Source organism: Geotrypetes seraphini, chromosome 1, assembly GCF_902459505.1.
Source record: "Geotrypetes seraphini chromosome 1, aGeoSer1.1, whole genome shotgun sequence".
NCBI lineage: Eukaryota > Metazoa > Chordata > Amphibia > Gymnophiona > Dermophiidae > Geotrypetes > Geotrypetes seraphini.
This window is the reverse complement of record NC_047084.1, coordinates 111,270,800-111,342,888: the sequence shown is the minus strand read 5'-3', so window position 1 is coordinate 111,342,888 and position 72,089 is coordinate 111,270,800. Positions and strand designations below refer to the sequence as shown.

Sequence of the window (72,089 nt, the reverse complement as noted above, 5' to 3'; positions counted from 1 at the left end):
CAAAGGAAAAGAAAATTCAGGCTTTCCATTCCATGGGGTGCTCTTCCCCCTGAGGCATAACATTGTTCTCCAGCCAGTCCATATCACAAACCTCAGACTGTGCTTCAGGATTTTCCATTTCCCAATCCTTGTGAGAACCTTCCTGTGCTGGCCATAACTTAGCTGCTCTAGCTGACTTCCTTCTCAGCTTCCAGTCCCAGCTGCCTCTCCTCTCCTTCTGATGAGGGAAGCTCAGAAAAAGGGAGACTCGGCCAGCAACCATGCCCCCTAACAGCAGAGTCAGCTAAATTCTTAAAGAGCCCTGTCCTTCTAGTTCCTGCCTGAGCTCTGTGAACTTTTAAAGGGGCAGGCTCACTCTTGACATTGTGCACAGGATTTCCACTATACCCAGGATGTTTCTTCCACTTAGTCACTGGAACTTTAGTGATGTTTACAGGAGCTTTTCTCTTGGCTTTATTAGGCCTAGCCGGATCCCTGTCACAGTGCGGGGGGGGGGGGGGGGGGAGGGGGGAGGAGGACCACCGCCCTGGGCACCTCTTACCCTTTCTATGCCACTGATTGAGAGTACAGCCCTTTTACACTGAAACTAAGAATTTTAAAATGCAGCTTCCCTAGAAAGTGAACAAAGAATAATATCGCAACTCAGTTAATACAATTCCAATAAATCAACAATCAATTATCACCACAATACAATCACAGTAAAGTACCTCCCAACACTCCCTCCCCCTTCCACCTCCACCCTACCCAATTCCAAAATATTACTAATAAATAGTGCTTCACTTTCTGATTACAAATGTAATGAGTTCACTACAAAACTGCCTGCTCTGACTGATAATTGCTGTATAAAAGGTTCCCAGGTCATCCAAAATTTACTGTTTTTTATAAGATGGGGAGGTCGCCCTATCTTCCATAATCATAAGAGCCTCCAAGGCCAAAATGAGGGTAGACTTTCTTCCAACCAATGTGTTAAAATACATTTTTGATCTATAATAAAGGATTTACGAAATAATTCCCTAACCCCTTTCTTAAAAATCCTGTCCCATTGAAGAAATAATACCATCTGGGGGAAGGAACCACAATTGTAGAAATAATTGATCCAAGAAAAACACAAATAACATTCCAAAAATTCCAAATTCTGGGACATAACCAAAAAGCATGACCCAATGTATTATCCTTTTTTTAATTACATTTTAGGCATATTCTTCTCTCAACACAACCAAAATGTAAAGCCTGAACCTGAGAAACATAAAAGCTTTCATAACCATTCGAAATAGACTCTCTCTATAATAAATGCTGGAAATTGATGAACTGTCTAATTGAAGAGCCTTGTCTATTATTACCTCACTAATTTCTACTCCAAATCCCTCAGTCCACTTATCTGCAAACCGTTTATAGCTCATATGTGGATATACAAAGTCAAGGGTCTTTTTAAAGTATGAAATTCAGGTTAGAGCTTCCAGATGTTCAAACAACGTTCCTAGGCTATATCCCACTCAAAATGTCAAACCTTCATTTTTCAGTGTGGTAATATAATGAACTAATTGCGCATAAGCATATGTCTGTGTGCCTCACTCCCAAATTAGTCAATAATACGTCCAATGAAAGTATATTGTTGTCTTCTCCTACAAAAGAAAATATATGTTCCAAGAAAGAATCTGCCCATCTGCGAATAGGGCCCTGTTCCATCCCAGGAGGAAAGGTGGAATTCCCCACTATTGGAAGAGAATCAGTATGCGGTCCCTTAATTTTCCAAACCGTCATCAAAGCAGTCCATATCATCCTCATACATTTCAATATCGGATGATCCCTATAATCAATGGGTCAATTACAAAGATGTTTTTGTAGAAGAATTGAAGGTTCAAAGGCCGAAAAAGAGAGCGTTCCGTCTCACACCATGTATATTCCCAAGTTCCTAGAAACCAATCTCTAAGATGTCGAAGGTCACAAGCCAAATTATACATATGAAGAGTGGGCACCCCCATCCCCGTCTTTTTCCAACTCCCCATCATATAATCCAATCTCAATTTAGGTTTCTTCCCCTTCCCAAAAAAATGTTGTAAAAAAGAAGCCAAAGCAACAAGTCACTCCCATGGGCCAATCAGAGCCTTAGCCCCTCCCTGAATACACCAGGAAGGAGATGGCCCATCATTTTGGTTTGGAGAGCCTGCCAGCTGGAGGGAGTAAGCATCCCTCAGAGGATGTTTCTCAGAGGTAAGGGGAGTGTCAGGGTAGATTGATCTTAGGTATCTGGCCAGAGTCTTAAGCCACTCCCAGTGTATCCAGAATGCACCAGGAAGGAGGTCAAAGACTCATAATGCACCAAGTAGGGGAAGGCCTGCCGTTTTGGAGTGGCTGGCCTGCTGGCCTGAGGATGTAAGCATCCCTCTGACTTGATGTTCTTCTCAGAGGTAAGGAGGGGGTAGGTGGTCAGGCTAGATGTAAGGATGCAGGGTGAGGGGTCTCCAGATTTAGGGGGTTGTTGTGGGTGTGCAGGTTTGCAGAGTGTCAGTGGTTCCGGGGGGTGTTGGAGGATCTGGGGAGGGGTTAGCATGAGGGTGTGGATATCCCTCTTGCTGGTCTTCAATAGTGGGGTTTGGGGACAGGAGGTAGTGGGCATCCCTCCTGCCCGGCTGCTTCTGGAGGGCAAGGGTTTGAATATAGGAGGGAGTGGGCACCCCTCCTGCCAATTTTGGCGGGACTTGTGGTGGGGCCCTGCCACATCAGCTCAGCTGATCACAACAGGGATATTCCCTTGCCACGATCAGCTCAGCAGCCGCATCTGTTTGAAATGTAGTCAGTTTGCTGGCCTATATTTCAGGTGTCCTTTGCGGCCCTAAATGCCATCTAGTGGCATTTCTATCAAATTCTTTATCTTGATTTGGTACCTTTAGAGACCAGTAGAGCATTCTGGGATCTGCAGTCCTATTTCTACCCCAGAATCCCAAATTTCAGAGGCTCAGATTAAAAATCTCCCTGCTCTTCCCTTTCACATTTCTGGCTTAAATTTTTAAAAAGACCAGAGGTCCATCTAAGTCCAACCAACTACTGATATCATGGAAACAGTTCTTTTCTACAAGAACTGACATGTAGGGTACAGAGACATTCTTACTAAGGAGCTTATCACCCCTCCCCCACTGTTGCCCTTCCACCAAGTGGCCGCTTAAGTTCGCCTACCGCTGCCTACAATCTCGATGCCCATTTGTAGAATAAATCCTTTAGTCCAGCGAGTTTCTAGTTTTTTTGTATCGTAGGAAAAATAGCTTACAAAAGAAACCTGGAAACTCGTTGGACTCATTCATTCATTCAATTTTCTATACCGTTCCCCCAGAAGAGCTCAGAACGGTTTAAATGAATTTATTCAGGTACTCAACCATTTTTCCCTGTCTATCCCAGCAGGCTCACAATCTATCTAACGTACCTGAGGTAATGAGAGGGATTAAGTGACTTGCCCAGGGTCACAAGGAGCAGCGTGGGTTTGAACCCACAACCCCAGGGTGCTGAGGTTGTAGCTTTAACCACTGCGTAACACTCTGTCTCTTTCCCTGTCAACTAAGTGTATAACCCTCGATGGAGACTATGTTGTTTAACTTGCTTTTTTACCAAACTTTTCAAACCACCCTCGTATATTTAACCACATTACAAGCCAATATTGAATTCTTTTGTGCTTGTTTGAAACTCTACATGTACCTTTCAGGTATACATATGTGAAATCCCCTGCCTCCAAGAGTGCCTCAGCTGTAGAGAGAGTGGGAGATTCTTTAGGGAGTCATTGATTACGTATGTAGATAGAAGAGCTGTGTGGCACGAGTTAGAAGGCCCTGACCTGTTTAGTTGGTGGGAAGAGCAAATAAAAGGCAGGACAGGAGAAGAAGCAGGGTTTCTGGTTATCCTGCCCTCCCGCAAGAGCCCCCACTACTGAGGGAGACTCTTGGAAGTGTGATCAGCTCATGTGGTGAAAGTCCGAGTGAGTTTGCCAGTGAGCAGAAGGCTGTTTCAGCTTGGCGAGGAAAAAAGGGTGGCCTTGTGCTGAGGGCAGAGAATGAGATTGGGTGGCTTACTGAGCATTAATGCAAAGGGACCCTTCACATGAGGATTGATACCAAGAGGGGACAAAGACTGTTAGTGTGAATACCCACCTCGGTGGGGCGGGTAAAGGACTTTGCTTATGGTGGAGTCCCAGTGGAGTGTTAGAGCTTGGCAGGAAGAGGGTGAGACCCAGAACAGTTCACCGCGAAAATTGAAAGAATTGGTGTGAAAAGGTTGGGAAACACAATGAAGACATGATAGATTTGACTGTATCATGAAAGCTTTTACCAATTTCCGTATTCTAGAACCAAGATGTAAATAGTTACCAGTTGGACGTACAAGTCACCTATTCAGTAAAGGTGTTTCAGCTGTTTCACCTGTTTCAGCTTGAATTATTCCATTTGAGTGACAGACTGGTGGGAATGATTGAACCTAAAGGAAAGCATGCTGTACCTGTCACCATCACCTCCCCCCATACACACTCAGGTCTTTCTCTTTCCTTGCCTTCCTGCATCACTTCCCTCCTGAATCCTGACCACTATAAATCAAACAGGTATTCTGTGAGCCTGTCAGTGCCACCTCAGCCCTCTTCAGCGATGCCACAGTGACAATTTGACTCAATGACAGGATGGAGCCTGTAAGTCAGCATCCAAAGCTCACGGAGCCTGTGGGGGACCCATGGCTTCCTGCTGCATGAGAGGTGAGGCTTCCACAAGACCTATGCGCTTGTACACTCACTCATAGGCCTCACACTGATTTTTGCTCGTTATTGCTGCAGCTGGTGGCTGCAGGCTTAGAAGAGAGTGGAAATGCTTAGCATCTATCAAAATTTGGCGCTAGGGGTGATTGTCTATGTTTCCTTGGCCTGCTATCAATTTATCAAATTTGGTTTTCTACAGAAGAGATCAAAGTAATGCTTTATATACAGTAGATCAGGGGTGCCCAATACGTCGATCGCAATCGACAGGTCGCTCGCAGAGCGTGTTCCCTTCTCTTTTTTCCCCTCCTGACTGGCCCGCTTCTGAATTCTGTTGCTGCCGCCGCTGCTCAATATTAAAAAAAAAAACCGGCATGGAGAACTTATGCTCCGTGGGCTAACGTGTGCTTGTACCGGCTTCCCTTCTCTTCCCTTTGAAACCGGAAGTTTTGTCGTGGGGGGGGGGGGAGAAGGGAAGCTAGCAGGCACATGTTAGATCCCCGTTCGCGGGCTAAAGCGGGAGACAGGTCAGTGAAGCTTGCGATTTGCTCTTCTTGCTGCCAGGTCCTGCCTACTTTCTGTTTCCTCAAAGGCAGGAACCGGCAGCATTTTTCCCAATAGGTCGATCTTGGGCCGATCAGCCTTCCTCTCCCCGACGTCAATTCTGCCGTCGGAGAGGAAGTTCTGGCCATCGGAACTTCCTCTCCGACGGCAGAATTGACGTCGGGGAGAGGAATGCTGGTGGGCCCGAAGCAGGGAGAGCTTGGCTTGGGGGAGGGCAGGGAGGGAGAAAGAGGGCAGGCAGGGAGACAGAAGGAAAGAAGAGAAACAGAAAAAAAGAAAGGGGGCATGAAGAGAGAAAGAGGGGGCAGGGAGAGAGGAAGAAAACGTTGGGGGGGGGGGGAATGAGGTCAGGAGGAGAGGAAGCATACAGGCTAAAAGAAGGGAAGTAAGATTGGATGCACAGTCAGAAGATGAAAGTGCAACCAGCGACTCATGAAATCACCAGCCAAGGTAGGAAAATTGATTTTATTTTAAATTTGGTGATCAAAATGTATCTGAATTTATATCTGCTGTCTATATTTTACACTGTGGTCCCCTTTTACTAAACCGTAAGAGGTTTTTAGCGCAGGGAGCCTATGAGCGTCGAAAGCAGGGTATTTGTCTGTTTTTGTATGGTTGTTAGTGAGGTGAGTGCATAGAGTCATCTGCTTTGACCTCTTTGAAAAACCCTGGAATAGGAATGATGATTAACATTTTCTATGCGTACAGTGTGCTTTGTGTTTTTTTTAAATTTTATTGTTGGTAGATCATTTTGACTTGGTCATTTTAAAAGTAGCTCGCAAGCCCAAAAAGTGTGGGCACCCCTGCAGTAGATGGAATAGATCTTTTTCTGTCTAAAGCTGCCATCTAGTGGCATTTCTACAAACTGCAGTTCTATCACATTCTTCATCTAGATTTAGTACTTGTAGAGCCCACTAGAGCATTCTGGGATCTACAGTCCTATTTCTCCTGCAGAATGCCACATTTCAGAGGCTCAGATTAAAAATCTCCATGCTCTTCCCTTTTTTAAAATTTGTAAATCAGTTTTGAAGAACATAACTCCAACAAAAACTGAACCATGATCAATTCTTGAAGTCTCTCTTCAAAGTTCTTTACAAAATTACATTACGGGACTTGTTGCCTTTTGCATTTTTTCTGACCAATTTTGGGGGGACTTGAGGAAGAATCAGGAATAAGATCTGCATGAAAATGTAGGCAATGAGGAAGAATCAGGAATAAGACCTGCATGAAACTGTAGGCGAAGAACTCTGAGACCCCAAAAATAAAGTTATACTTTTAAGAGAGACATAGTGCTTATGAATTCAAGCATCTGGACAATCATATTTCTGCTGTCAGCAGGAGACAATATGCTCTATGAGAGATTCACGTGTGCTCTAGTAATTGGCAGAGATCTTCTGTGATATCATTGGATAAACTCAAGCAACAGTACAAGATAAAATGTCCTACCAAAAAATTATCAGAACTATTGACAATCAAGCTCAGCACAGAGAAGGCTTGTCCTCAGAAATTAGTGCTTTAGTATTAAGAATGCAGTGTCAGGGAAATAGAAAGGTCAGTTTTGACATTAGGTGATGTCATACTTCAATATGATAACTGTATGGACCATATAGACAATAGAAATGATGCATGTAACAAACCAATGGAAAGTGGGTATGTAATCTGTAACTAGGTGATACCCTAGGCTACTGAACTAAAGTATATAAGTGGCATGCTGGTTGGTATAGCCCGCGGGGGGAGAGAGGGAGAACGGATCCATGAACAGAAGCAGGACACTTTCTATGTATGTTTTCCTTTTAGCTCAATGTGCTGTACTTTTGTTGTTTCATGTAAGCTGCCTTTTGTTTATTGCTAATAAACCTGAATTATAACAGCAATTGGGTAGTTGTGAGGTCAGTTTATGAAAAGAACTGCAGCCTATCTTTTCAGACTTCCAGCCAGTCTTGCTGCTGTGTTGGCTCTCTATGGTTCATTTTGGCTCTTCAAAGCTCACTTTACTTCTTGACTAGAAATCTCCTGCTTTGAGCCTTAGAACTCATTTTAGGGCCTTCAGCCAGTTTTCCTGCTTAGTTGGCACTCATCAATTATTTTAGGGTCTTCTAGCCTTTCCTGGCACTGTGCTGGAATTCTTTTGGCATATTTTGGCCTTTCATCCTCTCTTGCTTCTATGTTGAACAGATTAAATGGGAGAGAGATGGTTACATGAAAGAGCTGTGAGAAGCAAGTTGCAGTAGTCCAGGTGAGATGTGATAAGGGTTTTGTTGGTGTGCTCATAGAGGAAGGGTAAGATGTTGGTGGTAGTTTAGAGATAGAAATGGCAGGTTTTGGTGGTCGTTGGATTTGTGTAAAGAAAGAGAGAGAGTCAAAGATGACCCTGGGGTTGTCAGTTGTCCAGAGAGGGAGGATTAGTGTTATCCACTGAGATAGAGAGTAGTGGGACAAGAGAGGTAGGTTTAGATATATATACTGTATATATTTTTAACTTCAATATATTTATTGAGATTTGATAAACAACTAATAAAACAGTCAACATGTAACATTCAGGAAAAGTCAACATAATCAGACCTAACACTCAGGAAAATGATACATCAAGAGGAAAACTTATTTTTATTAGTATCAAGTTCAAAGCAGTGTGAAAAGAATGTGCAACATACAGCAAGATAAAATACAGTATTTCTATTTATTATTTCTATAGTGCTACCAAATGCATGCAGCACTATACATCAAATACACAAGAGGCAGTCCCTGCTCAAAAGAGCTTACAATATAACTATGAAAGACACATTGGATAAAAATAGTGCTCCTCATGGTACTCATGTTGTGTTCTTTTTTCCCTGAGGTATTGTTTTTGATTGAAGCGTTTGTCTTATTCAAAATATTTATGTTTTTCTTCAGTTTGGATTCTTTTTTTCTTTTAAAAAAAAATCTTTATTAGCATTCTAATATGCAATATATACAAAAATTTTAGATTGCATATCTCACAATGACAGAAGAAAATATATGGATTCATGAATTTTGATGTATTTTTTTTTCCTGAGGTACTGTTTTTGATTGAAGCGTTTGGCATATACAGAATATTTATGTTTTTCTCCAGTTTGTTTGTTTTTTTGCTTTTTTTTTGCAAACAATCATTAGCATTCTCAATTGCAAGACAAAAACATCAGATTTCATACATCACAATGACAAAAGAAAATAGAACCGCAAGGCACAGGCGGAATAGAAATCCCTAATGTAATGTAATGTAATATATAGATTCTTTCATGAATTTTTACGTATTGTGTTTTTTTTTTTTTTTTACTGAGGTTTTGATTGAAGCAATTGTCACATTCAGAATATTTTTAAGCTTTTTATTCAATGTGGATTCTTTTTTAAAATTTTTTGTAAACAATCTTTATAAGCATTCTCAAGTGCAACATATACAAAAATATCAGATTCCATACCTCACAATGACATAAGAAAATATATGAATTGTTTTATGAATTTTGAAGAATTCTGTGGTTTTTTTCCTTGAGTTATTGTTTTTGATTGAAGCATTTGTCATATTCAAAATATTTATGGTTTTTTCCAGCTTGGATTCTTTTTTTTTTTATAACCTTTATTAGCATTCTCAAGTGCCACATATACAAAAATATCAAATTCCATACCTCACAATGACAGAAGAATTTTGACGAATTGTTTTTTTTTCCTGAAGTATTGTTTTTGATTGAAGCGTTTATCATATTCCAAAATATTTATATGTTTTTTTCCAGTTTGGATTCCTTTTTTTTTTTTTTTTTAAATAATCTCTATTAGCATTCTCATGTGCAGTATATACAAAAACTTCAGATTGCATACCTCACAATGACAGAAGAAAATATATGGATTCTTTTATGAATTTTTCCTGAGATATTGTTTTTGATTGAAGCATTTGTCATATTCAAAATATTTCTACGTTTTTCTCCAGTTTGGATTCTTTTTTTTTTTTTTTTAATAACCTTTATTAGCATTCTCAAGTGCAATATATACAAAACTTTCAGATTTCATACTTCACAATGTCAGAAGAAAATAAATGGATTCTTTTATGAATTTTGATTTTTTTTTTTTTTCCTGAGGTATTGTTTTTGATTGAAGCGTTTGTCATATTCAGAATATTTTAAAGCTTTTTTTCCAGGTTGGATTGTTTTTGGGGTTTTTTTGGAAACAATCTTTATTAGCATTGTCAAGTACCACATATACAAAAATATCAAGTTCCATACCTCACAATGACAGAAGAATATTGACGAATTGGTTTTTTTTTTCCTGAAGTATTGTTTTTGATTGAAGCGTTTATCATATTCCAAAATATTTATATGTTTTTCTCCAGTTTGGATTCCTTTTTTTTAAATAATCATTATTAGCATTCTCATGTGCAGTATATACAAAAACTTCAGATTGCATACCTCACAATGACATAAGAAAATATATGGATTCTTTTATGAATTTTGACGTACTGTTGCTTTTTTTTCCTGAGGTATTGGTTTTGATTGAAGTGTTTGTCATATTCAGAATATTTTAAAGCTTTTTTTCAAGGTTGGATTGTTTTTTGGTTTGTTTTTTTTTGAAACAATCTTTATTAGCATTCTCAAGTACCACATATACAAAAATATCAGATTCCATACTTCACAATAACAGAAGAATTTTGACGAATTGTTGGTTTTTTTTCCCTGAAGTATTGTTTTTGATTGAAGCATTTGTCATATTCAGAATATTTCTATATTTTTCTCCAGTTTGGATTTTTTTTTATTTTTTAATAACCTCTATTAGCATTCTCAAGTGCAATATATACAAAATTTTCAGATTTCATACCTCACAATGTCAGAAGAAAAAAAATGGATTCTTTTATGAATTTTGATGATTTTTTTTTTTTTTCCTGAAGTATTGTTTTTGATTGAAGCGTTTGTCACATTCAGAATATTTTAAAGCTTTTTTTCCAGGTTGGATTGTTTGTTTGTTTTTTTTTTTTTTTGAAACAATCTTTATTAGCATTGTCAAGTACCACATATACAAAAATATCAAGTTCCATACCTCACAATGACAGAAGAATTTTGACGAATTGTTGTGTTTTTTTCCCTGAAGTATTGATTTTGATTGAAGCGTTTGTCACATTCAGAATATTTTAAAGCTTTTTTTCCAGGTTGGATTGTTTTTTTTTTTTTTGAAACAATCTTTATTAGCATTGTCAAGTACCACATATACAAAAATATCAAGTTCCATACCTCACAATGACAGAAGAATTTTGACGAATTGTTGTGTTTTTTTCCCTGAAGTATTGATTTTGATTGAAGCGTTTGTCACATTCAGAATATTTTAAAGCTTTTTTTCCAGGTTGGATTGTTTTTTTTTTTTTTGAAACAATCTTTATTAGCATTGTCAAGTACCACATATACAAAAATATCAAGTTCCATACCTCACAATGACAGAAGAATTTTGACGAATTGTTGTGTTTTTTTCCCTGAAGTATTGATTTTGATTGAAGCGTTTGTCACATTCAGAATATTTCTGTTTTTCTCCAGTTTAGATTCCTTTTTTTTTTTTTTTAATAATCTTTATTAGCATTCTCAAGTGCAGCATACAGTATACAAAAACATCAGATTCCATACTTCAGAAGGGCAGAAGAAAATATATGGATTCTTTCATGAATTTTGACGTATTGGGGTTTTTTCTGAGGTGTTGATTTTGATTGAAGCGTTTCTCATATTCAGAATAGTTATGTTTTTCTCCAGTTTGGATATTTTTTTTTTAATAATATTTATTAGCATTCTCAAGTGCAATATATACAAAAATAACAGATTTCATACCTCACAATGGCAGAAGAAAATATATGGATTCTTTTATGAATTTTGCTGAATTGTTTTGTTTTTTTCTTGAGGTATTGTTTTTCATTGAAGCTGTTCTCGCATTTAAAACATGATTTTTCTACAGTGTAGAGTCTCTCATAGAGTCTAAGGTTTTGCATTTGGCACCCCAGTCTCAGCTTTAAAGAGTGCTGTTCTGGGGTTTCTTCTTTTTCCACCTGTTGTATATGAAAGAGTAACAGCATTGTCAGATACAAACAAATATGCTACCCTAGTTGTCTCTTTCACCTACTTCCACTGTTTTAAATGCCTTTATCAGAGTGAATCTTCTGCTATCTAAATCCCACAGCAAAGGAAAGGGAATGGGGTCTTGTATACTGCCTTTTTGTGGCTTTGGCATGCAAAGCTGAAATTCAAAGCAGTGGGCACTGGAGGATTAAGTGACTTGCCCAGGGTCACAAGGAGCAGCACTGGGATTTGATCTCACAACCTCTATCTGCAGAAGCAGCATCTCTACTTGTTAGCCACTTAGTCATATCAGAGTTCTTCCTCCACTAAATTTAGCCCCTTCAGAAGAGTGAGAGATCGCAATCTAAGGTTTCAAAGTTTAGCTTCCTAGATTTAAGAATGATCAAACGTGATCACCTTATCTGCCTGTGCCTCAGTACTAATCCCAACTCTGCCTGTCACTCTCTGATTGACCCTGGGTAGGTTATTTTATCTCTATAACTCAGTACTCACCGTGGAGAAGAACATCGTGTAGATGTAGACAGATGCCGCCAGGAGGTAGTGGTAGTGGATGGCTATGGTGAGAGAAGGCATGACAATAAGGCTCATGAGGGAAGCAGCAGAGTGGAGCGCGGCTGGAATCCTTAGGAGCAGGCCTTGGTGTTATAAGTGAAGCCTGGCTGTTCCAGCCTTTGTGAGGAGACAGAGCTGGATAGATAAATTATAGATTGAGTGAAAAATATTTTCTCTAGTTTGTTGTAAAATTGCGTATTACTAACTTTGCGGTGTGTCACCTCATCTTTGTACTTCTTGAAAGACAAGTAAGTCCTTCAGCTTTGCCCATTCCATTCCACCACTCTACTCCACTAAATTTAGCCCCTTCAGAAGAGTGGCAGATCAAAATCTAAGGGTTCAAAGTTTAGCTTCCTAGATTTAAGCATGATCAAACGTGATCACTTTATCTGCCTGTGCCTCAGTACTAACCCCTCTCTTTCCATGATTCGCTGTGTGACCCCTGAGTGAATAACTTTATCTCCCTGTACCTCAGGGATCTTCTCCAATCAGTTGGCCTTCCAACTCTGCCTGTTACTCTCTCAGTGACCCCCAAGTAGGATTTTTTAAAATCTCTATGCCTCAGTACTCACCGTGGAGAAGAACATGAAGAAGATATAGACAGATGTCGCCAGGAGGTAGTGGCAGTGGATGGCTTTGGTGACAGGAGGAACATAAGGTTACTGAGGGAAAGCCGCAGATTGGAGTGCAGCTGGAAACCATAAATAGGTCTCAGTGTTGTCAGTGAAGCCCCAGCCGTTCCTGCCTGTGTGAAGAGACAGAGCTAGGATTAGAACTCAAGGAGATGCACACAAATACAGAAAACGATGCACATATTCATATACACAGCTTATGCAACAAAAGTGTTGGATCAGAACCAGAGGAGAGAGATACCTATACACCCACCGATACAAACGAAGAGAGAGCTCGGATTTGAACCAGAGGAGACACACTCACATGGACACCGAAATGACACACCAGCACACATCCATACAATATTCTGTAAGCAAAGCCAGATGAGAACTTGGAGGTGCTCTGTGAAGACCAAGTGAATTTTTTCCATTATTTGGTGATCCTGAGTCCAAAACGAAGTCAATGCAGTGGAAGCACAAGTCATCCCCACCCCTAAAAATGTTCAAGACAGAAAAATCTTCAGGCAAAGTCATGGCAACTGTCTTCTGGGATGATGGATTTTTGATTCTGGAGTTCATGCCACACAAGATAACCATAACTGGGGAGAGTTACGCCAACACAATGGACACTTTATAGGAGTCAATCATGGAGAAAAGATGAGGAAAACTCACAGCAGGTGTGCTGCTTCTTCACAACAATGCGCCAGTAAACATGTCACGAGAATCACATGCTCCCATCTGAGAATATGGTTTTAGGCAGCTGAACCATCCACCCTACGGTCCTGACCTGGCTCCCTAGGATTATTTCCTGTTCCGTGTTTTGAAGAAATCTCTCCGTGAATAGCGGTTTTCAAGTGATGAAGATGTCATGCAAGCTGTGACATCCTGGTTTGAAGGTTGAACAGAAGAATACTTTTCAAAGGGTTAAAGTTATTGCAAACTCTTTCCTTTCCTACTGAGGTAGATAAATTATTGAACGCCCCTCGTATTTGTTAGAAATCTTACCTTTCACTGACATGTAAAACAGGCTCGCATATTCCCCCACATTCTTTTCAGTCTGAATATAATAAAGCAGATAACAAAACAGATTATTTTAAGTATAATAGAAAAAATAAATTATAATCAAATATTGCCCAAGAAATATCCCAGTCACCAATGGCTCTATTAAATCCTTTCCTTAAGGGCATTTTGTTTTTCAGTTCCCCAGAATCCACTGTACTGGACACTGGAAGAATCACTACGAGGTCTCTATTCAGTGTCTCCTGCCCACTTAGGCCCACTGAGCGGACCAGCTGCTGAAATTCTGCTCTTAACTACAAGCTCAGACTACACAGGCCATATACGGAAAGGCCATATTCTGGGTTGGTGCCCACATAGCTAAGTGGCCAGACAGAACTGCACAAACGTTAGCCTATCTTTCTGTGCTTAACTATGTGGATGTCTGCTACCTGAATATTGACCATCACCTGCACAGCTTCAGGGTCACTAATCTGTTTCCCTCCCCTGATCTTCTCATTCCCCCACTTGGTTCCTACAACCCCATGGGTTCCAGAAACAATCCCCCGATGCCCTCGGTTCTTATCTCTTTTGACTCCCCAATCCAATCTACAATTTAAGTTCTGGCATTCATTGCCAGAAAATGTGGTAAAAGCTCTTAGTGTAGCGGGGTTTAAAAAAGGTTTGAAAATGATCCTAAAGAAAAGTCCATAAACCATCCTTAAGATGGACTTGGGAAAATCAACTGCTTATTTCTGGGTTCAGCAGCTTGAAATAGAATCTGTTTTACTCTTTGGGGTCTTACCAGGTACTTGTGACCTGATTTGTCAATGTTTGTTTGAAACAGGATATAGGGCTTGATAGACCTTCAGTTTGCCCAATATAGTGAATCATTTTATAATTACACCCCCTGCTCCCCAATCCCTTAGGCCCCCTGGATCTCCATCCACCCCTAGAACTTATCCAAGGTGATCCTAGGTTGCTAGTGGGCCCCGTCTAGCACAGGGTTCCAAAAGGCAGTTATAACAAATAGTAGTAGTCTCACAGTACTACCACTAGGGGTCAGCCTTTTATACGAGGGCAAAAGTATTTTTTAAAAAACCTCCTTTATCAATATTTTTAAAAAATTGACTATAATTACCCATTCCTTATTCTCCTCATTCTCCCATGTCTCCTGGAAAGAAAAGAGTGAAAACTAATTTAGGATTTTTCTATACTATCTTTCTGTGATTACAATAGAAACAGTTTTCATATTATATACACTGATTAATTTATTTACATACTTATCAAGTGAGTTTTAATGGGGTCTTGTCAGATACTTGGAGTAATCCTTGTGGAGTTCATCAAGGATCCCCTCTTTCCTCAATATTTTTCAATATTTATCTTGCCTTCTTGGGTTCAAGATGATCAAATTTTGATATCAATTTTTTTAGTTATTCAGAAGACATAACTTTAGTAATTCCTATGTTTTCTAATCTTTCAACAGCTTCTCATTTAATTTCGAAGGTTTTTCAGACTGTAGATCATTGGATGAGGGGTTTTAAATGAAAGCTTAACCCAGATAAAACTACATTTTGCTTTGCATCTCCTACCAAACGTACAGAAGAACATTTGACTCTGAATGGAGTGTCGTACCCTATTACACCCACATTTTGGTGTATAATTTGATTGAAAACAAATCTATCCATGAGTGATCAATCACATTGATGTTCTAGTACGAAAAAGCTTCTTTACATCATGGAAACTATGAACAATTGGATCATACTTCAATATTACTCCACTCAGGTTATTGGTACAATCATCAGCGTTGAGTATTTTGGACTACTGTAATATACTACATCTGGCAGATTATCGTAAACATTTTCAAAGATTACGTATTGTTCAAAATACTGCCATGCATTTAATGTTTAATTAGGGGAAAAAACCCAGATTATATTACACCTTCACTGGTTGCCAGTAGAGGCTAGGGTGTTTTTCAAGTTTGGAACCACGTGTTATTAGGCCTTGCATGGTTACATATACCCAATTATCCAGTTGATCAATTTACGTTCACTCATTTCAAGCCACTGCAATGCTTGTTGTCCCTTCTGCTCGTGGTTGTACATAGAAGAGATTTTTGACAAAGATTGCTGTCTTACCAAGCAGCTAGTTGGGATGCAGAGTTTCACGGACTGTTATCTCTTTCTTCCTCTTGTATGGAGAATTGACTTGTTAATCACTGAGATTGTTCAGTCTTCTTAGTTTTTAAACCGCACAGAACTGAAAGGTTTTGCGATATACATATGTGATTTTATATTATGCTATGAACAGCTGCTTCAGCTCAGCCCAAACAGAGATGAGACGCTGTTTGACGTAAGATATCGCTGTCTGGTAGTTGCGTTCCTCTATCAGCCCCCAGATCCGGTAGTCAACTGGACTTAGATTTGGTGAATTCGCAGGTCAGAGGTCTGGACCAATGAAGTCTGGGGTCTCCCGAAGTAGCAGTTCTAAGGTATTCTTTGTCTGATTTACTGGGGCATTGTCCTGTTTGAAGCTGTGACATGCGATTTATCGCTGGCAACAGCTTCTGCATCAAGAGGATGTCCCAGTAGTATGCGTACCCTTCTTCGCCAACAACTTCGATCAGTCGAACATAAATGGCGTAAAACACACCAAAACAACTTTCTCATTCTCTACAAGGAAAAGGCTTCTCAGTATAAAATAACTATACAACAAACCAAAAAAGAATACTATTCCAAGTTAATCTCCTCTGCTCGTAATTCTTCATCTCTCTTCAATCTAGTCCAATCTCTTTCAAAATACTCTAAAAAGAAATCCACTCCCTCAACTACTCAACCATCTGCCAATGAATTGGCTCTCTTCTTTGATTCTAAAATTAAAAACATTAGATCAAATCTAGGACCTTCCCCACCTGCTTCTCTTTCTCACACTTCTGACGACTCCTCCCATATCTCATTCAGCACTTGCTCAAATTTCAAAATGCCATCTTTAGCCACTCTTCTTCTAATCCTTCAATCTTTAAACACTTCCAATACTTCTAGGGAGAGCATTCCCCCCCTACTCCTTAAAAAATACTTTTCTTTTTTCGGTCCTTTTATCTGGGAAATGATTTCTAAATCTCTTTCTGATCACCAAATACCGACTTCATGGAAAACAGCACTTGTTATTCCAAAATTGAAACAACACAACCTAGACCCTTCGCTACCAGAAAATTATCGTCCTATTGCTAATCTACCGCTTATTTCTAAACTTACAGAAAAAATCATTCATACGCAACTTACTGAATTCATTGAAAATACCAATGCCCTTCATCCTTGTCAAACAGGTTTTCGTTCCTCACACTCCACCGAACTATCACTAATAGGCCTAATCTCAACTATTCATTATTATCATGAACACCAAAAATCGGTCCTTCTTATCTCTCTTGACCTTTCTGCAGCCTTCGATACTATTGATCACTCACTTCTTCTTAATAGACTCAAAGACTGTGGTATTATAGGTCCAGCTTTACAATGGTTCATCTCATACTTTACTGATCGAAGCTTTACAGTGCAGGTAAAAAATGAAGTTTCTCAATCCATATCTCCGACCTATGGAGTTCCACAAGGCTCCATTCTATCCCCACTACTCTTCAACATCTTTCTCTCCCCTCTTCTTACGCTAGCTCAATCTATTGGTTTCACTATCTTCGCTTATGCTGATGACATTCAACTACTTCACCCAATCAATACCTCAAATACTTCAGATGTAATAGACATAAACCATAAACTTGACACTATAAATGATTGGTTATATACTAACAAACTTTCTCTTAACATTGATAAATCTTCTGCTTTATTGCTCCCAATCAAAAATAGTGAATCCTTACAAGGTAAAATCTCTATCAAATCCATTCCAATACAAATGGAATCAAAGATAAAACTACTAGGAGTCATAATCGATAAATATCTCACCTTTCATGACCAAATCAGTTCAGTTGTACGAATTTGTTTCTTCAAACTTCGTCTAATCCGTTCATTAACCTCAATCTTAGGAACAGAAGCGATTACAATTCTAATTCCCGCCATTTCCCAGCACGACCGGGCCGGCGTGGGAGCCCTGCTCCGCCCCCCCGATCCCGCAGGAGGACTACATACTTTAAAAAGACACAGCGCCAGCACCCGCCATTTCCCAGCACGACCGGGCCGGCGCGGGAGCCCTGCTCCGCCCCCCCGATCCCGCAGGAGGACTACATACTTTAAAAAGACACAGCGCCAGCACCCGCCATTTCCCAGCACGACCGGGCCGGCGTGGGAGCCCTGCTCCGCCCCCCCGATCCCGCAGGAGGACTACATACTTTAAAAAGACACAGCGCCAGCACCCGCCATTTCCCAGCACGACCGGGCCGGCGTGGGAGCCCTGCTCCGCCCCCCGATCCCGCAGGAGGACTACATACTTTAAAAAGACACAGCGCCAGCACCCGCCATTTCCCAGCACGACCGGGCCGGCGTGGGAGCCCTGCTCCGCCCCCCCGATCCCGCAGGAGGACTACATACTTTAAAAAGACACAGCGCCAGCACCCGCCATTTCCCAGCACGACCGGGCCGGCGTGGGAGCCCTGCTCCGCCCCCCCGATCCCACAGGAGGACTACATACTTTAAAAAGACACAGCGCCAGCACCCGCCATTTCCCAGCACGACCGGGCCGGCGTGGGAGCCCTGCTCCGCCCCCCCGATCCCGCAGGAGGACTACATACTTTAAAAAGACACAGCGCCAACGGCGCGCCGCCGTTCGGCGTGCCGACGAAGGCGCACGACAAAGGCGCATGCGCCTTAGTGGGCGCCTTCGTGGAGCACCTGAGAGGAGCACCAGTGGACCTTAGAGACGTGAGCACCTACACCCCGGAGACCACTCCACCGGACCGCCTGCCTACCTCCTACCTCCATTATAAGGTAAGGAGCGAAAGATCCCCCGCTCCTCCCCCTACAACCAGGTCTCTAAGAGAGAACCACTCCCTCTACCTAACAACTCGTACACTCCAAACCTGACATCAAACATGAAGCCCTCCCGAAATACACACAAAATAGCCACCATCCTGATAATCCTCCTCATTTCTAGCTGGAATACAACAGCAAACAACCTGCCCACCACAACCTCAACCGCAAGCACAACCAACTTCCAAATCCCCAACAGAAGAATACTCACACCAAGATACCCAAACCACCACACCAACAATCAACACCCCATCACTGTTATCTGGAGAAGAAGATCAACATCCCCGAAAACAAAACCTCAAACAACCACAACAACACTCATATACCCGGAAACAACTTACATTCCACAGACAAACACGACCTCCCTTACATGTGCCTATGTCAACATCAGATCTCTAGGACCCAAAACAGAAAACATAAAAAATTGGATAACAACAGAAAAACTTGACTGCTTATTCCTCACTGAAACCTGGCTAACCTCAGACACAGACCCTAGAATAAAAGAAGTATGCCCGCCGGGATACAAAATAACAGTAACCTGCAGAGAGAAAAAAAGAGGAGGAGGACTAGCAATAATATTCAAAAACTCCATAACTCTAAACATACTCGAGAAAGTATCCACTCCACAAATGGATTTCCTAGCGTGCCAACTCACAAACACAACACAAAAAAACCCTCTAAACTGCCTGCTCTGCTACATAACACCAGGAAACTGGACCACAGTGAGACCCGAATTTGAAAACTTCATCTACCAAAATTCACTAACAGCTGATTTTAACCTCATACTAGGAGACCTAAACCTACACCTAGAAGACCCAACCTCCATACCAGCAAACAACTGTCTATCCTTTCTCAATGCATTATCCTTCCAGATCCTAAACCCACAAACCACGCATGAAAAAGGTCATCAACTGGACATTGCAGCATTCATGTCTCACCAACCATCCAATCAAGAAATCCAAACTCCTAACGGAACATGGTCCCCATCCCTATGGTCAGACCACTACATCTATAACTTCAATATCAATTGGACCAAAACCAAATTCACACCTCAATCAAAAAAAACCACATATACCTCACGCAAACATATCGACCCAACCATCTTCTGGTCAAAGGTAGACGAAACCATCCAAGACTGCGACCCAAAAAACTTCATCTCCCACTGGAAAAATGTATCCACCAACATCCTTGATAATCTGGCACCCCTACAAACCAAAACCAGAATCAGCAGGAAATCAGACCAATGGTTTGATAATGAATTACTCCAACTCAAAAGACAGTGTAGAAGATTAGAAAGAAAATGGAGAAAAAAGAACCAAGAACAAACAAAAACCGACTGGAAAAAAATCAACAAACTATACAAAAATCGACTAAAAGACAAGAGGAAAAGTTACTATACCAAGCTCATAGGCACAGAAACACAAGATTCCAAAAAAATTTTCCAAATCCTGAAAGAATTAACAGACACCAAACCACACACTACCACCACGAACACACCTCTACCATCACCTACCCTCTTAGCAGAACATTTCAAGAATAAAATCACCAACACCAGAGCCACACTCATCCTCAACCCATCCAAGCAAAATCCAATCACAATCCACCCTACAGGAAAAGAGGCAATCGCAGCAGACAGAATTTGGACTCAATTCCCAAACATACAATGGTCAGAATTCAACAAATTCTACAAAAAATACAGCCATGCCTCCTGTGACCTCAACCATTGCCCCTCATATCTCCTTACCACCTCTAGTGTAAAGTTCCGCACCATAACTCTACAATGGATCCAATTCACGCTCACAGAGGGCACATTCCCTGACAACCTCAGCGAAATCGTCATCATCCCAATCCAAAAAGATCCAAAGGCACCACAAAACCTCCCAGCTAACTATAGACCTATAGCCTCAATTCCGCTATATGTCAAAATTATAGAAGGCCTAGTAGCCAAACTCCTCACCAATTACATAGAGGACCACAACCTACTCCACCCCATGCAATCAGGATTCAGAACAAACTTCAGCACAGAGACATTACTAGGCTCCCTCATGGATACCGTTAGACAACAACTTAGTACAGGAAAAAAAATGCTACTCATACAACTGGACCTATCGGCGGCATTCGACCTAGTAGACCACAACATCCTTCTACAGATCTTAGATGCAATAGGCATCTCAGATAAAGTATACGCCTGGTTCGAAGGATTCCTAAAACTCAGAACCTACAGCGTAAAATCAAACAAAGAAAAATCAGAATCCTGGTCAAACCCCTGCGGCGTACCACAAGGATCTCCACTATCCCCCACCCTCTTCAATCTATACACTGCCTCTCTAGGAACTCATCTGGATAATCTAGGCATAACATCCTATAGCTATGCGGATGACATCACCATCCTCATCCCATACGATCATTCCAAACCAACCATGACGGACGAACTTCACCAAACACTGGAAGCAGTCACAACCTGGATGGAAAATCACAAACTTAAACTCAACCAAGACAAAACCAAATTCATCCTCCTAGAAAACGACAAGATCCAAACCACAACCATACTAGACATAAACGCAACCAAATATCCCATCCAAACAACCATAAAACTACTAGGCATGACCATAGACAGATGCTGCACAATGCAACCGCAAATAAACAAAACAACTCAAAAATCATTCGCAATCATGAGAAACCTGAGACAAGTCCGAAAATTCTTTGAAAGTACACAATTCCTACTTATAGTACAATCCCTGATACTAGGCATATTGGACTACTGTAACATACTATTCCTCCCATGTCCAGCAAATACGATAAGACAACTCCAAACAATCCAAAATACAGCCTTAAGACTCGTCTATTCATTGAAAAAACACGACCACATCACTGAGGCCTTCATCAACTCACACTGGCTCCCAATCCAAGAAAGAATCCAATTCAAATTCTACTGCATATTATTTAAAACCCTACACGGAGACAGCCCATCATACCTGAACAATCGCCTCATCCAAGCAACCAACACCAGACACAGAAAAACGCACTCCCCATTCATACCCCCCCCATCCAAAGAAGTAAAAAGAACAAAACAACATGACGGCCTCCTAGCCACACAAGCTGCAAGACTGGACAAACAGATTTCCAACCTTCTGATGACAACCCCAGACTATAAGACGTTCAGAAAAGAAATAAAAACCACACTTTTCAAGAAATTCCTAAAACAGCAATAACAACACGACCTCTAAAAGCCCTTAAGATCTACATCTAACCTATCTAGCTATTCATTATAATTCATGTAATTATGTAATTCTGTAATTATGTAACTCTGTAATTCTATAATTCTCTAACTCTGTAATTCTGTAATTCTGTAATTCATTGTAATCCTGTCCTTAAACTAACCTTTTGTAATCCGCCTTGAACCGCAAGGTAATGGCGGAATAGAAATCCCGAATGTAATGTAATGTAATGTAATTCACTCCCTCGTCATTTCTCATTTAGACTACTGTAATTCTCTCTACATTGGTCTTCCACAAAAAGAAACCCGTCGTTTACAATTAATACAGAATACGGCAATAAAAATCATATATAAAATAGGCAAATATGATCACGTCACCCCATTACTGAAAGAGGCACACTGGTTACCTATTACACACCGCATAACCTATAAAATCATTCTGCTTACGTTTAAAATAAATCTTGCACATCAGCCTTTATATCTTTATAAGAAACTAATCCCCCATTACTCTCCACGTGCTCTGAGATCAGCAGACCAAAAACTTCTACAAATTCCTTCAATCAAAGAATTCTATTATATCCGAAAAACAAACTTTACAGTTGTCGCTCCAACACTATGGAATGCTTTACCACAAGAACTAAGAGAAGAACAACATCTAAATAATTTCAAGACCAATCTGAAGACATTCTTATTCCGCGATGCTTTTGTTAGTTCTTAGTTCCTCCTTTTCTTTTCTTTTTTCTTCTTTTTCTCTTTTCTCTATCCCCTAAATTCTCTTTTTTACTTACCCCACTTTTTCAATCTTTGCCTACCTTTATCTCCTCTATTCCACTCTCTTTTCCTATCATTTTTTCCTTTTCAACTGATTCGTTTTAACTTATCTAGCCAACCGCTTTAATTAAAGCGATCCTACCCAATATGTGTTTCCCTACCCCCACTATTTCCCTCTCTTCTCCAGAATATGTAACTTTCCCTCCCCTTCCCCTCATATCCTCACTTTCATGTTAGTCAATTATGTCTTTAATGTTTACTCACCACATTTTATATTTTAAATATTATCTTTGCTTTTCTTTTTATAAATTGTACTGTGAACCGGCCAGATACTTGGTGATGGTCGGTATATTAAAAAGTTAATAAACTTGAAACTTGATAAACTTAACCCCAGGATCAATGAAGAAGAAATCTGTAAATCTGAGATTGCGACCGAGATCATGACTGATTGGCTGGAGGTCGGGCAGGTTCGTAGTAGGCGAATGGCATTAACCTCACGCTTCACTGTTGTTGAAGGTACGCATAGGAAATCATTCTGTGTGATAACCGGTAAATATCTTTTCATCTGTAAACCAGATGAAGCTGACACTCTGCTCTGTGTACTTGGTCAAAAGCTGCTTGCACCATTTTAGTCATGTATCTTTGTTCTGGACACGACACATTTTAAGACACTTTAATTTCAGATCATCATGAATTATTCCAACCACAGTTGACTGACTTATTCCAGTTTCTCTTGCTATTTGGCGAGTTCTTCGGTGTATTTGCAGCGCATCCTACTGGCTCAGTACAAGATCGCGTACAACTTCAATGTACTCTTGTGTGCGAACCGAGCGCAGTCGTCCGCTGCCTTACGATCCACAGTGCTGGTTGCTCGGATCTTGCATAGCAGCACACCAAGGCCGTTTTTGTTCCAACCCTTCTGTGGGAACGCTTTCAACATTCGTTGACTGCTGTAACTTTTGAGCTCTTACATCTACCCCCACCCCAAGGTAAAAACACCACTAAAATTATTTCTGTGACATCTCAGAATCGTACCTCAGGTCACTCTGGACTCCTTGCTCTCTGAATTGGAAAAAGAGAGAATATATTTCAGATTTAAAAACTTAGAGTACACAAACCAGTATTATCTACACATAATTGGATAAAGTGATGCACCAGGGAGGGGCCTAAGGCCCAGTGGTCGTCGGCGAGAGAGGAGGAGCAGGTGTTATCAGTACCTCTGGGTCTCAACTTTTAAGGTAGGGGGCCTGGGGGCCTGGAGGTAGAGGTCACCTTTCTGGCAGGAGAGAGTGGGCATCCCTCCCTCTGTTTTGCCACGGGGGTGGTGAGTCAGTCGGGATGGCAGGAGGGAGTGAGCATCCTTTCTGCCATCTTTTTGGGGTTTGGGGGCATGATGGCTTTTGGGTGGTAGACAGTGGGGGCTTTTTTCTAATGAGACAGATGGTACGTGTTTAACACATGCACAACATCTGGGCCATTAAAAAAAACCCCAAAGCCCTAACAGCAGTGACAGGAGGCTGTTTCCTCTGTCACTACTGTTAGGGCTCTGTATTGTGTCAATCGCTCACTGAGCGACTGAGTCGGTGGATTTGCATGCAGACTTGAGAGTGAATCAATCGCTGTTGGAGAATCGGTCAACAGCGATTGAGTCGCTATCTTTAGTGAATCTAGCCCAATATGAAAGCAAAAGAACACAACTCCTAGGGAAGGCGGGAAAGGAAGTGAGAATTTGTATCCATCTGCTAAGGGTGAGTAACTTTGATTGCTCAGAGGACAAGCAGGGCAATGATTCTGATGCAAGGCAATCCCTCCATGCAGCCAAAAGAGGAGAAAGAGGATGGGATTTGATCGTCCCCTTTTCTGTGGTTACAAGCAAGGCAGTTGACATATTAGATACAAGTGCTCAGTTTGTACCTGGGAGTGTTAAGTGACTTGGCCAGAACTACAACAGCCGCAGTGGGAATCGAACCCAGTTCCCCAGGAGGTGAGGAGTGGCTTAGAACTGTTGCCTCAGCACCCTGAGGTTGTGGGACTGAATCCCAGCGCTGCTTCTTGTGACCCTGGGCAAGTCATTTAATTGCCCCAGGTACAAAATAAGTCCCTGTATATATATAAACTGCTTTGAATTTGCAACTGCAAAAGAGCATAGACAAGTCCCTTTCCTTTCTCAGATTGCTCTCCTGTGGTGGGAGGAATCTAAGGCTAGGCCTAAAGATAGGTTTACCAGATTTCCTCCTTGAAAAAAAGACACCTGGCTCCACACCATTCCGCTTCAGCCATGCCCTGTTCTGCCTGCTGCCCAACCCCCAGAAACCTCATCTCTTTTCTGTATCTGGAGGGTCTGTGAGCATTCATGGATGCAATGTGATGATGTCACACACATGCATGTGATGTCATCACATCGCATCCACTCATGCTCGGAGGCCCTTCAGATGCAGCCCTGAGCTCAGGGCTCTCCAAATACCCAGTTTTGGAAGTCCATCCGGGCGCTTTTAATTAGTTTGGCCACTGAACTCCTGCCATTTTGTTTTGTTTTGATAAACTTATACTTCCCAAGAAAACACAATGATCTTGTGACCACTATCTTAGATTCAGAAAACTTTTAAAAGCATTTCTCTACCAATACAGGGAGCCAACCCAGATGTAACTGAAATGGAAATGGTAAAAGCCCATTTCTAAACTGTCTAATGCAACTCCTGGGACATATCGATGAGTCAACGATGACTTACTTGAACTTGTAACTATGACCTAACTGTCCTGATCTATCTGTTCTAGCAACTCTATTGAATGTCTGTGTCAAACTGTCCATTGTAACTTCCTGACTCAACCTCTTGTAATATAATCCAGCCTTAAACTGAATAGGTAAAGGCGGAATAGAAAACCTGGTTAACATAACCCTCAATCATTATGTTGCATTTGTTCTGGTCAGCCAGGAACAGCAAGAGGTGGTAGTGGTTTGGTGAGGTTACCCTTAAACCCGGAGGCCAGGACTCCCCTGTCCCTGTGCCTTTAGGCATGCAATGGATAAATCTGTCCCTGACTCTCACTCTATGGGTTAACTCTGCCAAATGAAAATAAAATGCACATCTTTCCATATCGGCCACAGGAGCACACAGAGGTGAGAAGGTGAGTGGAGGGAGCCGGGGAGACTGAAGGAGAAAGGGGAAAGAAGGCCTAATGGGGACCTCTAGAGTATCGTACATTTTCAGAATACTCACGTGGCCGCACGCATCTCTCGATCTTGTCTCTGACAAAAAAAGAACAATGAAGCCATCAGTATCTGGAGAATTGATTCTTCAAACTTGAAGCAGAAAACACAATTTGGCAAATGTTTAAAGTTACTTTTCCTACTGCATTTCTCTGATTATTTAAAATTGAAAAATGAGCAAACTGATAATTATGTGGTCACGTCTCATCCTGCTACAAATCTAAACCCTTTAGCACATATCCACCCACTTATTCAGACTTTGCCAACTAGTCTCCAATCAGATAACCAGGAGCTCACAAACTCACCCCTCCTGCCACATTCATATGGAACTCTTTTCACCCAGTAACACAAGAGGGCCTTGACAAAATCCCAAGACCTGCTCCCTCCATCCCTGGCAGAATTCCCTATAGGAGGGAAAAATACACTTTTCCACATAGTCCTCATGCAAGATGACGCCTTTGTTGTATCGTTCAACTAGCTTCAGGATTCCTGCAGAGAAGGTTTTTGGCTGCTCCCGAAGCCAGGTGAGCACCGCTTCCTTAACTTCATCGTGCTTTGTCTTTTGATCTCCGGGTCGCAGTGAGGCACCCATGTCTCGTCGCCGGTGACAATTCTCTCCAGAATACTCGGATCTTCTTCATACCGTCTCAGGAACTGGGTCGCAAACTCCACACCCTGTTGCTAAGCTGTTTGGGAACCCATCGTGCACAGACTTTCCTGAATCCCAAGTCATCACGCATTATGGCACAGGCAGATCCATAGCCGATATCCCAACTGAGCCGATTGAGACACCGTTATGTGTCGGTCTTCTCTAATCAAGGCATCAGCCCTGTCAATGTGCTCTTGTGTGTTGTTGGGCAGCCAGAATGACCTTCATGGGTTACACATGTTCTTCCCTCTTTAAACCTTTTCTCCCACTCATAAACCTTTTCTTGATTCATGGTGTTCTCTAGATACTGAGTCAATATCTGAAGGTGGCTTTCCACAGATGTCACTCCCTCTGCCAAAAGAGAGAGCACCACTGCACGTTGTTCTTCGATGGTGCAATCTTACAATGGAGCGTCCATGTTTCTGACCTTGTGGCTGCCGCATGACTAAAGGCCGAGCGCTGCACTATGTGTGGACAAACTATCCAACAGGGAATCTATGAGTACATATGTTGCATTTTGCTAGCTCTGTTCTGGTTATCGTGTAATTTAAGAATTGCCTTTCATTTTTGATTCACCATTCCCTTGGTAAGCAGGGACTTCCCCATGTCTATCTCTACTAACGATATGAGTTTTGTACAAGTTCCTAGAGGAAAAGTCCATAGCCTGCTACTATCAATTATGGACTTTTCCTCCAGGAAGATGCCCAAATCTTTTTTAGACCTGATACACTAACCACTGTTACCACATTACCAGAGGATGCGTTCCAGAGCTTAACAATTCATTGAGTGAAAAAATAGAAAATAGGGAGCAGGGAGGGGGAAGATTCAGGAGTGAAGCCTAAGTGGAGTCGGGTGTTACCCGGTACTGGCGATATTTATCTCTAATATCTGGATAATCCATCTGCATAATTCAGAACAGCAAATAAGCTCTCCCAAACTATCCAGAAGATTATCTAGCTAATAGTGCTAAAAATTGTCATTATCTTGATCACTTTCTTGATGGCTATGTCGCCTCTGAGACTTACCTGACAAGCCGAACTGTTTATAATGTACTCAGTGGATGGCCCACCATCAAGTTCGTGGCGATGGAAGCATTTTTGGCAGATGTTAAGTCCCAAGTTGAGCATAATAAAAGATGCCTCTAAAATAAAACAATGCTTTAATAAGCAAAATATCCCTAACAATATTATTATCAACAACTTAATATACTAGAACTGAAAGTTAAAGGTGGAATAGAAGTCAATAAATATAATGTAATATGCATTTAGGCCTCCTAGGTATTTAAATGTCTCTATCATATCATCTCCCCCTTCTGCCTTTCCTCTAAAGTGTACAGATTGAGATCTTACAGTCTGTCCCCATACGCCTTATGATGAAGACCCAGGTCTATGGGACTACACGAGGAACCACCTCCCCCCCCAAAGGCTCCCACAGGGATGGAACCAGGATTCCCTGGGCCTGGAAAGAGAATTAGTAGAAGATAGACAAAAGCAGAAACTGGGACCAAGATGATGGAAAAACAAAATGTCCCACCAGCTACAGCAACGGAGATGTTCATTTTGAGGGGGGTGGGGCTCCCCTCTCTTGGTTATGCCACCAATTGTGTTTAGTCCAAATTGAAGAACTTGCTGAGTTTGTTTTGGGGCTTCCAGTACAGTTTTGGCCCATTTTTCTTAGGCAACCCTTGTCCTGAAAAGTGTTCAAATGATTTTGATACTGTATTGTTTGATTCTTTACTCTTTTCTGCATTAAAAACCATTTGTGGATCATGGAAGGACCTCTCACAAGTTACCTGTACCAGACGGTGGAACCAGATTTCTTTTCTCTACAGATATGAGCTTTATATGGCCCAAAAATCCAACTCTTTGAACAAGAAATGGTCGACCCTACATTCACATGACCTAATGTCTATTCTAATTCTTTATATTGTATTTTATTGTTGGTTTAAATAAACTAAGACTTTAAAACCAAATCAGAACTGTCAGAAGTAATTGCTGCTTTTTATGGGGACAGGAGTTTGGTTTTCGCTTAATAGTGAAGTTACCTCCAGCGCCACATTCAGCGCATCCTTTAGGAGACTGATTATAGACCATCCACTGAAATCGATGCTCCACAGCATATCTGTTGGATCTGAGCATCTTCCAGATAAAACGATGGCACTTGTCCATCGCTTTCAGCCATCTAAAAGAAAAAAGAAAGAAAGAGTGTAAAACTTTCTAGTTTATAATCTAAGCTAAAAGCCAAAACAAAGTGGAACAGTCGCTCCTGGAAGCAGCAGATAAAGGAACGAAGTCTTTTAGAGAACGTGTGCCTTACGCCTCGTTATGCTCCGTGCTGGCATGGATGGTGTAGGATTGTTCAGCTGCAGGAGACAGAAAATAGAAATCAGTCAGCAAAAAGTCCCCGCTATGAATGCTGGTATCTTTTCGGTACTTTTTTTCAACCTAAGCCAAAAATCAGAGACCTTAAATTCAAGCTGTATGCTGCTAGATATGGCCATCTTGAGAGAAACATTTTGAGCCAAGGGAAGGTTTTGTTCCGCACTGTTTCAGTTTATCCCCTGACGAAGCCGGTAATGGTGAAACAGCGGCCCCGCAGTGCTGTTCAATACCGCTAACAAGATAAGTGCTGTTTTGATTTTTTGATATATATTAAAAAGCTACAAATATTCACGAAGTATGAGCCAATGATCGAGATTCTGACCTGTTAACACATCTAGCAGCATACTGCTTGAATTTAAGGTCTCTGAGGCTTGTCTTCGTATAGTTATTTATTCACTAAGGTGCTATCAGAGGTGATTTTTGGCTTAGACTGATTATTTGTACCTCTTTTGTATTTGTTTTTCTACTTTTTTTCAACCACAGCAGAAACTTACGAGTAAAGATTAAGATGACGTGTTCATCATCCGTCTCTTCCAGCCGGCAATTAAGAGCATATTCCTTATTAGGAGGGTCTTCTCCCTAATTAAAGCAAAAAAAAGAGACAAGAATCAGTATAAAGAAACCCCAGGTTTTTGAACAATCCCAGTCTATTCCCGAACTAGTGGGTTATGCATCCCATTTCGCAAGATCTCTTGTAGGAAGCCTCATTTACATATTTTTGATCCTTCCCTCTGACTTCCAGACTTCCACGCTCTCCTGCAATCCCGACTGACCCCCCACCCATGGCAGAATGGAAGGAGGGATGCCTACTGTCTCCTGCCAATGGCCCCCCAACCCTCCCCCTGGAGCACGCTAATGATTCTGCATATTAAAAGATAAGTATTAAACAACAGTATGTATTGAGAAAGACATCAAGGAGAAGGTGAAAATAAGGTTCAAAGACGAATATCATTGCCCACTGAAATATGCATTTGCAATTAAGTGGATTTCACCATATTTGACACTCGGAAGTGGGGTGTTTTGTTATTGTGGATGTTGCCATTTCAAAAAAGCCCTAACAGACGTGAGAGGAGGCTCCTTCCCCGTCACTGCTGTGAAGGCTCTGCGCATGTGTCAATCGCTCACTGAGTGAATGATCAGTTGTTCAAATCATTTGCATGCAAACGATCGCTGCTGGAGGATCGGCCAGAGAATCAACCAATAGTGATTGAGTCGCTATCTCTAGTGCATCGAGCCCTTTGAGGACAGGAGGCATTTCTATAATTAAGTGCCTCTGTTTAGGTAATGCAAAAGCATTCAGTAGATGTCTATTCTAGACCGTGGGCCCTTATCTGCCGTCTATTTCTATGTTTCTATGTTTCTATTCTATTCCAGAACCAAGGTCCATATTACCATAACTTGGGATTAACAGGCCAAAAACATTTATCCCCACCCCCACCCGCCTTTACTAAGCCCGACATAAATACTGGCATATTACTTACTAAATATATTGTTAAATATGTCTTGGACAGATCGAGTCTGATTGGCCACCAGTCACTAAAAGTATAGAAATAAATAACGTTAAAAATTTCATAGACTAATAAAGTTCAAATCAATCACATACAGTAATCATTTCATTTATTAAATTTGCATTCCATTCAATGTACAAATCTTTAATTTTATATTTATAATGAAAATCTACTTACTTTCCTGTGGTCCCCATGACTTCAGACCTCTGAAAAATGATAAAGAAATGCATTAGAATCTATGCCTGATATTAGCAAATAAACTTAAGAATATAAGAACATAAGCAGTGCCTCTGCTGGGTCAGACCAGAGGTCCATCATGCCCAGCAGTCCGCTCACGCAGCGGCCCATCAGGTCGAGGACCTGTATAGTAATCCTCTATCCATACCCTTCTATCCCCTTTTCCTTCAGGAAATTATCTAATGCCTTCTTGAACCCCAATACCGTACTCTGTCCTATCACACCCTCTGGGAGCGCATTCCAGATGTCCACCACCCTTTGGGTGAAGAAGAACTTCCTAGCATTGGTTTTGAATCTGTCCCCTCTTAATTTTTCCGAATGCCCTCTCGTAGTTTTCGAAAGTTCGAAGAATCTGTCCCTCTCCACTTTCTCTATGCCCTTCATGATCTTGTAAGTCTCTATCATGTCCCCTCTAAGTCTCCGCTTTTCCAGGGAAAAGAGCCCCAGTTTCTCTAATCTTTCAGCATATGAAAGGTTTTCCATACCTTTTATCAATCATGTCGCTCTTTTCTGAACCCTCTCGTGTATCGCCATATTCTTCTTAAGGTACGGCGACCAATATTGGACGCAGTACTCCAGATGCGGGCACACCATCGCTCAATAACTTCTTTCGTTCTGGCTGTAATATCTTTCTTGATAATACCTAGCATTCTATTCGCCTTCTTTGATGCATGCCGTCGGGGGTGGGCGGAGCTAACTCTCACCGCTGCCCCTGCCGATCCTACCTCCTTCTCTCCTGCTCTCCCCTCCTCCTCCGAGTTTCACCTGCTGTCCCCCTCCGTTCCTCTCCTGCTAGCTCTCCTCCTGCTGCTCAGCTGCTTGCAGAGCCAAACTGCACCATGTTTATTTCCTAGAAAGCTATTGTAGTTTAGGGAAAGGGACCGGGACTTGTTCTACGACCACACTCAAAGTGGTTGACAGATATACAGGAGGAGGAGAGAGTCCGGACTGCAGGGGGAAGATTCCGGAACATAGGAAGATTTGCCAAAGAAGGAGAGGGAAAAAGATCATGGATCCCTGGGTTAGGGAGGAAACAGGGGATGGTGACAGGTGCCAGAAATGTAGGCCAGGGTTTTACAGGTTGACATTTCCGCTGCTCAGGGTCCTTCCTGAATCGCAGCCAGTGGCTGAAGTCCGGCACCGGCCCAGGGTCCTTCCTGAATCGCGGCCAGTGGCTGAAGTCCGGCACCGCCTCTAACCATGCGCCTACTTCTGGGCTTCGGCGTCATTAGGTACCAGTAGCCACCAGTGACCCAGGTGCTGGTCCTGGAGGCCACATTGCGATGGCTATTTATTTTTTTTAACAAGGGTTTAATTGGTTTTAAATGGGGCCACTAATTATTCCACCGCTGAAGCCCAATTACACCAATTAAGTTAGGTGGAGGTAGGGTGGCTACCACCGCCTAAATCTTCTGCGGCTTTTGTAGAATCTGAATCTATCCTGTAACTATGGCAAATTGCAATCGGTTGACTGTGTATTATGTATGTCAAGCTGTAACCCGTTCTGAGCTCTTTGGGGAGAACGAGAGAGGAAACAAATTAATTCAATAAATAAATATCACTAACCAATTAATTGACAATGAGGGAGGCTTCAGAGCATGTGTGGCACCTACCAGTAACATGGGGTCCACGAAGTTCCGCTTCTCTGTCCTCTTCGCCATTCTGTGGATGAAAAGATAAATGAGAAATTAAATAAAATAAGCAATTGACCCTCCCCTGTCCCTCCTTTCCTCTAGGGTCTACATAGTCATGGCTTCCAGTCTTCCTTCATACATCTTCTGGCACAAACCTCCTACCGTTTTCATCGCCTTCCTCTTTTTATGTCCTATGGTATCATCCGCAAAAAGACAAACTTTTCCTTCTAACCCTTCAGCAATGTCACAACGGGTGGCACACCGTGTCAGGAATCTCCCGCCTTCCTCTGCCACTGCTGCTTTCCTGAACCAGCAACAGCGACAGTAACCTTTATATTCAGTCATTGCGGGATCTTCCTGAACTTCCATGTGGCTGCCGGTCCACTCCCTCCGACACCACTTCCTTGTTCCAAAGCAGAGCCAGCAGCCAGGGAGGTGCAGCAAAGTCCCACAATGACTTCATTTAAAAGTTTTACAACCGCTGCTGCTGTTTTGAGAAAGATACAGTAGAGGTGGGGAGGTGAGGGGGAAGATACTGGATGGCATTGGGGTGAAGGGGAGAGAAAGGGTTTGAAGGTCTGAAGAGAGGTTTGAAAGGGAGGTGGAGGGAGAGATAGGGGTCAGATGCTGATGGAACTGGAGTGAAGAATGCAGTAAAAGATCAATGCACTTGTACCCGTTCTACACCACTCAGGATTTTGTAGACTTCAATCATCTACCCTCAGTCATCTCTTTTCCAAGCTGAAAAGCCCTAACCTCTTTAGTCTTTCCTCATACGAGAGGAGTTCCATCCCCTTTATTATCTTGGTTGCTCTTCTTTGATCCTTTTCTAGTGCTGCTATATCTCTTTTGAGATAAGGAGACCAGAACTGAACGCAATACTCAAGATGAGTCTCACATTCTCAGTCTTGTTTACCATCCCTTTTCTAATAATTCCACCGCAGGGATTCCCTGCCCCCCTCTACCCCACACCTTTAAATTCAAGGATGGCAGGAGAGAAACAGAAACCTGATGACAGATAAAGGCCAAATGGCCTATCTAGTCTCTCTGAGAGGAAGAGACAATGGTTACTCTGCATGGGCAGACTGGATGGGCCATTTGGCCTTTATCTGCCATCAGGTTTCTATGGAGACTAGCTAGATTAAAACTTGCTCTTTTAAGATCTAAACTGCCAATATAATGGAACCTACAAATTAACTTTTCTCCCCAAACTTATCAAAGCTCAGATCAAAATAATGTATACTTACCCGGCGATATAGACTCTCTTCCTCTCCTCTCAGAAAGATGTTACAAAAATAATAAATTAAAAAATAAAAAATTTTTTTACAAAATTAAATGTACAAAGTTTTTACAAAAATAAAAGTTGGTAAAATAAAAAATCAAAAAATTAAATTTTTTACAAAACTAAATTTACAAAATTTATACAAAATTAAAAGAAGGTAAAATATAAAATTAAAAAATAAAATTTTTTCAACAAACAGGGGATAAAAGACAATTATGATATAAAAACACTAAAGAAAATGAGGGAAGGAAAAAAAATGGATTAAATACAATATAAAAATAAATGAAAGGGTGGGTAAGGAAAAACACAAAAGGCAGTAAACAAACAACTTTCTAAAAATCGCGGTGATCACAGCAAAAACACACCCAACTCCCAACACTCTGATCACTGATATGAGCTGCTGGTCAGTGCTTACTCTTTCTGACATTCAGCTATGACATCACGGGTCCCGTGTCACAATATTTTGACTGACATCATTGCTCAAGGTTTTAGCTAGCCATCCTCAAACATCCACATGTAACCACAAGCCTCTCTCCACAGCAAGCTGGAGGGCTACAAAATTTAGCAAATCTCCAGCTATACTACAGCTAAAATGCAAAAAATAAAAATGTAAATACCCAAATATAAGCTCCAATTAAATTTAAATATCAAGAAATAGACACCAAACCAGTGCCGCTTATAATTAAAAGCAATGTTCACATGCATCTCCTTCCATCCTACTTCTGGACCCCTTTTATAAAACCGCAGTAGTGATGCCGCACGAAGCCCATAAGAACTGAATGAGCTTTGGTGCATTTCCACGGCTCTCGGTATAAGGGGTCTTCTATTAAAATGTTCATGCTGCCAAGCTAGCCTTTACGTATTCACAGTGGCTTACAAATTGAGTAATATAAAATAACAATCATACCAGCTAACATCAAAATTCCTAGCTCACCCTCACTATAAGGTCACTTAAGAATGAACCACTAGACCCCGGTAGAAGCTGATTCTGGGAGACCGTAATGTCTCATAAGTTCAATAGACCCTGCATAGTTAACTTCCCCCCCCCCCCCCCATGCACTAATAAAACTGATTATCTCTTTACTTCTTTAATCATTGCAATCGCAAGCTAAAGATCTCTTGCTCCAATGCAATGATTATTGGTATGAGCTGCAGGTCAAAATTGACTCCCCCCAACTCCCCCGGGCCTCAGCCATGACCCATAGCCCCGCCCCCAGGCCCACCCCCATTATTTATTTATTTAGATTTCTATCCTGTTTTCCCGGGAGCTCAGAACAGGTAAGAATTGACATTCACAGTAAAGTTACAGGACAAAAAAATTATAGGCATTCGAAGAAGAGGCAAGTGAGGGGACGTAGAGAGAGAAGGGTAGAGGGAGCAAGACCCCAGCCCTGGCCCCACCCCCTCAAACTGTTCTTGGGAGGGAGGGCATCTGCGCATGTGTGGTGCCCTCCTGACACAGTCCCAAAGTTGCAGCACTGGATTTTTAAAATATATGTTTTAAATAGTTCTCTTTTTAAGTACTCCTCTTAGATTTTGACATCTGCTGTTCTCTTTCTTATTTTCAGTATAACATTATTATTATTTTTTTCCTTTTTGTCTCTTTATAGATTTTTATAAGACAGCCAAGGTATGTCCTCAGTGAAAACCCCTTAAGCCTAGGGGTAGAAGAGGGAACCAATAGGCAACCAGTAACAGAGAGACCTATCAGAGCAAAGGTGGTAGAGGTGACCAGGAAGTACAGCAGTGAGACCAAGGACTCAAGCTTAGGTGAGAGGAAAAGGGAGGCGGTCTTAGGAGAAAGACCACTAGAAACAAAGCAGGAGTGGCTGCAGTATGGATTAGACTACATTTCCCATAATGCTTTGCTCACACACTATGGCAGGAAATGAGGGCCCAAAAGAGAGCAGAGCAGTCCAAGGGAATTTGATTGATTTCTAAATAGGTTAAAACTATCAAGACTTGGCACGGAGTCCTAAAGTCTTCAGGAGTCCTAAAGTCTTATTTTACTAATATATGGACAAATATAAAGAAAACAAAATTAAAAACACATGAATAAATCAAATTCAATCACAGATAACCAAACGCATACCTTACAATGCTAGAAATCACCTATGAGGCCTAGTTAAGTCAGCAGAGGAATATTCATGCCAGAAATATTAGTACATCAAATCCCCCCTCCCCACCTCCCCATATTTTCCTTTTTATCTCTAGCCCTTCTGCTTGGATCTGGGAGGAAATCCAGATCGCTGCCCCTCCCTTGTGAGGTTCCTTTTTCTTGGAAGCACAGATGATTCTGTAGTAATCTTTCTGCTGTCAGCCCTTCTCCTGAGATTAGTGTCCTGCACATAGAAGTACAGGGAGATGAGGACTACAGGCTCCTCTTCCACCCTCTCGATGGGGAACCAGCACCTCTCTGCCCCGCCACACCACACTCGTGCCATCCCTCCCCTCCCCTACCTCATACCTCTGTAGATCTTCACCAGCATGAGCAACTTTTCCTGCCTGTTGCTCGCGCCAGCATGGTTCCCCTCTGAATCGCTTCCCGGTCGTAGGGCCAGGAAGTGACATCAGAGGGAAACCCAACACTGGTGTGAGGACATGCTGGAGAAGCCAATTTACTAGCGAAGATTTACAGAGATACGTGGGGGGAAGGGAGAGCGTAAGCGTAGAGTAGGGGGGTGGGGAAGGAGTGGTGGGGGAGTGGTGTGTGCTGTGAGACCGGGATCCTGGCGAGGCCTAGTAGCTCCACAGAATCCTAGTTTTGCCTGGTGTCTCCCATAAATTGCACACCAACATGGCCTGGTTTGTCCAAATATTACACTTCAACATCAATGAAAGTTCCAAACAAAAAGGTCAAAATTTGGCATCCATAAAAAAACCAAACATTCCAGTTTTCTCTGCTGCTTCTTTTCTCATACATGCAAGTTCTAATCCCAGCACCGGCTGTGCTTTCAGAAATAAGTTCAAAACAATAATAACACAAAACCCAATTCATCCTATATGCCACCTTCTAGAACAGTGCTAGAACAGTTCATGCCTCTGGTAATGGTTTAGGATATAAGGCTTTTAACAGTACTAGCTCTAAAGCTGGTTTGGAGTAACCTTGAACAGCAGCTCCCCCTAATAGCAGGAGCAGAGAGGCCGGTTCTCCTACAGGTGTTGCCACTCTTTCCAATCATCTAAACTCAAGGCAAATTCTGCAGCTTCCAGCACAGGTTCAAAACAGTGTATAAAAACTCCAAAAAGAAAAACCCCTTCACAAAGGAAAAGAAAATTCAGGCTTTCCAAACCTACTCCCATTCCATGGGGTGCTCTTCCCCCTGAGGCATAACATTGTTCTCCAGCCAGTCCATATCACAAACCTCATACTTTCACAACACAAAACTCCAAAAAGAAAAACCCCTTCACAAAGGAAAAGAAAATTCAGGCTTTCCATTCCATGGGGTGCTCTTCCCCCTGAGGCATAACATTGTTCTCCAGCCAGTCCATAATTCAGGATTTTCCATTTCCCAATCCTTGTGAGAACCTTCCTGTGCTGGCCATAAGTTAGCTGCTCTAGCTGACTTCCTTCTCAGCTTTTCCTCAGCTTCCAGTCCCAGCTGCCTCTCCTCTCCTTCTGATGAGGGAAGCTCAGAAAAAGGGAGACTCGGCCAGCAACCATGCCCCCTAACAGCAGAGTCAGCTAAATTCTTAAAGAGCCCTGTCCTTCTAGTTCCTGCCTGAGCTCTGTGAACTTTTAAAGGGGCAGGCTCACTCTTGACATTGTGCACAGGATTTCCACTATACCCAAGATGTTTCTTCCACTTAGTCACTGGAACTTTAGTGATGTTTACAGGAGCTTTTCTCTTGGCTTTATTAGGCCTAGCCGGATCCCTGTCACAGTGTGGGGGGAGGGGAGGAGGGGGGGAGGACCACCGCCCTGGGCACCTCTTACCCTTTCTATGCCACTGATTGAGAGTACAGCCCTTTTACACTGAAACTAAGAATTTTAAAATGCAGCCTCCCTAGAAAGTGAACAAAGAATATTATCGCAACTCAGTTAATACAATTCCAATAAATCAACAATCAATTATCACCACAATACAATCACAGTAAAGTACCTCCCAACACTCCCTCCCCCTTCCACCTCCACCCTACCCAATTCCAAAATATTACTAATAAATAGTGCTTCACTTTCTGATTACAAATGTAATGAGTTCACTACAAAACTGCCTGCTCTGACTGATAATTGCTGTATAAAAGGTTCCCAGGTCATCCAAAATTTACTGTTTTTTATAAGATGGGGAGGTCGCCCTATCTTCCATAATCATAAGAGCCTCCAAGGCCAAAATGAGGGTAGACTTTCTTCCAACCAATGTGTTAAAATACATTTTTGACCTATAATAAAGGATTTACGAAATAATTCCCTAACCCCTTTCTTAAAAATCCTGTCCCATTGAAGAAATAATACCATCTGGGGGAAGGAACCACAATTGTAGAAATAATTGATCCAAGAAAACCACATATAACATTCCAAAAATTCCAAATTCTGGGACATAACCAAAAAGCATGACCCAATGTATTATCCTTTTTTTAATTACATTTAGGCATATTCTTCTCTCAACACAACCAAAATGTAAAGCCTGAACCTGAGAAACATAAAAGCTTTCATAACCATTCGAAATAGACTCTCTCTTTAATAAATGCTGGAAATTGATGAACTGTCTAATTGAAGAGCCTTTTCTATTATTACCTCACTAATTTCTACTCCAAATCCCTCAGTCCACTTATCTGCAAACCGTTTATAGCTCATATGAGACATAACAAAAATATAACATGGAGGGCTATGTACGTCAACACACACAGTTTAGGAAACAAGATCCTGAAATTGGAAACAGAAATAAGGAATGCCGACCTGGATGTGGTGGCGATATCCGAAACCTGGCTCACAGACTCCCACGGGTGGGACATGGTCATACCGGGTTACAACTTGCTTCGCCGGGACAGAGAGGGTAGGAAGGGAGGGGGTGTAGCATTATATACTAAAGATGACATTAAGGTCACGAGAATCTCAGATGTCCATTATACTGGGGAATCCCTTTGGGTTAATTTGGCCAGAGGGAAGGACAAATGCTTGTATCTTGGCGTAATTTACAGACCCCCAAGACAACAGGATGACCTGGATATGGAAATAATCGAAGATATAGAAAATATCACCTTGCGTGGGGACACAGTATTGCTAGGTGACTTCAACATGCCTGATGTGGATTGGGTTACACTTACCTCTGCTTCCGGCAGCAGCAGGAGGCTATTAAACTCTATGAAAGGAGCAAGCCTCAGGCAACTGGTGTTGGAACCGACAAGGGATCAGGCAATACTGGACCTGATACTTACCAATGGAGAAAGTGTCACAGAGGTCTCGGTGGGCGACACATTGGCCTCCAGTGACCACAACATGGTATGGTTCAATATCAGGAAAGGTTTCACTAAATCTACTACACTAACCAAAGTCCTCAAATTCAAGGACACAAATTTCAAAGAAATGGGAGACTTCGTTCACCAGGCGCTACAAAGCCAAGAAGAAACTGATAACGTGGAAGACATGTGGTCGACTTTGAAAGCAACCATACAAGAAGCAACAAACCGCTATGTAAAATCAGTAAGTAAACGGCGAAGGAACAATAAGCCACAGTGGTTTACTGCGGAGATCTCAGACCTGATCAAGGAGAAGAAAAAAGCATTCATCTCTTACAAACAATCAGGGAAGCAGGACTCTAGAGCAGACTACCTGGCCAAATCAAAAGCTGTCAAAACAGCAGTCAGGGAGGCTAAATTCCTCATGGAGGAGTCTCTAGCAAAGAACATCCAGAAGGGAGATAAATCCTTCTTCAGGTATATCAGTGATAGAAGAAAAAACTCAGGCGGGATTGTACGTCTTAGGAAACCAGACGGAGACTATGTGGAAAAGGATTCGGAAAAAGCCCAACTATTAAATGAATACTTCTGCTCAGTCTTCACCCGAGAAGCGCCAGGGCTCGGCCCTCAGCTACAGACAAGGGTTGGCTCAGTTGACCCGTTTAGTAACTTTGAGTTTACGCCCAGCAGTGTCTACGGTGAGCTGTCAAAGCTCAAGGTTAACAAAGCAATGGGGCCGGACAACCTGCACCCCAGGGTGCTTAGGGAGCTGAGTGATGTCTTGGCGGAGCCACTGTCCGCGCTCTTCAACCTCTCCCTTAGTACAGGCAGCGTCCCGTTGGACTGGAGGACGGCTAACGTCATTCCACTCCACAAGAAAGGCTCAAAGATGGAGACAGCAAACTACAGACCAGTGAGTCTAACATCGATAGTGAGCAAACTAATGGAAACTCTAATCAAACACCAATTAGATAAGATCCTGGATGAAGAGAATCTACGGGATCCCCGACAACATGGATTTACTAAGGGGAGATCCTGCCAATCCAACCTGATCAGCTTCTTTGACTGGGTAACGGGGAAGCTGGATATTGGGGAGTCCCTGGACATCGTGTACCTGGACTTTAGCAAAGCATTCGATAGCGTACCACACCGCAGGTTACTGAGTAAGATGAGTTCTATAGGATTAGGTAACACATTGACGAAATGGGTTGGGAGCTGGCTTGGAGGTAGGCTCCAAAGGGTGGTGGTGAACGGCACCCCCTCTGAAATGACGGAGGTGATTAGTGGAGTACCACAGGGCTCAGTCTTGGGCCCAATCCTATTCAACATCTTTATAAGAGACTTGGCAGAAGGGCTTCGAGGTAAAATAACATTATTCGCCGATGACGCCAAACTGAGTAATGTAGTGGGCAAATGCACAACAGACGTAGATTCAGTGCCCGACAACATGATGCACGACCTACTCCTACTGGAGCGATGGTCTAGGACATGGCAACTCAACTTCAATGCCAAAAAATGCAAAGTTATGCACCTGGGCAGCCAGAATCCATGCAAGTCTTATACCCTTAATGGCGAGATCCTAGCAAAAACGGTAGCAGAACGAGACTTGGGGGTAATCGTCAGTGAGGACATGAAGTCTGCCAATCAAGTGGAGCAGGCTTCGTCCAAGGCAAGACAAATCATGGGCTGCATACGAAGGGGTTTCGTCAGTCGTAAGGCGGAAGTCATTATGCCATTGTATAGATCCATGGTGAGGCCCCACCTGGAATACTGTGTGCAATTCTGGAGGCCGCATTATCGCAAGGATGTGCTGAGACTGGAGTTGGTGCAAAGAATGGCCACCCGGATGGTCTCGGGACTCAAGGATCTACCATACGAAAAACGGCTTGACAAATTACAGCTATACTCGCTCGAGGAGCGCAGAGAGAGGGGGGACATGATCGAGACGTTCAAGTATCTTACGGGCCGCATCGAGGCGGAGGAAGATATCTTCTTTTTCAAGGGTCCCACGACAACAAGAGGGCATCCGTTGAAAATCAGGGGCGGGAAACTACAAGGTGACACCAGGAAATTCTTTTTCACTGAAAGAGTGGTTGATCGCTGGAATAGTCTTCCACTACAGGTGATTGAGGCCAGCAGCGTGCCTGATTTTAAGGCCAAATGGGATCGGCACATGGGATCTCTTCACAGGGCAAAGGTAGGGGAGGGACATTAAGGTGGGCAGACTAGATGGGCCGTGGGCCCTTATCTGCCGTCTATTTCTATGTTTCTATGTTTCTATATGTGGATATACAAAGTCAAGGGTCTTTTTAAAGTATGAAATTCAGGTTAGAGCTTCCAGATGTTCAAACAACGTTCCTAGGCTATATCCCACTCGAAATGTCAATCCTTCATTTTTCAGTGTTGTAATATAATGAACTAATTGCGCATAAGCATATGTCTGTGTGCCTCACTCCCAAATTAGTCAATAATACGTCCAATGAAAGTATATTGTTGTCTTCTCCTACAAAAGAAAATATATGTTCCAAGAAAGAATCTGCCCATCTGCGAATAGGGCCCTGTTCCATCCCAGGAGGAAAGGTGGAATTCCCCACTATTGGAAGAGAATCAGTATGCCGTCCCTTAATTTTCCAAACCGTCATCAAAGCAGTCCATATCATCCTCATACATTTCAATATCGGATGATCCCTATAATCAATGAGTCAATTACAAAGATGTTTTTGTAGAAGAATTGAAGGTTCAAAGGCCGAAAAAGAGAGCGTTCCGTCTCACACCATGTATATTCCCAAGTTCCTAGAAACCAATCTCTAAGATGTCGAAGGTCACAAGCCAAATTATACATATGAAGAGTGGGCACCCCCATCCCCGTCTTTTTCCAACTCCCCATCATATAATCCAATCTCAATTTAGGTTTCTTCCCCTTCCCAAAAAAATGTTGTAAAAAAGAAGCCAAAGCAACAAGTCACTCCTATGGGCCAATCAGAGCCTTAGCCCCTCCCTGAATACACCAGGAAGGGGATGGCCCATCATTTTGGTTTGGAGAGCCTGCCAGCTGGAGGGAGTAAGCATCCCTCAGAGGATGTTTCTCAGAGGTAAGGGGAGTGTCAGGGTAGATTGATCTTAGGTATCTGGCCAGAGTCTTAAGCCACTCCCAGTGTATCCAGAATGCACCAGGAAGGAGGTCAAAAACTCATAATGCACCAGGAAGGGGAAGGCTTGTTTTGGAGTGGCTGGCTGTTGGCCTGAGGATGTAAGCATCCCTCTGACTGGATTTTCTTCTCAGAGGTAAGGAGGGGGTAGGTGGTCAGGCTAGATGTAAGGATGCAGGGTGGAGGGTCTCCAGATTTAGGGGGTTGTTGTGGGTGTGCAGGTTTGCAGAGTGTCAGTGGTTCCGGGAGGTGTTGGAGGATCTGGGGAGGGGTTAGCATGAGGGTGTGGATATCCCTCTTGCTGGTCTTCAATAGTGGGGTTTGGGGACAGGAGGTAGTGGGCATCCCTCCTGCCCGGCTGCTTCTGGAGGGCAAGGGTTTGAATATAGGAGGGAGTGGGCACCCCTCCTGCCAATTTTGGCGGGACTTGTGGTGGGGCCCTGCCACATCAGCTCAGCTGATCACAACAGGGATATTCCCTAGCCACGATCAGCTCAGCAGCCGCATCTGTTTGAAATGTAGTCAGTTTGCTGGCCTATATTTCAGGTGTCCTTTGCGGCCCTAAATGCCATCTAGTGGCATTTCTATCAAATTCTTTATCTTGATTTGGTACCTTTAGAGACCAGTAGAGCATTCTGGGATCTGCAGTCCTATTTCTACCCCAGAATCCCAAATTTCAGAGGCTCAGATTAAAAATCTCCCTGCTCTTCCCTTTCACATTACTGGCTTAAATTTTTAAAAAGACCAGAGGTCCATCTAAGTCCAACCAACTACTGATATCATGGAAACAGTTCTTTTCTACAAGAACTGACATGTAGGGTACAGAGACATTCTTACTAAGGAGCTTATCACCCCTCCCCCACTGTTGCCCTTCCACCAAGTGGCCGCTTAAGTTCGCCTACCGCTGCCTACAATCTCGATGCCCATTTGTAGAATAAATCCTTTAGTCCAGCGAGTTTCTAGTTTTTTTGTATCGTAGGAAAAATAGCTTACAAAACAAACCTGGAAACTCGTTGGACTCATTCAATTTTATATACCGTTCCCCCAGAAGAGCTCAGAACGGTTTAAATGAATTTATTCAGGTACTCAACCAATTTTCCCTGTCTATCCCAGCAGGCTCACAATCTATCTAACGTACCTGAGGTAATGAGAGGGATTAAGTGACTTGCCCAGGGTCACAAGGAGCAGCGTGGGTTTGAACCCACAACCCCAGGGTGCTGAGGTTGTAGCTTTAACCACTGCGTAACACTCTGTCTCTTTCCCTGTCAACTAAGTGTATAACCCTCGATGGAGACTATGTTGTTTAACTTGCTTTTTTACCAAACTTTTCAAACCACCCTCGTATATTTAACCACATTACAAGCCAATATTGAACTCTTTTGTGCTTGTTTGAAACTCTACATGTACCTTTCAGGTATACATATGTGAAATCCCCTGCCTCCAAGAGTGCCTCAGCTGTAGAGAGAGTGGGAGATTCTTTAGGGAGTCATTGACTACGTATGTAGATAGAAGAGCTGTGTGGCACGAGTTAGAAGGCCCTGACCTGTTTAGTTGGAGGGAAGAGCAAATAAAAGGCAGGACAGGAGAAGAAGCAGGGTTTCTGGTTATCCTGCCCTCCCGCAAGAGCCCCCAGTACTGAGGGAGACTCTTGGAAGTGTGATCAGCTCATGTGATGAAAGTCCGAGTGAGTTTGCCAGTGAGCAGAAGGCTGTTTCAGCTTGGCGAGGAAAAAATGGTGGCCTTGTGCTGAGGGCAGAGAATGAGATTGGGTGGCTTACTGAGCATTAATGCAAAGGGACCCTTCACATGAGGGTTGATACCAAGAGGGGACAAGGATTGTTAGTGTGAATATCCACCTCTGTGGGGCGGGTAAAGGACTTTGCTTATGGTGGAGCCCCAGTGGAGTGTTAGAGCTTGGCAGGAAGAGGGTGAGACCCAGACTGCGAAAATTGAAAGAATTAGTGTGAAAAGGTTGGGAAACACAATGAAGACACGATAGATTTGACTGTATCATGAAAGCTTTTACCAATTTACGTATTCTAGAACCAAGATGTAAATAGTTACCAGTTGGACCTACAAGTCACCTATTCAGTAAAGGTGTTTCAGCTGTTTCACCTGTTTCAGCTTTAATTATTCCATTTGAGTGACAGACTGTGTTGGCTTACAGGTAATTTTGTGGGGAGTGGGTGGCGCAGTGGTTAAAGCTACAGCCTCAACACCCTGGTGTTGTGGGCTCAAACCCACATGCTCCTTGTGACCCTGGGCATGTCACTTAATCCCCCCATTGCCCCAGGTACATTATAGAATGTGATCCCACCAGGACAGAGAAAAGTACTTGAGTACCTTTGGGAGAACGGTTTAGAAAATTGAATAAAATAAATACATTTTTGATGTTCTAGCCTCTCCTGCTGCTTTGAAGACCACCTCAGGTGTTTTTGGACCTTCCAGTCTATCTTCCTGCTATGATGGCACTGTTCAAGATCATGAGGGGCATAGAGAGGGTGGATAGGGACAGATTCTTCAGGCTGAAGGGGTCAACAGGCACGAGGGGGCATTCGGAGAAACTGAAGGGAGATAGGTTCAGAACAAATGCAAGGAAGTTTTTCTTCACCCAAAGGGTCGTGGACACTTGGAATGCGCTACCGGAGGAAGTGATCAGGCAGAGTACGGTACAGGGATTCAAACAGGGATTGGACGGATTCCTGAGGGATAGGGGGATCGTGGGATACTGAGAGAGGTGCTGGGATGTAACACAGGTATAGAAAGCAAACCAAGTAATAAGTATAGAAAGCCAACCAGGTCGTGCATGTGCAAGACCGGAGGGTTAGGACTTCGATGGGAAGATAAAACTCAATGGGAAACCAAGGTGGCAAGGGGGCCCCTTCTGGTGTCTCAGACAGGCCGTGACCTGTTCGGGCCGCCGCGGGAGCGGACTGCTGGGCAGGATGGACCTGTGGTCTGACCCAGCGGAGGCACTGCTTATGTTCTTATGTTATGTTCTTAAGGCCAGTCAAGCTCCTGTATTGGCACTCTTCAAATCTGATCGGATGATTTTGGTCCTTCAAGTCTGTCTTCCAGTTGTGCAGGCTCTCTTCAAAGTTTTCAAATTTCCATTAGCGTACGTGTTGACAAGCAGTCTCCCACCACTATTACAAACCTTTTCTTTAGGTGTTTGGCTTTACATACTGGAATTCACATGATCTACTTGGCATAAATTCATACGAGCAGTGTTCTCCCCAGGGTCTTATAGTCGAGCACACCGCCCAGCTAATTTAGATGACCGCCCGACGAATCCTTCTGTAGCTGCCGATGCTCCTTCCCGTGCTGACTGTCCGTCGAAAATTTTGTTTGACGCGTGTCTTTTTTTTTTTGCCAGCATGCTTTTACTTGCTTCGTTGCTGGGTCCTGCCTACTTTGTTTCCGCGAAGGCAGGACCCGGCTGCGAGGAAGGCCAGAAGGAAGTAAACGCAGTAAGTTGTAAGCTTCCCTCCGGGGCTCTATCGTGTGCGTGCCGGCTTCCCTTCTCTTCCCTACCCCCCCACGGGACGCAACTTCCGGTTTCGGAGAGAAGAGAAGGGAAGCCGGCACGCACCTGATAGAGCCCCGGAGGTAAGCTTACAACTTACTGCTTTTATTTCCTTCGGGCCTTCCTCGCTGCCGGTTTCTGCCTTCGCGGAAACAAAGTAGGCAGGACCCGGCAACGAAGAAGGCCCGAAGCAAGTAAAAGCAGCAAGTTGTAAGCTTCCCTCCTTCGCTGACCTATGAAAGATAGGTCAGCGATGGAGGGAAGCTTACAACTTCCCTAGCAACTCTACCGACGGGTTTGAGCTGGGAGGGATGGGAAGAGAAATGCTGCTGCTGTACTGAATAGGGGAGGGGAGGGCAAAGAGAAATATTCTGCTGCTGCACCCATTTTGGGGGGAAGGGAAGAGAAATGTTGCTGCTGCACCCAATTTTTTTGGGGGGAGGGGGAAGCGAAAAGCTGGTGTACCCAATGGGGGAGGGGAAGAGAAAATCTGCTGCTGCACCCAATTGGGGAGGGGGAAGGGGAAGAGAAGTGCTGCAGCAGCACCGAAATGGGGAGGGGGAGGCGAAGAGAAGTGCTGCAGCAGCACTGAAATGGGGAGGGGGAGGCGAAGAGAAGTGCTGCTGCAGCACCCAATTGGAAAGGGGGGGATGAGAAGTGCTGCTGCAGCAGCGCCCAATTGGGGAGAGAGAGGGGAGAAGGAAGACCTGGGAAGGGAGAGCAGAGGCAAGAGACACCAACACTATGGGAGGGAGAGAAAGGAAAGGAACTACCAGACCATGGAGTGCGGGAGAGATGTCAGCGCATATGGGAGGAGGAGGGAGATGCCAGGGCATTGGGGAAGAGAAGGGAAGGAGATAGAGATGCCAGACCATGGGTGAAGTGGGAAGGAAGGAAGGAAGGAAAGGAGAAGAGAGAGATGCCAGAGCATAGGGGAGGGGGTGAAGCTGAAATGAATCATGTACAAAGGAGAGAAAGGGCACAGGATATACAGTTTATTGAAGGGACATAGAAAGAGGGAAGATGCCATATGGAACAGAGAAAGGGTGGACACTGGATGGAAAGGGCACAGGGTGGACAGTGGATGCAAGAGGCAGAGAGAGGGTGGACAGTAGATGGAAGGGGTAGAGAGAGAGAGGGCAGAGGCTGGGTGGCAAAGAGAGGACAGATGTTGCATGGAAGGGAGCGAGGACAAATGCTGAATAGAAAGAAGATTTGTTGCTTTACATAGAATCAAGTAGTATTGTAACTTGTGATAAGCAGACTATGCCTGCTAGGAGTGTCCCTAGCACAGATTCCAGCGCAAATCCAGACACTGTCCATAATCTGCCTTATTCCCCATTTTCTGCCTCTCAGTCTGAATTTTCTTCTAGGGCCTGTAGAGGGAGTAAGAGAGCGGCAGTGCTAGGTTCCCATCCCCCTCTGGATCACAAGGTGAATCACTGGAAATCCTTTCCACCTGAGGGTTGGGGGCGGGGCTGCAAGCTGTTCTCTCTGAAGACTAGGCTCCTAGAGAATCAGAAGAGAGAGGAATAGCAGCAAGGAAGGTCACAATGCTCAGGGCTGAGAGCTCCTGATAGCAGTCAAGCTCCAGAGGACATGGAGTTTACAGAGGCTGGAGGAGAATCACCTTCCAGTCTGAGTGAGGAACCATTGGCCATGGAGTTAGAAACAAGCCCTGAAGCCAGTGTTGGGCTGACTCCTGATAATGCTCCTATGGAGGATTGCCTCACAAAAGCAAGTATTATTTGAATATTGCTGAAGTTTATTGCAAGTTTGTTTTGGACTAACTTTTCTCAGACTGAATTAATCTAACTCATGTTAAAGAGTGGATTTGTACTAGGCTGAATTAAGCAAGGATTTTTTTTTTGGAAGTTTTGTTTTTCCATTTTTGAAAACTTAATTGTGTCACAATATCTTTGTTCTAAATCATTAAATATTCTTACACATTCTTTAATAATTTCCAAAATCGATTATTGCAATGCCCTTTTTAAGGGAATTGCACAAAATGAAATAAGACGGTTACAAATAATACAAAATACTGCCATTAAACTAATAACCAAAAAGAAAAAATTTGATCACGTGACGCCACTTCTTAAGAACGCTCACTGGCTTCCAGTAACCCATAGAATAACATATAAAATATGTCTACTTACCTTTAAAGCAATGTTTTTTAAAACTCCTGCTTTTATTTATAAAACACTGATTCCCTATTCCACAAATAGAATATTGCGGTCTAACGAACAGCATTTATTGACAATTCCATCTCTTAAAATTATAAATACCAGAAGACAATTTATTTTTTCTGTTACTGCACCACAAATGTGGAATTCCTTGCCAATCTACCTAAGAAAAGAGCATGATATTGAAAAATTCAAGATTAATTTAAAAACGTTCCTTTTTAAAGACGCCTTTGATTAATAATTTATAATCTGGATCACAATAATTTAATAATTTAAAAAAAATTAAAAAATTAAAAAAAAATTTTCCCACCTTATGTTTTTCTCAACCTTCTTTTTATTATATTTTGTAGTTCTTATCCCCTTTTCCCTTTACTCATGTTTTGTTAAATATGTATTTAGGATTTTTTTTATTTTTTTATTCTCTTTTAAATTAATTTTTAAGGTCATGTATAATTAATGTCTTAATTTCTATTTTTTGTATTGTAATATTAATTATTTCTATTTATATATATGTATGTTCATCGCTTTGAAAAAAAAGACAAAGCGATTAATCAAAAATTTTAATAAACTTGAAACTTGAAACTTGAGTGTTTCTTTGTAACTCGCTCAGAACTGTAGAATGTCAGTAAGACATTTTAAAAAATAATGAAATATGAGGTGATAGGCTCAGGAGTAATCTAAGGAAATACTTTTTTACAGAAAGGGCGGTAGATGCAAGGAAAAGTCTCCCAGAAGAGGTGATGGAGACAGAGACTATGTCTGAATTCAAGAAGCTGTGGGGTAGGCACATGGTATCTCTTAGAGGAAGAGATAATGGTTACTGCAGATGGGCAGAGTGGATGGGCCATTTAGTCTTTATCTATCATCATGTTTCTAAAAGGAAACTCCAGAGGAAGAGGGCATAGCATATAATGTTCTAACGCTCCAAGTACCCCTCCTGTGGTATAATGTATAGCCTCCACGACTATGCATGTTCCCACCATACTATGTCTGACTATAGCCTGGAGTTGGCAGCAGAGGAGAAGGGTCCAAATAGGAGAGACTTTCCCGATGAATTGAGTTCCCGGCAACTATAGGAAGTGAAGAGAGGAGTTGCAGATTGAATGCACTTGTAGGTCAATAAGAGGAATTTGAACTGTTTGTGGAACTGTATATTGAGCCAATGAAGTTACTTGAGGAGGAGGGTAGTGTGAGCATAGCAACTCTGGTGGAATATAAATTCTGCAAATTTTGAACAGATTAAATGGGAGAGAGATGGTTACGCGGAAGAGCTGTGAGAAGCAAGTTGCAGTAGTCCAGGTGAGAGGTGATAAGGGTCTTGTTGGTATGCTCATAGAGGAAGGGTAAGATGTTGGTGATAGTTTAGAGATAGAAATGGCAGGTTTTGGTGGTCGTTGGATTTGTGTAAAGAAAGAGAGAGTCAAAGATGACCCTGGGGTTGTCAGCTGACCAGAGAAGGAGGATGAGTGTTATCCACTGAGATAGAGAGTAGTGGGACAAGAGAGGTAGGTTTAGATATATATACTGTATATATTTTTAAGTTCAATATTTTTATTGATATTTGATAAACAACTAATAAAACAGTCAACATGTAACATTCAGGAAAAGTCAACATAATCAGACCTAACAATCAGGAAAATGATACATCAAGAGGAAAATTTATTTTTATTAGTATCAAATTCAAAGCAGTTCGAAAAGAATGTGCAACATACAGCAAGAAAAAATACAGTATTACTACTCCTATTTATTATTTCTATAGTGCTACCAAATAGCACTATACATCAAATACACAAGAGGCAGTCCCTGCTCAAAAGAGCTTACAATCCAACTATGAAAGACACATTGGATAAAAATAGTGCTCCTCATGGTACTCATGTTGTGTTTTTTTTTCCTGAGATATTGTTTTTGATTGAAGCGTTTGTCATGTTCAGAATATTTATTTTTTCTCCAGTTTGGGTTTTTTTTTGCAACCAATCATTAGCATTCTCAATTGCAACACAAAAACATCAGATTTCATACATCACAATGACAGAAGAAAATATATAGATTCTTTCATGAATTTTTACGTATTGGGTTTTTTTTTCCTGAGGTATAGTTTTTGATTGAAGCGTTTGTCATATTCAAAATATTTATGTTTTTCTCCAGTTTGGTTTTTTTTTGCTTTTTTTGCAACCAATCATTAGCATTCTCAAGTGCAACACAAAAACATCAGATTTCATACATCACAATGACAGAAGAAAATATATAGATTCTTTCATGAATTTTTACGTATTGGTTTTTTTTTTCCTGAGGTATAGTTTTTGATTGAAGCATTTGTCACATTCAGAATATTTTTAAGCTTTTTCTTCAATGTGGATTCTTTTTTTTTAATTTTTTTGTAAACTATCTTTATAAGCATTTACAAGTGCAACATATACAAAAATATCAGATTCCATACCTCACAATGACAGAAGAAAATATATGAATTGTTTTATGAATTTTGAAGAATTTTGGGGGGTTTTTCTTGAGGTATTGTTTTTGATTGAAGCATTTGTCATATTCAGAATATTTATATGTTTTTTTCCAGTTTGGATTTTTTTTTTTTTTTTTAATAACCTTTATTAGCATTCTCAAGTGCAATATATATAAAACTTTCAGATTTCATACCTCACAATGTCAGAAAATATATTGATACTTTTATGAATTTTTAATGAATTGTTATTTTTTTTTCTTGAGGTATTGTTTTTGATTGAAGCGTTTGTCACATTCAGAATATTTTAAAGCTTTTTTTCCAGGTTGGATTGTTTTTGTTTTTTTTTAAACAATCTTTATTAGCATTCTCAAGTACCACATATACAAAAATATCAGATTCCATACCTCACAATGACAGAAGAATTTTGACGAATTGTTTTTTTTTTCCTGAAGTATTGTTTTGATTGAAGCGTTTGTCATATTCCAAAATATTTATATGTTTTTCTCCAGTTTGGATTCCTTTTTTTTAAATAATGTTTATTAGTATTCTCATGTGCAATATATACAAAAACTTCAGATTGCATACCTCATGACAGAGAAAATATATGGATTCTTTTATGAATTTTGACGTATTGTTTTTTCCTGAGGTATTGTTTTTGAATGAAGCATTTGTCACATTTAGAATATTTTTAAGCTTTTTTCCAGTTTGAATTCTTTTTTTTGTAAAAAATCTTTATTTGCATTCTCAAGTGCAATATATACAAAAATATAAGATTTCATACCTTACAATGACAGAAGAAAATATATGGATTCTTTCAAGAATTTTGACGTATTGGGGTTTTTTTCCTGAGGTATTGTTTTTGATTGAAGCGTTTGTCACATTCAGAATATTTCTGATTTTTTTCAGTTTGGATTCTTTTTTTAAAAATCTTTAGCATTCTCATATGCAATATATACAAAACCTTTAGATTGCATACCTCACATTGACAGAAGAAAATATATGGATTCATGAATTTTGACGTATTTTTTTTCCTGAGGTACTGTTTTTGATTGAAGCGTTTGGCATATTCAGAATATTTATGTTTTTCTCCAGTTTGTTTGTTTTTTGCTTTTTTTGCAAACAATCATTAGCATTCTCAAGTGCAACACAAAAACATCAGATTTCATACATCACAATGACAGAAGAAAATATATGGATTCTTTTATGAATTTTGAGTTATTGTTGCTTTTTTTCTTTTCTGAGGTGTTGTTTTTGATTGAAGCATTCAGAATATTTTTAAGCTTTTTCTCCAGTGTGGATTCTTTTTTTTTTGTAAACAAGGTTTATTATCATTCTCAAGTGCAATATATACAAAAATAACAGATTTCATACCTCACAATGGCAGAAGAAAATATATGGATTCTTTTATAAATTTTGCTGAATTGATGGTGTTTTTTTCTGAGGTTTCTCATATTCAGAATAGTTATGTTTTTCTCCAGTTTGGATATATATATTTTTTAATAATCTTTATTAGCATTCTCCAATGCAATATATACAAAAATAACAGATTCCATACCTCACAATGGCAGAAGAAAATATATGGATTCTTTTATGAATTTTGCTGAATTGTTGGTGTGTTTTTTTCTGAGTTGTTGGTTTTGATTGAAGCGTTTGTCATATTCAGAATATTTATGGTTTTCTCCAGTTTGGATTCATTTTTTATTTTTTTTTTTAATAATCTTTATTAGCATTCTCAAATGCAATATATAAAAAAATAACAGATTTCATACCTCACAATGGCAGAAGAAAATATATGGATTATTTTATGAATTTTAACTTATTGTTGCTTTTTTTATTTTCTGAGGTGTTGTTTTTGATTGAAGCATTCAGAATATTTTTGAGCTTTTTCTCCAGTTTGGATTCTTTTTTTTTTTTTTTTTGTAAACAAGGTTTATTAGCATTCTCAAGTGCAATATATACAAAAATAACAGATTTCATACCTCACAATGGCAGAAGAAAATATATGGATTATTTTATGAATTTTAACTTATTGTTGCTTTTTTTATTTTCTGAGGTGTTGTTTTTGATTGAAGCATTCAGAATATTTTTGAGCTTTTTCTCCAGTTTGGATTCTTCTTTTTTTTTTTTTGTAAACAAGGTTTATTAGCATTCTCAAGTGCAATATATACAAAAATAACAGATTTCATACCTCACAATGGCAGAAGAAAATATATGGATTCTTTTATAAATTTTGCTGAATTGATGGTGTGTTTTTTTCTGAGGTGTTGATTTTGATTAAAGCATTTCTCATATTCAGAAGTTATGTTTTTCTCCAGTTTGGATTCTTTTTTTTTTTTTTTTTTTTTTTAATAATCTTTTTTAGTATTCTCAAGTGCAATATATACAAAAATAACAGATTTCATACCTCACAATGGCAGAAGAAAATATATAGATTATTTTAATGAATTTTTACATATTGCTGCTTTTTTCTTTTCTGAGGTGTTTTTGATTGAAGCATTTGTCATATTCAGAATATTTTTAAGCTGTTTCTCAAGTTTGGATTCTTTTTTTTTTTTTTGTAAACAAGGTTTATTAGCATTCTCAAGTGCAATATATACAAAAATAACAGATTTCATACCTCACAATGGCAGAAGAAAATATATGGATTCTTTTATGAATTTTGCTGAATTGTTTTGTTTTTTTCCTGAGGTATTGTTTATCATTGAAGCTGTTCTCACATTTAAAACATGATTTTTCTACAGTGTAGATTCTTTCATGGAGTCTAAGGTTTTGCTTTTGGCAAAGCAGTCTCATCTTTAAAGAGTGCTGTTCTGGGGTTTCTTCTTTTTCCACCTGTTGTATATGAAGGAGTAACAGCATTGTCAGATACAAACAAATATGCTACCCTAGTTGTCTCTTTCACCTACTTCCACTGTTTTTCATGCCTTTATCAGAGTGAATCTTCTGCTATCTAAATCCCACAGAAAAGGAAAGGGAATGGGGTCTTGTATACTGCCTTTTTGTGGCTTTGGCATGCAAAGCTGAAATTCAAAGCAGTGGGCACTGGAGGATTAAGTGACTTGCCCAGGGTCACAAGGAGCAGCACTGGGATTTGATCTCACAACCTCTATCTGCAGAAGCAGCATCTCTACTTGTTAGCCACTTAGTCATATCAGAGTTCTTCCTCCACTAAATTTAGCCCCTTCAGAAGAGTGAGAGATCGCAATCTAAGGTTTCAAAGTTTAGCTTCCTAGATTTAAGAATGATTAAACGTGATCACCTTATCTGCCTGTGCCTTAGTACTAATCCCAAACATGCCTGTCACTCTCTGATTGACCCTGGGAAGGTTATTTTAGCTCTATGCCTCAGTACTCACCGTGGAGAAGAACATAGTGTAGATGTAGACAGATGCCACCGGAACCCCCCCAAACCCACCTAGACCCCAAAATACCTCATTATAAGTTGGCTGACCAGACGGATGCTTTCTCTGTCCGTCCGGCAAGCCCGCCTTCACTGAATGGTGGTCCTAGTCCTTAGGCCCTTTTGTCCCAAGGGCCTAAGGCCCTCACATAGGAGGGGCATTAGATGCTTGGGCCCAACGGAATCTTAGGCCTGTCCCACAATGCATTCTGGGATGCACTGGGAGTGGCCTAAGATTTTTTTGGGGGGTGGCCTAAGGGATCTGGCCAATCGGAATCTTAGGCTATTCCCAGCGCATCTCTGAATGCACTGTGAGACAGGTCTAAGATTCAGGTTGGCCCTAGATGCCTAACTTTTGGCGAGGTGTTCCAGTAGAAGGAATTGGGCATCTCTCCTCCCTACAATCTTTGCCCCCCGCACCAAATTGATGGCACCTGGGAGATATCCTAGCTGCGATCAGCTGAACGGCAACCCAATCCAGAACTTATACCAATCAGGCACTAAGTCACAAGGTACAAGTTCTGTCCAGGCAACCTTGTAAAACTTTTGGTTATCACTGTAGGACAACTAAGTCCAGTTCAGTCCACATCCTGCTCACCTCCCGCCCTAACCACTCCTCCAAAACCACCCCTTTGAGCTATGGGCGCGCAGCGGGATTCAGAGGCCTAAAAAGTCTCTGAATACATCCAAAAACCCGTTTTGATTATCGGTACTTGGACGACCTGTCTTTTAGGTCATCCAAGTACTGACTTAGGCCGGTTTGGGGATGTATTTTTGTTTTGATTATGAGCCTCACAGCCTGGGTAGGTTACTTTATCTCGATGCCTCAATACTCACCATGGAGCAGAACATCGTGTAGATGTAGACAGATGCCGTCAGGAGAAAGTGGCTGTGGATGGCTTTGACGAACAGAGGCATGACTATAAAGTCCATGAGGGTTTGCAGCAGAGTGGAGCACAGCTGGTATCCATAGGAGCAGGCCTCGGTGTTAGAATTGAAGCCCTGACGTTCCAGCCTTTGTGAGGAGACAGACCTGGATAGATAGATTATAGATTGAGTGAAAAATATTTTCTCTAGTTTGTTATAAAATTGCATATTACTAACTTTGTGATGTGTCTCCTCATCTTTGTACTTCTTGAAAGACAAGTAAGTCCTTGAACTTTGATCATTCCATTCTACCACTCTACTCCACTAAATTTAGCCCCTTCAGAAGAGTGGTAGATCAAAATCTAAGGGTTCAAAGTTTAGCTTCCTAGATTTAAGCATGATCAAACGTGGTCACCTTATCTGCTTGTGCCTCAACATTAATCCCTCTATTTCAATTATTCGCTGTGTGACCCCAAGTGAATAACTTTATCTCTCTGTACCTCAGGGATCTTCTCCAATCAGTTGGCCTTCCAACTCTGCCTGTCATTCTCTCAGTGATCCCCAAGTAAGATTTTTTAAAATCTCTATGCCTCAGTACTCACCGTGGAGAAGAACATGAAGAAGATGTGGACAGATTCCGCCAGGAAGTAGTGGCAGTGGATGGCTATGGTGACAGGAGGCACATCAGGATACTGAGGGAAAGCCGCATATTTGAGTGCAGCTGGAAATCATAAATAGGCCTCAGTGTTGTCAGTGAAGCCCCAGCCGTTCCTGCCTGTGTGAAGAGACAGAGCTGGGATTAGAACTCGAGAAGATGCACACAAATACAGAAACTGATGCACATATTCATATACACAGCTCATGCAACAAAAGAGTTGGATCAGAACCTGAGGAGACGGATACCTATGCACCCACCGATACAAACGACCCAGGAAGAGATAGCTCAGATTAGAACCAGAGGAGACACACTCACATGGACACCGAAATGACACACCAGCACACATCCATACAATATTCTGTAAGCAAAGACAGTCAGATCAGAACCACAAATCACTCAGAACCTTAGACATACAGCCTGTGCAAGCCTTCCATGCTTGAGGCAGGTAAATTTCCATTGAAAGAGGGGCATATTACATGTGACATGTCTCAAGGTTATTCTTGCACAGTTGTGGCTCAGTGTGAGTCTCACATTCCAAGAGACAGGATGTCAAAAGAGTCCTCATGCGCACAGTTCAGTGATAAAATTTCTCACAAAAGTAGGGAAAAATCCAAAGGAGATCCATGAACGCATGATTGCAGTCTGCTCCATTTTCAATAAAGTAATATTTTGGAGCAAGCAATGTAAGTGCGGGTAGAGAACCCATTGAAGATGGCCCTCACCCTGGACGGCCAATTGGAGCAACTTCAACAGAAGTATGCAAGAAAATAGAGGATTTAATTTTGTTTGACAGACGAGTTAAGATTTCCCAAATAGCTGAAGAAGTGGGCATCTTGGCAGGTACAGTTTAGAAAATAATTCATGAAAAGTTGGGCATGTCCAAGGTTAATACAAGATGCGTTCCAAGAATGCTGACGCCATGTCAGAAGGCCTAGAGGCTTCAGTGCTGTCAAGAGAACTTGGAGGTGCTCTGTGAAGACCAAGTGAATTTTTTTACAATGCAGTGGAAGCACAAGTCATCCCCCACCCCCAAAATGTTCAAGACAGAAAAATCTGCAGACAAAGTCATGGCAACTGTCTTCTGGGATGAACCATCCACCCTACGGTTCTGACCTGGCTCCCTAGGATTATTTCCTGTTCCGTGTTTTGAAGAAATCTCTCCGTGAATAGCGGTTTTCAAGTGATGAAGACGTCAAGGAAGCTGTAATGTCCTGGTTGGAAGGGATTAAAGTCATTGCAGGAAAAGTGGATGGAGTATATGGAGCTATTTATTGAAAACTCTTTCCTTTCCTACTGAGATAGATAAATTATTGAACGCTCCTTGTATTTGTTAGAAATCTTACCTTTCACTGACATGTAAAACAGGCGCGCATATTCTGCCACATTCTTTTCAGTCTGAATATAATAAAGCAGATAATAAAACAGATTATTTTAAGTATAATAGGCAAAATAAATTATAATCAAATATAGCCCAAGAAAGTTATCAGTCAAAATGAAGTTCCATCTAGTCTGTCCGGTACTTTGCCTGTTCACACTATTTGCACCGAGACCTCAAATAAATCCTTTCCTTAAGGGAAATTTGGTTTTCAGTTCTCCAGAATCATTCTGAGGTCACTATTCAGAGTCTCCTGCCCACTTAGGCCCACTGAGCGGACCAGCTGCTGAAATTCTGCTCTTAACTACAAGCTCAGACTACACAGGCCATATACGGAAAGGAGCTGGCACTTATGCAGGTATAGGCCATATTCTGGGTTGGTGCCCACATAGCTAAGTGGCCAGACAGAACTGCATAAAACGTTAGCCTATCTTTCTGTGCTTAACTAGGTGGATGTCTGCTTCCTGAATATGGATCAGCACCTGCACAGCTTCAGGGTCACTAATCTGTTTCCCTCCCATGATCTCCCCATTCCCCCACTTAGTTCCTACAATCCCCTGGGTTCCAGAAACAATCCCATCAGTTGACTCCCCAATCCAATCCAATCTGTAATTTAAGTTCTGGAATTCGATTGAAAATGATCCTAAAGAAAAGTCCATAAACCATCCTTAAGATGGACTTGGGAAAATCAACTGCTTATTTCTGGGTTCAGCAGCATGAAATAGAAACTGTTTTACTCTTTGGGGTCTTACCAGGTACTTGTGACCTGATTTGTCAGTTTGTTTGAAACAGGATATAGGGCTTGATAGACCTTCAGTTTGCACCACCCCTAGAACTTATCCAAGGTGATCCTAGGTTGCTAGTGGGCCCCGTCTAGCACAGGGTTCCAAAAGGCAGTTATAACAAATAGTAGTAGTCTCACAGTACTACCACTAGGGGTCAGCCTTTTATACAAGGGCAAAAGTATTTTTAAAAAAACCTCCTTTATCAATATTTTAAAAAAATTGACTATAATTACCCATTCCTTATTCTCCTCATTCTCCCGTGTCTCCTGGAAAGAAAAGAGTGAAAACTAATTTAGGATTTTTCTATACTATCTTTCTGTGGTTACAATAGAAACAGTTTTCATATTATATACACTCTCATTTATTTACATATTTATCAAGTCAGTTTTAATGGGGTCTTGTCAGATACTTGGAATAATCCTTGTGGAGTTCATCAAGGATCCCCTCTTTCCCCAGTATTTTTCAATATTTATCTTGCCTTCTTGAGTTCAAGATGATAAAATTTTGATATCAATTTTTTAATTATGCAGATGACATAACTTTAGTAATTCCTATATTTTCTAATCTTTCAACAGCTTCTCAGTTAATTTCGAAGGTTTTTCAGACTGTAGATTATTGGATGAGGGGTTTTAAATGAAAGCTTAACCCAGATAAAACTACATTTTGCTTTGCATCTCCTACCAAACGTACAGAACATTTGACTCTGAATGGAGTGTCGTACCCTATTACCCAAACAATCAGGATTTTAGGTGTATACTTTGATTTTAAAAAAATCTATCCATGAGTTAAAGTTCAAAAAAGCTTTTTTACATCATGGAAACTATGAACAATTAGATCATACTTCAATATTACTCCACTCAGGTTATTGGTACAATCATCAGTGTTGAGTATTTTGGACTATTGCAATATACATCTGGCAGGTTATCGTAAACATTTTCAAAGATTACGTATTGTTCAAAATACTGCCATGCATTTAATGTTTAATTAGGGGAAAAAACCCAGATTATATTACACCTTCACTGGTTGCCAGTAGAGGCTAGGGTGTTTTTCAAGTTTGGAACCACGTGCTATTAGGCCTTGCATGGTTACATATACCCAATTATCCAGTTGATCAGTTTACGTTCACTCATTTCGAGCCACTACAATGCCTGTTTTCCCTTCTGCTCGTGGTTGTACATAGAAGAGATTTTTGACAAAGATTGCTGTCTTACCAAGCAGCTAGTTGGGATGCAGAGTTTCATGGACTGTTATCTCTTTCTTCCTCTTGTATGGAGAATTGACTTGTTAATCACTGAGATTGTTCAGTCTTCTTAGTTTTTAAACCATACAGAACTGAAAAGTTTTGGGATATACATATATGATTTTATATTATGCTATGAACTGAAAAAAACCACACCAAAATGATTTTTGTTGTATCTTCCACAGAACTCGGCCGATTCTTATGAAATTTAGTGCGTCATATTCTGAATGAAGTTGACTTAAAATGTTGAAACTATTTCCTACCGCACCACAATACTGCCTTGTGAAAATGAATTGTGAACTGAATAAAAACACATAAAACAGTTTTATGGCGTATATTGCAGAAAAATGTAAAGTCAAAAAGAGGGAGAGTGTGGCGCAGTGGTTAAAGCTACAGCTTCAACACCCTGAGGTTGTGGGTTCAAATCTCACACTGTTCCTTGTGATTCTGGGCAAGTTACTTAATCCCCCCCCCATTGCCCCAGGTACGTTAGTTTGTGAGCCCGCTGGGACAGAGAGGGAAAAACTGTTTGAGTACCTGAATAAATGCATGTAAACCATTCTGAACTCCCCTGCGAGAACGGTATAGAGAATTGAATAAATAAATAAAGAAGTAATGTTTAAGTTAACTCCCTATCCACAAAGGCACGCCATCAGCCTTGGCCGCCAATGATCTATGGACTTGTCAATGACACCCTGCTTCAGCTCAGCCCAAACAGAGATGAGATGCTGTTTGACATAAGACATAGATCTAGTACTTACAAACAGAGAAAGCGTCTCGGAGGTCTCGGTGGGAGAAACGCTAGCCTCCAGTGACCATAACATGGTATGGTTCAACCTTAGGAAGGGCTTCCCTAAATCACAAACAAAAACGAGGATACTCAAATTCCGGGGCGCGGACTTCGCACGCATGGGAGATTTCGTCCAGCAAACGCTACAGGTTCAGGAGGAAACTGATAATGTGGAAGCTATGTGGTCAATCCTGAAACTGACCCTACATAAAATCAGCCTTGGCCGCCACTGATCTATGGACTTGTCAATGACGCTCTGCTTCAGCTCAAGCCAAACAGAGATGAGACGCTGTTTGACGTAAGATATCGCTGTCTGGTAGTTGCGTTCCTCTATCAGCCCCCAGATCCGGTAGTCAACTGGACTTAGATTTGGTGAATTTGCAGGCCAGAGGTCTGGACCAATGAAGCCTGGGGTCTCCCGAAGTAGCAGTTCTAAGGTGTTCTTTCTCCGATTTACTGGGGTGACATGCGACGGATCGCTGGCAACAGCTTCTGCATCAAGAGGATGTCCCAGTAGTATGCGTCGTTGATCTTAACCCCAGGATCAATGAAGAAGAAATCTGTAAATCTGAGATTGCGACCGAGATCATGACTGATTGGCTGGAGGTCGGGGAGGTTCGTAGTAGGCGATTGGCATTAACCTCACGCTTCAGTGTTGTTGAAGGTACGCATAGGCAATCATTCTGTGTGTTAACCGGTAAATATCTTTTCATCTGCAAACCAGATGAAGCTGACACTCTGCTCTGTGTACTTGGTCAAAAGCTGCTTGCACCATTTTAGTCATGTATCTTTGTTCTGGACACGACACATTTTAAGACACTTTAATTTCAGATCATCATGAATTATTCCAACCACAGTTGACTGGCTTATTCCAGTTTCTCTTGCTATTTGGCGAGTTCTTCGGTGTATTTGCAGCGCATCCTACTGGCTCAGTACAAGATCGCGTACAACTTCAATGTACTCTTGTGTGCGAACCGAGCGCAGTCGTCCGCTGCCTTACGATCCACAGTGCTGGTCGCTCGGATCTTGCATAGCAGCACACCAAGGCCGTTGTTGTCCCAACCCTTCTGTGGGAACGCTTTCAACATTCGTTGACTGCTGTAACTTTTGAGCTCTTACATCTACCCCCACCCCAAGGTAAAAGCACCACTAAAATTATTTCTGTGACATCTCAGAATCGTACCTCAGGTCACTCTGGACTCCTTGCTCTCTGAATTGGAAAAAGAGAGAATATATTTCAGATTTAAACAGAGTACACAAACCAGTATTATCTACACATAATTAGATAAAGTGAAGTTACTCATCTGTAGCAGGAGTTCTCCCAGGACAGCAGGACACAAATTCTCACACATGGGTGATATCATCCGATGGAGACCCAGTGCAGACGCCACTCTGCATTCTAGAGTTTTCTGAAGCTTTTTGCAGCATCCACTACACGTGTAACCAGTGCCTTCCCACCCAGCATGGGACCAGCAGTACATGGGCTAGATTCACTAATGTCAGGTTTAGCGACAATCCTTCCTGCCATCTTTTTGGGGTTTGGGGGGATGGTAGCTCATGCTTCAGGGGCTTTTTCTCTAATGGGACAGGATATGTGAAGTTACAGTGACAGGAGGCTGCTTACCCTGTCACTACTGCTAGGGATCTGGATTGTGTCAATCACTCAATGAGGGATTGAGTCGGTGGATTTGCATGCAGACTTGAGAGTGAATCAATCGCTGTTGGAGAATCGGCCAACAGCGATTGAGTCGCTATCTTTAGTGAATCTAGCCCAATATGAAAGCAAAAGAACACAACTCCTGGGGAAGGCGGGAAAGGAAGTGAGAATTTGTAACCAGCTGTCCTCAGAGAACACCTGCTAAGGGTGAGTAACTTTGATTGCTCAGAGGACAAGCAGGGCAATGATTCTGATGCAAGGCAATCCCTCCATGCAGCCAAAAGAGGAGAAAGAGGATGGGATTTGATCGTCCCCTTTTCTGGGGTTACAAGCAAGGCAGTTGACATATTAGATACAAGTGCTCAGTTTGTACCTGGGAGTGTTAAGTGACTTGGCCAGAACTACAACAGCCGCAGTGGGAATCGAACCCAGTTCCCCAGGAGGTGAGGAGTGGCTTAGAACTGTTGCCTCAGCACCCTGAGGTTGTGGGACTGAATCCCAGCGCTGCTCCTTGTGACACTGGGCAAGTCATTTAATCCTCCATTCCCCAGGTACAAAATAAGTCCCTGTATATATATAAACTGCTTTGAATTTGCAACTGCAAAAGAGCAGAGACAAGTCCCTTTCCTTTCTCCGATTGCTCTCCTGTGGTGGGAGGAATCTAAAGCTAGGCCTAAAGATAGGGTTACCAGATTTCCTCCTTCAGCCATGCCCTGTTCAGCCCCCTGCCCCAGCCCCAGAAACCTCATCTCTTTTTCACATCTGGAGGGTCTGTGAGCATTCATGGATGCAATGTGATGATGTCACACACATGCATGTGATGTCATCACATCGCATCCACTCATGCTCGGAGGCCCTTCAGATGCAGCCCTGAGCTCAGGGCTCTCCAAATACCCAGTTTTGGAAGTCCATCCGGGCGCTTTTAATTAGTTTGGCCACTGAACTCCTGCCATTTTGTTTTGTTTTGATAAACTTATACTTCCCAAGAAAACACAATGATCTTGTGACCACTATCTTAGATTCAGAAAACTTTTAAAAGCATTTCTCTACCAATACAGGGAGCCAACCCAGATGTAACTGAAATGGAAATGGTAAAAGCCCATTTCTAAACTGTCTAATGCAACTCCCGGGACATATCGATGAGCCAATGATGATTTACTTGAACTTGTAACTATGACCTAACTGTCCTGATCTACCTGTTCTAGCAACTCTATTGAATGTCTGTGTCAAACTGTCCATTGCAACTTCCTGACTCAACCTCTTGTAATATAATCCAGCCTTAAACTGAATAGGTAAAGGCGGAATAGAAAACCTGATTAACATAACCCTCAATCATTATGTTGCATTTGTTCTGGTCAGCCAGGAACAGCAAGAGGTGGTAGTGGTTTGGTGAGGTTACCCTTAAACCCGGAGGCCAGGACTCCCCTGTCCCTGTGCCTTTAGGCGTGCAATGGATAAATCTGTCCCTGACTCTCACTATATGGGTTAACTCTGCCAAATGAAAATTAAATGCACATCTTTCCATATCGGCCACAGGAGCACACAGAGGTGAGAAGGTGAGTGGAGGGAGCCGGGGAGACTGAAGGAGAAAGGGGAAAGAAGGCCTAATGGGGACCTCTAGAGTATCGTACATTTTCAGAATACTCACGTGGCCGCACGCATCTCTCGATCTTGTCTCTGACAAAAAAAGAACAATGAAGCCATCAGTATCTGGAGAATTGATTCTTCAAACTTGAAGCAAAAAAGACAATTTGGCAAATGTTTAAAGTTACTTTTCCTACTGCATTTCTCAGATTATATAAAATTGAAAAATGAGCAAACTGATAATTATGTGGTCACGTCTCATCCTGCTACAAATCTAAAACCTTTAGCACATATCCACCCACTTATTCAGACTTTGCCAACTAGTCTCCAATCAGATAACCAGGAGCTCACAAACTCACCCCTCCTGCCACATTCATATGGAACTCTTTTCACCCAGTAACACAAGAGGGCCTTGACAAAATCCCAAGACCTGGCAGAATCCCCTATAGGAGGGAAAAATACACTTTTCCACATAGTCCTCATGCAAGATGACGCCTTTGTTGTATCGTTCAACTAACTTCAGGATTCCTGCAGAGAAGTTTTTTGGCTGCTCCCGAAGCCAGGTGAGCACCGCTTCCTTTACTTCATCGGGCTTTGTCTTTTGATCTCCGGGTCGCAGTGAGGCACCCGTGTCTCGTCGCCGGTGACAATTCTCTCCAGAATACTCGGATCTTCTTCATATCGTCTCAGGAACTGGGTCGCAAACTCCACACCCTGTTGCTAAGCTGTTTGGGAACCCATCGTGCACAGACTTTCCTGAATCCCAAGTCATCACGCATTATGGCACAGGCAGATCCATAGCCGATATCCCAACTGAGCCGATTGAGACACTGTTATGTGTCTGTCTTCTCTAATCAAGTCACAAATATTTCGGGGTTGGGTATCATCACTGGTCAAAAACCCTTGAAGTATTTTTAAATTTTTACTTTTAATTAATTTTTTAAATCTTTTTAAGTACTTTTGTGAATATAGTGTATATCATTTCTGTGTTCACGTTTTCTTTCTATGAACAAATGAGCAATTAAATGGCTGGCAACCATTCATTCAATGCCAAGATAATCAACATGCTTATACTTAAATGTTGATAAACTTATCTTTGATAACCCGACGGGGGCCCAGTCCGTTTCGCACTGATGGGCTTCTTCAGGGGTAATGAAAAAACTTGTTGAATTGCCAGTTGAATTTCAACTTTTGCTCAAAGATCTTTAAATGAAAGAAAAATATATAAGAATATACATTATATATCAGATATTCAACCGAATAAATCAATAATGAAAAACATTAAACACCCTGTATGTTGATGTTAATCCTGCAATTTCATCTGTAGTGTTATATTGCATTTATCATTAAAGCATTATCACAATAGATTCAAATGTGTCTGAGTTGAACCAATGAAACTATGAGTCAACATATAGTTTAAATGTTGCAATAATGGTTACAAGCTATCTGTTTCTTTGTAGCAATTTAAGAATCTCTCAAATGAATGTGTCAATAGATGTACTAACCAGTATAAACAATTTCTTAAAGCTTAACAATGTTTAAGCAAACGGCAGTACTTTTAGATCTAGCAATTTGAAACCATATTGTACTTGCCGTTGTTTGAATTCTCACAAACATTTTAGATAGACGTATGTGATGAAAAAATGGCGTCCGTAACTAAACAGAACGCTATGTATTGGTTAGCCAATCCATGGATGTACTAACCAATATAAACAATTTCTTAAAGCTTAACAATGTTTAAGCAAACGGAAGTACTTTTAGAACTAGCAATCTGAAACCACATTATGCTTGCCGTTGTTGAAATTCTCACAAACATTTTAGATGGTCATGTGTGATAAAAAAATGGCGCCCGTAACTAAACAGAACGCTGTGAATTAGTTAGCCAATCAGGATGCTAGATACACAAATGTTCCGTGTGTTTAAAAAAACAATTTTTTGATCTATATGAGTTTTATTTGATTCTTTAATCACTTGTTTTAAGTGTAATAGTTAAGGCATCTGAGTATTTACATGAGTTCACGATCTATCATAGTCAATTGCCATTACACCGACTTAAAATTTTAACGAAGACAAAATATTGTGAACTGTAGCTGTAAGTTCGATTTCTTTTTCTTTTTGAATGCTTTACCAGTCACAATAATGCTCAAAAAGGTTAAACATATAATGGTGTTTAAGTAGGAAGCAATATTCTGCACTATAACCGCTTTAGAGTTAAAAAATATACTTGCCGGTGGTGAAACTTTCATCAACTCCTCACCGAGTTTATACAAAAACAAAATGGCGATCGTATTTAAACTAGACGCTGTGAATTTACTGGCCAATCAAAACGCAGATGCATAACCAATGTGATACACGAATATAATCATTTTAGATTGATTTATTTATATGTTGATCTTAAAATGTTATTTTGGGACATTTGAATTTACCTGAGATATGTGATAGATAATTGCTGTAACGTTTGTGAATGAATACACAAAATTGAAATCGATGTTTATAGCTTTATGTGTTTCAACCCAAATTTTTACACTTAAAGTGACACATTTGAATTTATACTTAAAGTGACACATTTGAATTTAGATGCTGAAATAAAGTACCAAAATGTGAATGACAATAATTCAACCAGAAGAACATGAAATGCAATCAAGTCATGATGTTTTGTAACAACATGAATTCTAATTTTAATATTGGAATGGCACTTTCTAAAAGTTCTTCTGGTTGAATTATTGTCATTCACATTTTGGTACTTTATTTCAGCATCTAAATTCAAATGTGTCACTTTAAGTATAAATTCAAATGTGTCACTTTAAGTGTAAAAATTTGGGTTGAAACACATAAAGCTATAAACATCGATTTCAATTTTGTGTATTCATTCACAAACGTTACAGCAATTATCTATCACATATCTCAGGTAAATTCAAATGTCCCAAAATAACATTTTAAGATCAACATATAAATAAATCAATCTAAAATGATTATATTCGTGTATCACATTGGTTATGCATCTGCGTTTTGATTGGCCAGTAAATTCACAGCGTCTAGTTTAAATACGATCGCCATTTTGTTTTTGTATAAACTCGGTGAGGAGTTGATGAAAGTTTCACCACCGGCAAGTATATTTTTTAACTCTAAAGCGGTTATAGTGCAGAATATTGCTTCCTACTTAAACACCATTATATGTTTAACCTTTTTGAGCATTATTGTGACTGGTAAAGCATTCAAAAAGAAAAAGAAATCGAACTTACAGCTACAGTTCACAATATTTTGTCTTCGTTAAAATTTTAAGTCGGTGTAATGGCAATTGACTATGATAGATCGTGAACTCATGTAAATACTCAGATGCCTTAACTATTACACTTAAAACAAGTGATTAAAGAATCAAATAAAACTCATATAGATCAAAAAATTGTTTTTTTAAACACACGGAACATTTGTGTATCTAGCATCCTGATTGGCTAACTAATTCACAGCGTTCTGTTTAGTTACGGGCGCCATTTTTTTATCACACATGACCATCTAAAATGTTTGTGAGAATTTCAACAACGGCAAGCATAATGTGGTTTCAGATTGCTAGTTCTAAAAGTACTTCCGTTTGCTTAAACATTGTTAAGCTTTAAGAAATTGTTTATATTGGTTAGTACATCCATGGATTGGCTAACCAATACATAGCGTTCTGTTTAGTTACGGACGCCATTTTTTCATCACATACGTCTATCTAAAATGTTTGTGAGAATTCAAACAACGGCAAGTACAATATGGTTTCAAATTGCTAGATCTAAAAGTACTGCCGTTTGCTTAAACATTGTTAAGCTTTAAGAAATTGTTTATACTGGTTAGTACATCTATTGACACATTCATTTGAGAGATTCTTAAATTGCTACAAAGAAACAGATAGCTTGTAACCATTATTGCAACATTTAAACTATATGTTGACTCATAGTTTCATTGGTTCAACTCAGACACATTTGAATCTATTGTGATAATGCTTTAATGATAAATGCAATATAACACTACAGATGAAATTGCAGGATTAACATCAACATACAGGGTGTTTAATGTTTTTCATTATTGATTTATTCGGTTGAATATCTGATATATAATGTATATTCTTATATATTTTTCTTTCATTTAAAGATCTTTGAGCAAAAGTTGAAATTCAACTGGCAATTCAACAAGTTTTTTCATTACCCCTGAAGAAGCCCATCAGTGCGAAACGGACTGGGCCCCCGTCGGGTTATCAAAGATAAGTTTATCAACATTTAAGTATAAGCATGTTGATTATCTTGGCATTGAATGAATGGTTGCCAGCCATTTAATTGCTCATTTGTTCATAGAAAGAAAACGTGAACACAGAAATGATATACACTATATTCACAAAAGTACTTAAAAAGATTTAAAAAATTAATTAAAAGTAAAAATTTAAAAATACTTCAAGGGTTTTTGACCAGTGATGATACCCAACCCCGAAATATTTGTGACTTCATTGTTCACATTTTAGGGGTATTTTGAGGTCTTTTTTCCCTTGATTTAAATCACGTTATATACACTATTAGTGTTCCATCTATTTTTGCTACATTACGTGACTCATTTGGACACTATTTTGTTTTCCATTCCTTCATTCAGTTGTCTTCTCTAATCAAGGCATCAGCCCTGTCAATGTGCTCTTGTGTGTTGATGGGCAGCCAGAATGACCTTCATGGGTTACACATGTTCTTCCCGCTTTAAACCTTTTCTCCCACTTATAAACCTTTTCTTGATTCATGGTGTTCTCTAGATACTGAGTCAATATCTGAAGGTGGATTTCCACAGATGTCACTCCCTCTGCCAAAAGAGAGAGCACCACTGCACGTTGTTCTTCGATGGTGCAATCTTCCAATGGAGCGTCCATGTTTCTGACCTTGTGGCTGCCACATGACTAAAGGCCGAGCGCTGCACTATGTATGGACAAACTATTGTGACATTTCCGCTCCCTGAGACGATCATGTCAGAGTGAAACCCCATAGTAAATCCTTTGACCGAGATCAGAGACTGACCGAGAATGATCAGGCAGGAGATCCTGAAAGCAGAGTTGCCTATCCTGAGCCATCTGAACCTGAGCAGGAGCCAGAATACAGGTTAGCTCCACGTCCCAGTAAAAAACCCAGCTCCCTTAAGAGGTTTAATCAGACTCCCAGTTGTATTCTGGGGGGGAGCCAAAGAGCAAGAAAGCTAGGAAAACAGACACCTAGAACAGGGAGTGGCACAAACTCTCTTAAACAGCTCTCCAAGGCAGTAAGGCAGGCTGCACACGAGGACCTGGCAGAGAAGGTTCTCCGGGCCAGGCAAAGGCCAGACCTCACACAGGAGCCTATGGAATGGGAGGATTCCATTGACCAAGAGTCAGCTGAGCAGTTGGGGGCTCCAGAAAGTATGGACACAGCTGAAGAAAATGTGCCTGGAGCTGAGAACGTGGAAGCCATGGATGTCCGCTTGGCAGTCTCTCACTAAGGACTGGAGGTACTGGTTTCCATAAGGAGATAGTTATTGGGACTGTTAGTTTTGGTTCTACTGAAAAACCAAGCTGAGAGCAGTGCTGCAGCAGCATTCAGCATTAATTACATTGTGCAAAAGCCAGGGGCAACTCAAAGGAGTTTTCTTTTGGGCTTGTGGAGCAGTTTCCCTGTTGCCTGTTATATTCCAAGGGACTTTCAGGATTGGGGTAGGATCCCCGAAGATCTGTGGGAGCTTGTTAAAGCTATTGAATAAAGGGGAACCAGCAATTCTGCTGCCCAACTGGAGACTAGCTAGTGCTGGAATGACAAGAGCCTGCAGTAAGGCCTTACTTTTCTTTTCATGTTTGAAGTTTGCTTTGCAATGTGAAGAAACAGGATTATATGACTGAAAGTCCAGGACTCAAGAGTATTCTTGAGGACTTTTCCTTTTTGGGACTAGTTTTGTTTTCTCTTGCTGGGGAAGCCGCTAGAACCTTTATTGTGGACTTCTATGGACTTACCTACTATAAGAACTGCTGTTCTTCCATTGAACTGTTTTGGGAGGATAGAAACCTTTTTCCTTTGGAGCAAAAGGAAGATAGTGCTAGTGCTTCCTTGTATGATTTTGGTTTTTTGTTTTTGGTGACAAATTAAACCTTGGACATTTTTGATTTGACTTGGCTCTCGCTGTGGTTTATTGTAGCGAAGCCCGGAGTATTGTGACGCCAGTGAGGTCTTCCACTTTGGGAGCCACGCCAGGGTCGTGCTGCCGCCTGTCGGTGGTCTTCCACAAGCTTCCAGAGACCCCGGCAGGTGACACTAACCAACAGGGAATTTATGAGTACATATGTTGAATTTTGCTAGCTCTGTTCTGGTTATCGTGTAATTTAAGAATTGCCTTTCATTTTTGATTCACCCTCGTTCAGTTCATAGAGGAAAAGTTCATAGTCTGCTACTATCTATTACGGACTTTTCCTCCAGGAATTTGCCCAAATCGTTTTTGGACCTGATACACTAACCACTGTTACCACATTACCAGAGGATGCGTTCCAGAGCTTAACAATTCATTGAGTGAAAAAATAGAAAATGGGGAGCAGAGAGGGGAAGACATAAGAACATAAGAATAGCCTTACTGGGTCATACCAACGGTCCATCACTGTTCTCACAGTGGCCAATCCAGGTCCCTAGTACCTGGCAAAACATTCCATGCTACCGATCCAGGGCAAGCAGTGGTTTCCCCTTGTCTTTCTCAATAACAGACTATGGACTTTTCCTCCAGGAACTTATCCAAACCTTTCTTAAAACTTGCTACGCTATCCGCACATCACTACCCCCATGTAACCTAATCTATCTCTATTAATTCTAAACATAGTAACTTTCATGTGAACTTAGATATTTCATTATTATTTGATGTATATTACATGAAGCTAAACTGTAAACTTTGAGCAGGATCAAAACAGCCCAACAGTTCTGGAGTCTGAAAAGAAATGGTGGATCTTTCATTAACACTACGAGGGAGTCGTGAGAGAAGGATGTCGAGAGATCAGCCAAGAGTGTATTGTTCAAAAAACCCACTTTCTTGATGGATATGCCGTCTCTGAGACTTACCTGACAAGCCGAACTGTTTATAATGTACTCAGTGGATGGCCCACCATCAAGTTCGTGGCGATGGAAACATTTATGGCAGATGTTAAGTCCCAAGTTGAGCATGATAAAAGATGCCTCTAAAATAAAACAATGCTTTAATAAGCAAAATATCCCTAACAATATTATTATCAACAACTTAATATACTAGAACTGAAAGTTAAAGGTGGAATAGAAGTCAATAAATGTAATGTAATATGCATTTACGCCTCCTAGGTATTTAAATGTCTCTATCATATCATCTCCCCCTTCTGCCTTTCCTCTAAAGTGTACAGATTGAGATCTTACAGTCTGTCCCCATACGCCTTATGATGAAGACCCAGGTCTATGGGACTCCCATGGGGACTCCCACGGGGAAACCCCCCCCCCCCCCAAAGGCTCCCACAGGGATGGAACCAGGATTCCCTGGGCCTGAAAAGAGAATTAGTAGAAGAGAGACAAAAGCAGAAACTGGGACCAAGATGATGGAAAAACAAAATGTCCCACCAGCTACAGCAAGGGAGATGTTCATTTTGAGGGGGGAATTCCCCTCTCTTGGTTATGCCACCAATTGTGTTTAGTCCAAAATGAAGAACTTGCTGAGTTTGTTTTGGGGCTTCCAGTACAGTTTTGGCCCATTTTTCTTAGGCAACCCTTGTCCTGAAAAGTGCTTGAAATGATTTTGATGCTGTATTGTTTGATTCTTTACTCGTTGCTGCATTAAAAACCATTTGTTGATCTTGGAAGGACCTCTCACAAGTTACCTGTGCCAGACGGTGGAACCAGATTTCTTTGCTCTACAGATATGAGCTTTATATTGCCCAACAAGAAATGGTCGACCCTACAGTCACATGACTTAATGTCTATTCTAATTCTTTATATTGTATTTTATTGTTGGTTTAAATAAACTAAGACTTTAAAATCAAATCAGAACTGTCAGAAGTAATTGCTGCTTTTTATGGGGACAGGAGTTTGGTTTTCGCTTAATAGTGAAGTTACCTCCAGCGCCACATTCAGCGCATCCTTTAGGGGACTGATTATAGACCATCCACTGAAATCGATGCTCCACAGCATATCTGTTGGTTCGGAGCATGTTCCAGATAAAACGATGGCACTTGTCCATCGCTTTCAGCCATCTAAAAGAAAAAAGAAAGAAAGAATCTAAGCTAAAAGCCAAAACAAAGTGGAACAGTCGCTCCTGGAAGCAGCAGATAAAGGAACAAAGTCTTTTAGAGAACGTGAGCCTTACGCCTCGTTATGCTCCGTGCTGGCATGGATGGTGTAGGATTTTTCAGCTGCAGGAGACAGAAAATAGAAATCAGTCAGCAAAAAGTCCCCGCTATGAATGCTGGCATCTTTTGGGTACTTTTTTTCAACCTAAGCCAAAAATCAGAGACCTTAAATTCAAGCTGTATGCTGCTAGATATGGCCATCTTGAGAGAAACATTTTGAGCCAAGGGAAAGTTTTGTTCCGCACTGTTTCAGTTTATCCCCTGACGAAGCCGGTAAAGGTGAAACAGCGGCCCCGCAGTGCTGTTCAATACCGCTAACAAGATAAGTGCTGTTTTGATTTTTTGATATATATTAAAAAGCTACAAATATTCACGAAGTATGAGCCAATGATCAAGATTCTGACCTGTTAACACATCTAGCAGCATACTGCTTGAATTTAAGGTCTCTGAGGCTTGTCTTCATATAGTTATTTATTCACTAAGGTGCTATCAGAGGTGATTTTTGGCTTAGACTGATTATTTGTACCTCTTTTGTATTTGTTTTTCTATTTTTTTTCAACCACAGCAGAAACTTACGAGTAAGGATTAAGATGATGTGCTCATCATCCGTCTCCTCCAGCCGGCAATTAAGAGCATATTCCTTATTAGGAGGGTCTTCTCCCTAATTAAAGCAAAAAAAAGAGACAAGAATCAGTATAAAGAAACCCCAGGTTTTTACAATCCCAGTCTATTCCCGAACTAGTGGGTTATGCATCCCATTTCGCAAGATCTCTTGTAGGAAGCCTCCTTTACATATTTTTGATCCTCCCCTCTGACTTCCAGACTTCCACGCTCTCCTGCAATCCCGACTGACCCCCCACCCATGGCAGAATGGAAGGAGGGATGCCTACCGTCTCCTGCCATGAAGGACCTCCCACGCCAATGGCCCCCCAACACTCCCCCTGGAGCAGGCTAATGATTCTGCATATTAAACAACAGTATGTATTGAGAAAGACATCAAGGAGAAGGTGAAAATAAGGTTCAAAGACGAATATCATTGCCCACTGAAATATGCATTTGGAATTAAGTGGATTTCACCATATTTGACACTCGGAAGTGGGGTGTTTTGTTATTGTGGATGTTGTCATTTCAAAAAAGCCCTAACAGCAGTGACATGAGGCTCCTTCCCTGCTGGAGAATCGGCCAGAGAATCAACCAACAGCGATCGAGTCGCTATCTCTAGTGCATCGAGCCCTTTGAGGACAGGAGGCATTCCTATAATTAAGTGCCTCTGTTTAGGTAATGCAAAAGCATTCAGTAGATGTCTATTCTATTCCAGAACCAAGGTCCATATTACCAT

General features: G+C 41.3%; 1 protein-coding gene across 1 annotated transcript; it reads right to left on the bottom strand.

The window, feature by feature from the left end:
* Window positions 1-11,951: 11,951 nt before the first annotated feature.
* On the bottom strand, window positions 11,952-33,346 carry LOC117356461. Its single transcript, XM_033935693.1, has 14 exons — window positions 33,331-33,346; window positions 32,063-32,111; window positions 30,390-30,418; window positions 30,186-30,240; window positions 29,199-29,283; window positions 28,640-28,685; window positions 28,368-28,504; window positions 27,349-27,464; window positions 25,685-25,713; window positions 23,502-23,528; window positions 14,647-14,679; window positions 13,515-13,566; window positions 12,471-12,643; window positions 11,952-12,033 (listed from the first exon to the last, which is right to left on the bottom strand). The coding sequence occupies exons 2-12, from the start codon at window positions 32,108-32,110 to the stop codon at window positions 13,518-13,520; spliced, it is 654 nt and encodes a 217-aa protein (XP_033791584.1). The 5' UTR covers window position 32,111; window positions 33,331-33,346; the 3' UTR covers window positions 11,952-12,033; window positions 12,471-12,643; window positions 13,515-13,517.
* Window positions 33,347-72,089: the final 38,743 nt, after the last annotated feature.

What these genes read in the sequence shown, in the direction of transcription:
- LOC117356461 (XM_033935693.1), bottom strand. Translation starts at nt 32,110, where the DNA reads ATGGCGAAGAGGACAGAGAAGCGGAACTTCGTGGACCCCATGTTACTG. An exon ending in TCGTGGACCCCATGTTACTG is followed by an intron (nt 30,419 to 32,062) that starts GTAGGTGCCACA and finishes ATCATTTTTCAG; the next exon opens with AGGTCTGAAGTCATGGGGAC. An exon ending in TAAACAGTTCGGCTTGTCAG is followed by an intron (nt 25,714 to 27,348) that starts GTAAGTCTCAGA and finishes TTTTTTTGTCAG; the next exon opens with AGACAAGATCGAGAGATGCG.